Source organism: Gekko japonicus, unplaced genomic scaffold (genome assembly GCF_001447785.1).
Source record: "Gekko japonicus isolate JY-2015 unplaced genomic scaffold, Gekko_japonicus_V1.1 scaffold17, whole genome shotgun sequence".
NCBI classification, from domain to species: Eukaryota; Metazoa; Chordata; class Lepidosauria; order Squamata; family Gekkonidae; genus Gekko; species Gekko japonicus.
Window position 1 is genome coordinate 2,162,870 of NW_015163604.1, and position 72,089 is coordinate 2,234,958.

Consider the following 72,089-nt stretch of genomic DNA (forward strand, 5'->3'; position numbering starts at 1 on the left):
GAAAACAGTGGACTCTGTCATTATACCCTGCTGAGGTCACCACAGCAAAATGACACTGTTTGCCCAAAGCCAGAGCACTCCCCCAGAGCCTCTTTCTAGATCTCGTTGTATTTATTTCCACAACAGGCTTTACTGCTAGTCAGTTATAATTCTGGGAGATCTTCAGGCCCCACCTGGAGGCTGGCAATGTTGCTTCTAACACTGGACTTGATGATCCTGTGCCAATTAGCACAACAATGAAATGAGTACTCACAAACACAGCAGAGATTTCTTAATATAGAACTCTCCATACGTATTCACAATAAATTGAAGCTCAGTCCAGACAAGGCAAAAGTGCTATTGTTGGGGAATTCAATGGACTGGTGCAGAGGGTGGCACTCTCCTTAAAGGACCAGATTTGAAGCTTGTGGGTCCTTTTTGAACTGGCCTTATCTTTAAATGTCCACTTCTTCAAATGGTTCCAAGGATATTCTGTCCCCTTTACAGCATGGCACTGAGATCCTTCTTGGTGAAGAATTACTGTGTCATGGGTATGTTAAATCACGGTTAGCATGTTATAATGCCCTTAGTGAGGGACTCCAAAATGCTGCAACTATGTTGTTGATGGAGACACTCTGCTGTGAGCATATAATCCCTATATTACAAGAACTATATATTTTAGTGGTACTCAGTCCATGGCTTATGGGCAGCTACATTACAGTTATGAGGTACCAAAAGTGCCACACAACTAATGTATGTAACGGTATGAGGGCCCACAAAAAACCTTGGACAATTATTGGGAAAAATATCACCCCCCCAAGCCTTTAAAACTTTTTTCTCATGGAAAATTTGAGGGAACACTGAAAAGACACGCTTATAAAATATTTTCACTTCTATCATTAATACAATGTTTCTTAAGGCAAAGATTTCATAGTCACAAGCAATGCTCCCTCTAAGCTGTGGAGTCTTGTGAGCAAAAATTCTACTTTGTGAGCTATTGGCATTAAAGTTGTGAGCGAGTGATTTGGCTACTGCATAAATTAGTTTGCTCTGGAGCAATCCTTCCTGAGCTAAGACAAAAATGTGTGAGCTGGAGGCTAAAAAACTAACTGATCTTAGAGGGAACACTGGTCACAAGGTATGACATGAAAATTTGGGGTAGCATTGAAAATAGGGTTGCCGGGTGAGGTTGACAAGCAGGCAGGGGACTTACCAGGAGGCTTCAGGAGAGAGAAGGGAGGTTCCAGGAGAAGGAATTTCGAAGCCAGTTCCAGGTAAGCTGCCATTGCACTTAAATACTTTCCCTCCATTGGAAATAATGGAAGATGGGGCAGCTTCTTTTGGGGCTCATAGAACTGGACCCCCTGGTCCAATCTTTTTGAAACTTGTGTGTGGGGGGAAGGGAAACCAGCAGCTATGCTGAAAATTACATAAGAACATAAGAACATAAGAGATGCCAATGCTGGATCAGGCCAAAGGCCCATCCAGTCCAACACTCTGTATCACACAGTGGCCAGAAATACCAGTGCCATCAGGAGGTCCACCAGTGGGGCCAGGACATTAGAAGCCCTCCCACTGTTGACCCCCCCAAGCACCATGATGACAGAGCATCACTTGCTCCAGAGTCCCTATCTATACCTTGTGGCTAATAGCCACTGATGGACCTCTGCTCCATATGCTTATCTAATTCCCTTTTGAAGCCGTCCATGCTTGTAGCCGCCACCACTTCCTGTGACAGTGAATTCCAAGTGTTAATCACTCTTTGGGTGAAGAAGTACTTCCTTTTATCCGTTCTAACCCGACCGCTCAGCAATTTCATGGAGTGCCCACGAGTTCTTGTATTGTGAGAAAGGGAGAAAAGTACCTCTTTGTCTACCTGCTCTTTTCCATGCATAATCTTATAAACCTCAATCATGTCACCCCTCAGCCGTCGTTTCTCCAAGCTAAAGAGCCCTAAGCGCCTTAACCTTTCCTCATAGGGAAAGTGTTCCAACCCTTTTATCATTCGAGTTTGGTGTCCTTAACTCAAAAAACACCCTGACAAGCTCCAGATACCCACAGATCGATTCTCCATTATACCCCATGGGGACCAGACTCCATAGTATATAATGGAGCACCCAGCAGCTATTCCCCCCTGCTTTCTTATAGCCCTGAAGCGGGGGGAGGGGCTCCAAACTGTGGGACTGGCAACCCTAACTGAAAAAAAAACTCTAATGAAACATTATCTCTTTTTTGGGGTGAGAAAAATCTTGTCTTACAAAGCATTTCATTCATTCCAAATATACTTCCTCAATTTTCCAATGGGAAATTTGGGGGAGCACTAAAACCACCCCTCATACTGTAGACACAAAATATTTTCAAGATTATAAATAATTTTGGCAACAATATGCTATTTAATGATGATACATAATTAGAAAGTGAATTTTAAGTTTAGCTTAATATCCGAACAGGCAGGTAGTCCTACCTTTTGTGTCTCTGTGAGTGAGCTTCTGTCCAAATAATACATTTTCTTCTGTTTATTACATAATTTGTTTTTTTTACCATCTATTTTCATTTTTTCCTACTAGGGGTATGCATAATCACTTTCCTAAGCCAAAAAAATACATAAAAAGCACTATTTTGGGTCATTACTTTGGCACAGAACAGTATTAGGAATTCATGTTTCTTAGTGAAATGAAATGAAATTATCCTCCCTGAAAATTTATGTGGATTCAAGTTCAGGTGTTTACCAATCCAGCAGGAGCATGCACTCGCTGTATTATTTTTTATTCTGCTTGTTTACCTAGGCAACAGCATCCTTCCCTCCAATCAGATCCTGGCTAGGGTCTAGTGCTCTCAGCCAATCACATTTGCAGACAAGTTGCAGAGAGGGAATGCAGTGTGCATGCAAAGAAATGAGCTACTATTTTCAGGCCCAGTAAAACAGAGCTGCTTTGCTGCATGTGGCTGGGATTTAGGGCGGGGGGGGGGGCTGGAGAGAAGATAGGGTTGCCAAGTAGAAATATCTCCTTACCGGGGGACTCCCGCGCTGCACGCACATCACCCGGAAGTGACGTGACGCCGCCGGGCACACTGGGGGCGGGGCCACTGTTACCATGTGTGCTTGTAATTGCATTGCCTGTACTGTGCTGATGCTAGGTTTGTCAAATGTCTGTACATCTGTGCATTTGGGATAAGGGGTTGCTGTGTGTTTGACTGGACTGTTCTGCATCTCATGCCTCTGCATGAGCAAGGTTTGAACTGCCTGGACTACAGAGCACGTGCTTCCCTGCATATTCCCAGCGTGACACTGGACAAAGAAGACGCCATTATTGCTCAGTTTGGAAACTTGGCAGGACAACAGGTTTCCCCACCATTGCTGATCTGTGGGAAACCACGTAACCCATTCTCCTATCTGGTTTGGCATCACAAAGAACACATCCTTTATTGCCTTCTGGACCAGGCACATCTCTGCAAGTCAAAGGTTGCCAATGGAGACAACGGTTTCACACCTGGCCACATGGCTCTCTTTGAAGTTAGGGTAGAGCATTTGAATATTGCCCCCATCCCCTCAACTAGGACGTCACAACCCTTAACCTATAGCATAGAGAAGGGGACGATCTTCTAGGGGTTTATTGGCCTTAAGCCAAATCCCAAAACAAGCTTTTAAAAAGAGAAACACAGCCTTTGTTTCTCTGGTTAACCCATCCCTCCCTTACCTTGCAACTTAAGTGTTGCAGGTGATTCTTACTGCGTTCTCTGGAGTCGCGACCTGAGAACCCGCACGTGGCTTGGCCGGACCAGTCTGTGTGTTTTAGAGTCCACCAGCTGATACTTGAGCTGCCCCATTCTTTCTACTGAGGAGATTTCTTCTCACTGGAACTTCAGATAAGTATAAGCGATATCCTTTTTTGTTATCCCACTGTCTGTTGAATTTATTATTTTGCAAACTGATTGTTTCTATTTGCTATTGTAACTAAGGATCTTGTATGAATCTGAGAGTGTATCTGTTTTTCGTATGTTTGAGAACTGGCAACATTTATTCATTAAACCTAGCGTGTTGTCTCACTTCCTGGGAAATAGGAGCGTTCGTTGTCCAATCAGCCCTCTGGATACACGGGAAAATTACTCACGCCACGCCCACTGTCGTACATAAGTCTGAGTTGGGCATTCGGAACCATCCTTAGAGGAGGTCCGGTATCACCACGACCATCCGAGGGGAAACCATAGAGTTTTCCCTTGGATGACCGAGGCCCCGCCCCCAGCGTGCTCGGCGTGGTCGTGTCACTTCCGGGTGATGCACACGTTGGGGTGGGGTTCCCCCTGGGGCCCGATCTGCCGCTGGCAGAGAACGAGCCTCTGGGGTGGGGTTTTCCCCGCCCCTCGGGGGGACTTGGGAAGCCTAAAAGAAGAGGAAGGAGTGTATTCCATGTGATTTTGGTGGCATTATATTCCAGGGCTGTTGCATGGGAGACCCTCGAATTGGACATGCACTAAACGGAAAGGTATCTGCAGAGCTCATGTACTGAAAATGGTCCCAAAACACCAGAACATGAAAACATGGCACGGATTTTTAAATTGAACTGGTAAAGTCCTACCTTAAATGATGCAATCACAGTAAAATCCCATTCCCTCAAGTCCAGGTCTGAAATGGTAATGATACATGTGTTATGGTAGCATATGGTGCAGAAATTTGCAACACTACCTCAAGAAAACTACAATATTTACATTTTAAAAATCCATACATATGCCAAGCAGTATGATTTCATATGAGGACTAAGTTATAAATCATACAATTCATGCTGTCAAATTAATAAAAAAGGGTTAGGCTTGATAGCAAAGGAAGTATTATTTCAGTTTTTCCCAACATTTCTATTTTTCAACCCCAAGAAAGGGCATTTCCCCCCCGTGGCTTCAAAATGTCTGGAAATTTTACATTTATAACTGAATGCCCTGTTTCTTGCCCCACCAAGCACACAAATACAGTAATATAAAATATAACTGTTAATATTGTATGTGGCTATTACTGGGATACCTGAGTGAATGTATGTCCCCATCACTGTTAAGCTTTAGTGGGGCCTTATGCATCTGGAGGTAGGGGAAGAACCTTTCCTCTGTGCCTTCTTTCTCTCTGCTGAGCATGAAGCATAGCAGGTCATATGAGAATGGGATTTCCAGGTGCTGGAGGAGAGCCAGCTAGCTGTGGAGAAAGGGGAGTAAAACAACCACCACCCCACTATGGCCAGCTAGTTCTTTTCCTGGGTGGCTGCGATGGTGGTGGTAGTGGTGGTTGTACTCTCTGTGGCCTGTTTATTCTCCTCTTAGTAGCCGCCCAAGTATTAGGATGAAAGCACAGAGGCTGTGGAGAAGGGTGGGGGGTCATGGGTCTTTACTTCCACCCTGGAATGAGGCCTGCAACTCAGGGAGGCTCACAGCTAGGGATGGGCACAAACTGGCTCATGAGCTAAAGTTCGTGATGAATTTTGGCCCGTTTGTGATTTGTAAAGTCAAGTTCATGGCAGGTCAACTGGCACACACTTTCTACGAACATTCAAGCTGTTTCTGGAGATTTCTGCCAGTTTGTGAATAGATACATTTCCAGACAGACTGTCACTCCTCAATCAAGATGATTACAAAATTTCAAAGCAACAACATAGAAGGCATGTAGAGGAGCATCCAGGGGTCCCATGTGACTTTGATGTCTCTAGCTTGCACAGGATCTGGTCTATATGTTCTTGAACCTCCTGAACCTGCACGTGTCAAAATGACTGCCTGTCATTTCCCCAGAAAGTACTTTCCTGGGGGCACCTTCTTTGGGTGGCCATAATTTGGACTCTGTAAACCAAATACTCACCAAACTTGGATGGCAAGTAGAGGAGAGGCAGCCGGAGATCCCTTGCAAGTTTGGTGTCTATAGGATGCTTGAGGGCCATTCTAACCCCTCACAGCAGCTAAAACGTTTTGACAGTTCGTGGTTCATCAACCAGGCACGCCATGAACCATCAGCTGAACTGCACCACACCCATCCCTACTCACAGCTCCCCTCCAGTGCCTCCAGCACTGGCTACTTTAAAGTTAGGAACCTCCTTCTAACCACAATCTCAACCAGGCAATGACTTTGTCAACTTTTCTGGCAGGGCTCTTTTTGTAGAAAAAGCCCAGCAGGAACTCATTAGCATAATAGGCCACACCCAACAGCAGAAACTCATTAGCATATTAGGCCACACCCCTGATGACACAGCTCATTAGCATATTAGGCCACACCCCCATGTTACCAGAAGTGTGGTCATCCAGCCACACCCACCTTTTGCTTCTTATTCTGTTTACCCTGTTTGTTGTCAAAACCCAGGCCTTTTTTTGTAGCTCCGCCCGGCAACGTCCCTTCCGGCTCTGCTGGGCTGGTGCTTGGCGTCTGCACACGCTCCTTCTTCTTTACGACAGCTTCGGTGTATTCACTCTCGGCCACCAGGGATCGCTCGATCGTGCTCCTCCGATCGCGCCCGTCCGCCGCCGCAACGCGACGCCACCGCGCCGTCCGCACCAAGTCGATGTTCACCGCCGCCATCATCACTGCCGCCGCTGCCTTCCAACCAGCCATACAGGGTGCCATACAGGGTGCCCCCACCCCTCTAAGGGTGGGTACCCATTTATCTACTTGCAATTAGGTTGCTTTCGAAACCGCTGGGTAGGCGGGAGCTGGGACGAAGGTCGAGAGCTCACCTCGACCGCGGTGGTACTCGAACAGCCATAGTGGCTGCTCGGAGGATGTTACAGGGCAGGCGTTTAACTGCCTGTGCCACCGCTCCCTGTTTTTCTTATGTACATATAAGTACGTATCACATAGGTACGTCTTACCTTTCATGGTCACTTGACTTTACATTATCCTCCCCTCCAAACTTCTTAGATAAAATGAATGCAAAATGATTCATTCACAGTGCCTGAAAAAAATGTGCCCTGGACAAAAAAACTTATGCTGAAATAAAATTATTACTCTTTAAGGTGCCACAGAATTCCTGCTTATTTTTGCTGCAAGAGACTAATATGGCTAGTTCTCTGGAATTATTGATCACATTTTTATCCTGTTTTTCCTTCAAAGAGCTGAAGGCACTGTTCATGGCTCACCCCTTCCCATTTTGTACTCTTAAAAATCCTGCGAAGTATCTTAGGCTGAAAGAAAATGACTGGTCCAAACAGCTTCATGAAGATGAGTGAAATATTTGCCCCCTTTTCAGGATGCTGGGCATGGAGATACTAGTAACAGCACCCTTGGTGGTTAGATAACAGAGGCTCCGATCACACCACCGAGGAACTGCGGGCGGAAAGCGAGGCTGTTTTCCCCGGGGCAAACTGACGCATGTTTGTGCGATCAGACTTCCGCCTGCCCGCCCACCATTTCTGCATAATACTTATCTTTCCCTGGTGGTTTTTTGCGCCGCTCCTGCAGCACAACTAGACGCCCCGCCAATGACTCCGGGACACCAGACAGATGTGTCTGTCTGATTGCGTCCCTTTAATCTGCGGGGGAATCGTTTGCCTGCCACGGCTTCCACTCCATATGATTGCAGCCAGAGTTTCTCAAGCCTACAAGGTCAGCGGTGTGTTGTTTCCTGGCTTCCCCCATGTCTGTGAGCCCCAAGCACAGATTAGCAGTAAAGAGTGAACTGAATAAAGGAAGCAGGTGGGTGCTCTCAAGAACTTGGTGTGGACAGCCGGTCCCTTTCAGAAAGAAGCAAGTGGGAGCTGAATGAGAAGGCTGATGAGTGGAGAGGCACATGGTAGGAGGAAGCACTAGAACTGGAAGAATTACAGACAGGGGAAGTGGACTGAAGGAGGAGGAGGATTGGGAGGAAGAAGATTCCTATGTACTAGGAAGCCGCAAGGAATGGTGAAGAAAGGCACAGGAGGAGCAAGGCATGGCCAATGGTGAACTTAATCAGAGAAACCTTACCCTGAGAGGCAGCTGACAAGTATCCTAGCAAAGTTGCTAAAGGAGCATGAAGCAATTGTCAGTAGTTCCAACACAAGGAACAAGAGTTAAAACCTGCACTAAACAAAGAGACCCTACTTCTAGCAGATGTGAATGTGGCATGTCTCTGTGAATAAATTCAGGATAAGTTTTCTTCGGTTGATCTCAAAAATTAAGAGGGAATGTATGAAAGAAGTAGATCCCTTGGGCACACAGGACCCAAACCATTTAGTGCTTTGAAGGTTAGAAATCTCACTTCAGACTGAGACCACATGAACCCATCAATCTGCCTTCAACTTAATCAGACCCTTGGTCCATCTAGGTCAGTATTGTCTACTCAGGCTGGCAGTGGCTTTCCAGGATCTCGGGTAGTGGCCTTTCACATCACCTGCTGCCTGGTTGTTTTAACTGGAGATGCTGAGGATTTAACCTGGGACATTCCGCATGCCAAGCAGATGCTCTACTGCTGTCCCACAATTCCTCCAAACCAGAAACAAAACTGGTGGGCAATGTAATTGTTGGAGCAAAGGTTTTAGGGGCTCCCTCATGCCCAAACCTACTGAAAGATGGGCAGCCATGTTTTGTACTCATTCAAGGTGCTGAACTATCTTCAGGGGTAAAAGGTAAAGGTTCCCTTGCTCGAAAGCCAGTCGAGTCTGACTCTAGGGTTGCGGTGCTCATCTCCGTTTCAAAGCCGAAGAGGCAGCGTTGTCCGAAGACATTTCCGTGGTCATGTGGCCGGCATGACTAAGCACCAAGGCGCACGGAACGCTGTTACCTTCCAACTGAAGTGGTACCTATTTATCTACTTGCAATTTCTTGCTTTCGAACTGCTAGGTTGGCAGGAGCTGGAACTAGAGACAGGAGCTCACTCCGTCATGCAGCACACTCGAGTCTCGAACTGCTGAACTACCGACCATCCACAGCCTGCAGTTCAGCGTCTTAACCACTTGAGCCACCGTAGCTCCAGCTTCAGGGGTACCCGTACATAAAACACATTACAACAGTCTTCTAATCTGGAAGTGACCAAGGCATGAGTGACAGGTCCCTCTGTTTTAGCAGTAAGTGGAGTTGGTGGTGAATCAGTCAAAGCAAAAAAAAAGGCACTTGTTCCTATGGACACTGCCTGAGAATATTAAAGCAGAGCCAGGTACAAGAGGTCTACCAGAATTTGAACCTCTTCCTTCAAGACGAATAACCCCATCTAAAGTAGGCTTTACCCCAACCCTCCAAACTGTGGATAGACTGAATAGGGAACAAAACGTTTGAATATACTCGAGTCTGATTGCTGTTAATAGAGTGAATACTGAAGTATCTACAGGATCTAAGCTGCCACCCACCATCTATCGCACCAGGGTCTATCATTTTGTTTCTTTTTCTTTAAGCATTTCACCTCTTTATGCTACAACCAATGGCTCTCCACTGAGAAATTATTTTCTGCTAAGTGAAATCTAAGCCTTGGATTTATGTTGGCATTGTAAGCCTTAACAGGTCTCCATTCCGGCCTCCGAGTTATTAGAAACGCTATGTAGGAAAATTGGATTTTGTTTCAAAGAGGACAAACTAATAAAACAACTACTGGTTTTTATTTTAGTTGGGATGTGATTTAAGAAAGTAATACTCCATTTTATAGGACCCTTGGAGTACTCATCTGACATTTCTAGAGGTCTACATAAACTTTCATGGCCTTATAACAGTATATTAAGCTACAGGGTCTTCATAAATATGCAAAATAGCTTTAATATTATCATCTATGATTGTTCATCAATTTGGTATCGAAAGAGCACCAATTTAGTCAATAAAAATGTCTGCCTGTAATGCTCATATTCTCTAAGTTTATTTTACCTCATTTAAATGAGTTAATAAAATGTTAGAATAGTAGGGTCATTGTACTTATATGCCTGAAATTGTTTGTGTTGTTCATTTTGGGACTTTAGCCTATCAGCTTGTGTTATCGATAAGTGACTTTGGAGAGAACCAAATGCAACACAGTTTTGCAGGTTATAGAAGACTGTTTCAGAAACTCCAATATTACAGTTATTTATTTATGACCTCAGAGAGCAATCCTTGGCACATAAAGTGTCTGTGGTTTATGATTTCAGATTAAAAATGTATGCCAGGAAACTGAAACATGGGGATTGGATTGCTATTATTAATAGCTCCGTAACACTTTTAACGTCTTCATCCCAAACACACGCCACTAGTTTCCATGGGACATGTTTCTAAGTATTCAGCGCTTTATCCTCTTGTGGCCTTAGCGAAGTACAGTAGTGACGCTGCAGCATAGCTTTCGGTGAGAATAACAAGATCGAGATAAATGTGGCCTTGTGAAAAGTGGACTAGGCTCTGTAAACTGTGGCAGATCAAATGGGTCATCTATCTAGCTAGTACCTTTTCCTTCAAACAGCTGAAGATATACATATGATGGCCCTGTCCATTTCCCTCCTCCAGAGGCCAGGTTTTCCCTCCATTTTTCTTTCCCTTTACTGTCTGAGCTGCCTTAGTAGTGTGCTTTCTTTTGCTGAAGAAATCTAGCTGTCTCACCCTGTCACAGTATAGTATTTTGTCTGTTTGCTCAACCCAGGGACCCAAGGAAAGGGTCAGGAGCCCGCTTTAACTTAATACATATGGGTCAGCACATGGCTATGAACATTTCTGTTGGTTCAGAAGACATCGTTGATTTTTCCATTCATGTCTTTGAAGTCCCTCATTGAAACATGGCAGTCCCATCTAGTAAGAAAGCTTAGCTACAGCCATGATCTACAGCCAGCCCCAATATTTGTCAAAGGCAGCTCTAAGATATGTGACAAAACCTGGGTGCCAGTATTAAGAGTCCCCTCTCTGCTTTCTGAAAAGGGAAGCATCTGTCTTGAAGTCAAGAGTTTTTGTTCCCAACTCATCATGATAAAAGAATGAGAAATGCTTCCCTCATAGCCTCAATTGATTGCTGTCCTAGTTCAGGGAAAGTAAATGTTGTGTTCAAGAAGTTTTCATTAACTCCTCTATTTCCCCACCCAGTGATAGTGACCTGGGGAAATCTAATTACCTAGGAAACTTCTATCCAGATGTAGCATCTGTCTTTCAGTGAAGTCCTGCTGTTTTTACAGTTTTTGTGTCTGGGTCGTCTAAGGTACATGCAAGTCGAGGGCCCAGACACAACACACACAGTCAGTGACTCTGCCATCACCATAGTATCTTAGGACCCTTCTGGTGAACAATTATCTGCTCTAAACACAAGACTAAACTGTCCTTGAAGACCAGCTGCCTGGTGGCATGTGAGGATGTGTTTTCCCCATAAAACTAATAACAAATGCAATTGCAAATTAGCTCTTCCTCACAAATTCCCCCGCAGTCCCATAAAATGTAGTGGTGGTGGTGAATCTGGGTCAGTTCATTTATTAGTTAAGACGGCACAGACTCTGTGGGTCTGTTGGTTCCTGGCACTTCACAATAATAGGTCCTGTGGTCTCCCATTAAAATGTAAATTGGTGGAGCAAATGTCTGCGGGATTATGGTATCTCAATGAATGCTTCTGATGCTCCCTAGAAGAATGCAGCTTTCATAGCTGTTGGGGACTGATTAGTTCAGCTTCTCTTGGATGACAAATGACACATTTTCTTCCTGGGCATATGTTTCTTGGGTTCTTCACTGTGATATCATCAGAGAGGTTGTGTTAGAGACTCTAGTTCAGAGTTATATTTGTACAATGATGTGCCATTGCACATGGGAGCATGTGTATGGACTAGGGTTGTCAGGTCCACTTACCTGGCCAGGGGGGGGGGGGCTCCTGACATCCTTCCAGGAAACTGGAAGTGATGTAAGGCAACTTCCAGTAAAATTGGAAGTGCAGGCCTCAGCACGATAATGTTACCCAGAAGTGACATCATCACATCGGGGGCAACACTCTGGTTTTTGGGCAAAACTCTATGGTAGATTTGGCTTCAAACCATAGAGTTTTGCCTGCAACCCAAGTATCGCCCCCCAGCATCTCCAACATGTTGATGTCACTTCCAGGTGACATCATCTCACTGTGGCCCGCACTCCTGATTTTACTGGAAGTTGCCCAGGAAGGTCAGTTGGGAGCAGGATTTCTCCCACTGGGAACCCTAGTATGGACATTTGAAAGGGAAGTATATATACTCTTTCTGTTGAAATGACACAAGGGAGCTCCATGGTTTTCCATCTGGAAAAGATCTTTAGACAGCACTTTCTCGTTGCAATGACAGCTGCTTTGAAATATCCAAGGTAGGATAACAGAGGTCAACACTTACTTTGGCTTAGATCTAGTTTCCCTTTCTGCTCATAGAATGTACTGGTTAAGTGTGCGGACTCTAATCTGGGACAACCGGGTTTGATTCCCCACTCCTCCACTTGCACCTGGCTGGATGACCTTGGGAACGCCATAGTTCTGATAAGAGCTGTTCTTGAAAAAGAGCAGTTTCTGTCAGAGCTCTCTCAGCCCCACCTACCTCACAGGGTGTCTGTTGTGGGGAGGGGAAGGGAAAGGAGTTTGTTAGCTGCTCTGAGACTCCTTTGGGTAGTGAAGGGCGGGGTATAAATCCAATCTCCTCCTCACCAGAATTTGCTGATTCCACTCCACTTGTTCCGACCTACTCTTTGACTCCATGATGTTTCTGGGTGTCCACTGATCCAAAAGTACACAGCTTGGTGGTTAATAGATTACAGCGAGGAGAGGGGGGATTGGAAAGTTGCCATCGGTGTAATGCAGACCCACTTGTGTTGTACAGGATTCAAGACCTAGTTTTTACACTCAAGCAACAGGTATTCAGAGGCATAATGCCTTTGAATATGAAGGTTCCACTCAGCCATGGCAGCTAATAGATACTGATAAATGAGAACCTGGAAGGACTTGCGGGGAGGAACTCATTTCTCCTTCCCCCACTAGATCCTCTTTCCTTTCTCTGAAACTGCTCATATCCTCTTCCCCTTTTCTGCTTTCCTTTCCACCCATCAGCCAATCTACCTTTATCTGCCCCATTGTCTTCAGTTTTCCCGCCTTCTTTCCTCCTAGCAGTTTCTACCTGGGAAAACTATGACTGAGTTGCATAGTGTCAGCCATGAGGTCAGGCCCAGATGCACACTGCCAACTGCTGGGCCTAGTTGTGTGATGGGGAACCCACAACAAAGACTTGCAGAAGTCACGTAACACCCCCCCTGTATCTCCTACTCTACACTATTTTCTCCTTGTCTTCTCTGGGCAGCCTCTGCCCTTTCCCTGCTTCCTTTTCTCTTCCCACTCATGAACCAAACTTTCTTTTATGTGCTGCCCCCAGTCTTCCACTCTATTGTCTATTTACTTCATTTATACCCCACCTTTCTCCACAATGGGGAACCAAAGCATCTTACATCCTCCTCCTCTCCTCCATCTTATTTTCACAATTCTGGAAGGTAGGTTAGGCTGACAATGTGTTAACTGGCCCAAGGTCACAAGAAACCTTCCATGGCAGAGTGGGCATTCACACCTGAATCTCCTAGATCCTTGTCTGAAACTCTAAACACCAGAGATTGTAAGCCAGCTTGACTTTAGACAGAGCAAAGTGTGGTATAAAAACTTCTTCTTCTTCTTGCTCTTTCTCCTCTACCAGTAGATTTCCAGATGGAATGTCCTACTGAGTTGAAGGTTTGAGTCTTCCCTCTGGGGCTCCTGGCTCCTCAGATCATCAGTTGGGAACTGAACTGTGTACTTTGGGGAGGTTCCGTCTCCCCCTTATGCTGGATCAAAGCAAGTTTTGAACCTACTTCAAATTAGTCTTTTTGAAAAGCATTTTTCTCCCAAACTGTCTCCAAAGTCATCTAAACTAGAATAACGCCCCCTCCCCCATTTAAAGCAATGGAACAAAATGAGGGAGGAGGGTTTAGGGCCCATCACTGGCATTCTCCATTTTTCTGTGAAACCCCCCCCCCCCATCAAAATGTGACTGATATGGTAGACATAGGAATAAACATGCACAAACCTCTTTGTTATGTCTACTTTGGTTCTGAGTCTGACTTGGGAGTCGTTAATAGAATTTGGAGAGCCAAAATCATATATTTGTGTTAGTATTACAGGATTGAGGGAGGGAATGTGGCATGGTATAGCCAGATCTAGTTAGATTTTGGAAGCTACGCAGGGCCAGTGCTCAGAAGGGAGACCACCAAGGAAGACTCTGGGGAGGAAGGCAATGACAGACGACCTCTGCTTCTCACTTGCCTTGAAAGCACCTTGGTGGGGTCGCCATAAGTCGGCTGTGACTTGATGGCACTTTACACACCCATGCTAGGATCAAAGTGGATTTCAGGAACCCTGGACTAGCATGTCCATAGACTCAGTTTTGCTGGTGTTTGCTGCTGCAATCCCAAGATACCAGTCCATCAAGTAAATTAGTCGAGAATAAGATTTCAGCAGATAGTCTCAGCTGTCTCCAGAGGAAACTGACCCTACGAACTTCTTGCGACTTGGGAAAGAGGCAGAGCGAACCAGTGCTTTAACACTCCCTCACATTGCAACGGAATGAGATGCTGCAGTTTAATTGGCTGTTCAAGGTTGTTTTAGACGGCTTCTTGATGTGTGAAGGCACTTCTGACAAAATTATTAGCCTGTGAGAAGGCTTCCTCATGGGTGTTCTTTTTTCTGACACTGAAGTAGTGCTTTCCTACTGATTTCATGAACTATCTATGCATTCTTAGCTAAGGAATGAGAACTGAATGTAGCTTGACAGCTCAGCTACAGCTCAGCTACAAGCTTCCAACTCAAGTTAAGTTCACAGCCAGGGCAGTGAGGGAAGAAGTTCTTGAAAGTATGAGATCTGTTACAGTTTTTGAGAGCCAGCATCGCATAGCAGTTAGAGTGCCAGACTAGAATCAGGAAGACCCAGTTTCAAATCCTAGTACTTCCCTGGAAGCTTGGTGGATGACCATGGGCTAGTCACACACTCTCAGCCTACCCTACCCCACATTGTTGTTGTGATGATAAAATGCAGGAGCACAGAACTAGAGGTGGAAAGGGCAGATTAAAATGCACTAAATAAATTACATACAGAACAGGGTTTCTGTTGTGAACTGAACAAATCAGGAGGTTGATATGAGGTACTGTACATTATATGGATCGGGGGGTACAACACCAGCTCCTTAAGTGGTGCCCAGAAGTAATCTGGTAACTAAAGAGACCCAATGTAGTGTAATGGATGGAGTGTCAGACTAGGATTTAGGAGACCTAGGTTGGAATCCTCATTCTGCCATGGAACATAAGAACATAAGAGATGCCAATGTTGGATCAGGCCAAAGGCCCATCCAGTTCAACACTCTGTATCACACAGTGGCCAGAAATACCAGTGCCATCAGGAGGTCCACCAGTGGGGCCAGGACATTAGAAGCCCTCCCACTGTTGACCCCCCCAAGCACCAAGATGACAGAGCATCACTTGCCCCAGAGTCCCTATCTATACCTTGTGGCTAATAGCCACTGATGGACCTCTGCTCCATATGCTTGCTGGGTGACCTTGGCCCATTTATTCTTTCTTACCTCCCTCACAGAAGAAGATTTGGTTGTTGTACCCCACTTTTCTCTACCCTAGGGAGTCTTTAAGCGGCTTAGAATCTCCTTCCCTTCCTCTCCCCACAACAGGCACCTTGTGAGGCAGGTGGGGCTGAGAGAGTTCTGAGAGAACTGTGACTGACCCAAGATCACCCAGCAGGCTTCACATGGAGGAGTGGGAAATCAAACCCAGTTCTCCAGATTAGAGGGTGCTGCTCTTAACCACTACACCATGCTGGCACAACGGGATTGTTGTGTGGATAAACATTGAAGAGAAGAGTATGATGCAAGTTGCTATGGGTCCCTATTGGGGAAAAAGGTAGGGTATAAATGTGATAAACAAGCAAATAAATAATTTATGGGTCATCTTTATCCAAGGGTGGGCAATTAATGACGCATTTCTACTTTACTTACTCAGAGGTAAGCCACATTGAAATGAATAGGACTTTTCCTGAATAAATGTGGTTAATATTGGAGTACACATTTCGCCAAGGTCTGAAGAATCAGACGTGATCTCAGTAGTTGTTTCTGATTAGCCCTGTCCATTTACTGTGGTTCCAGCCTGAACACTTTGCTATAGCTCAACAGGAGCCAGTGCTGGTCAATGGTTCATTTTAAATTTGCATAAATTGACATTTTAAATGTAGACAATTAGATATTTTCCCCACGAAACTTCCAGCTGCTTTCTCTGTTACAACGATGCACCAGAGTTAAGTGGCCAGTCAGCTATTGACAAATGCAATGATTGACACAGCACTTGAGAGTAGACTGGTGTTTCATAAACATTTTGAATACAGCCCTTTCTAGACTTAAACCTCCTTCCACCTTGGCAAAACCCAAGGGCATGATCTAGAAGAAGAAGAAGAAGAGATTGGATTTATACCCCGCCCTTCACTTGGAGTCTCAGAGCGGCTTACAAGGTCCTTTCCCTTCCCCTCCCCACAACAGACACCCTGTGAGGTGGGTGGGGCTGAGAGAACTCTGACACAAACTGCTCTTTTTCAAGGACAGCTGTGCCAGAGCTTGTGACTGACCCAAGGTCACATCAGCAGGTGCAAGTGGAGGAGTGGGGAATCAAACCCGGTTCTCCCAGATTAGAGTCGGCGCAGTTAACCACTACACCAAACTGGCTCTATCCTAGTGTGGACATCATGCCGGAAAAGATCCCCATGAGCAATGTTCCCTCTAAGCTGGGGAGTCCTGTGAGCAAAAATTCTTCTTTGTGAGCTACTGGCATTAAAGTTGTGAGCAAGCAGTTTGGCTACTGCATAAATTAGTTTGCTCTGGAGCCATCCCTTCCTGAGCGAAGACAAAAATGTGTGAGCTGGAGGCTAAAAAACTGTGAGCTAGCTCACACTAACTCAGCTTAGAGGGAACACTGCCCATGAGGCTCTGAGCACCATGCCCACCTTCACTGGAGCATACACATGCATAGCTAGAAGGATTGGGAAGTCTGTGTACACCTCTTGTTTCCTCATCTATCTTTTCCTTTCATACTGCAAGCTCAAGTAATTTGCACTGAGCCGATATAGATGGCTAGAGGGGAATGGGGGAGCTGTACTTGAAGCTCTCAACCCCCATAATGCTCAAGATACTGTATGTCATGTGCTTCAAGGGAGGGAAAAGAGGTAGTGGCTAGGATTGGAAGACCCAGGTTCAAGTCCCTCCTCAGCCATGAAGGTCACTAGGTGTCTTGACCCAATCACCTTCTCTCCACCTACCCTACCTTACAAAGTTGTTGTGAGGATAAAATGGAGGAGGGGAGAAACGCATAGACGTTCCTTGGAGGAAAGGTGGGATAAGAAGTGTAACAGAAAGATAGAGTTACTGCACAGTAAAATAGACTGTGCCCCAGTCATTTTGGGAAAGGAGTTGATGGAGAAATGTGAGTGAGGAGGAAAAGAGCTTTCTCTGGTGGGAAGCAAGAAGAACAGAACAGGAGAAAGGTGCTTAAACCGATCTTTTGTTTTGGTACAGAGATGTTGGAGATTGATTAAGGAAATGAAGCACCATGTCTAAGAAAGGGAGGTAACTGAAGCTGAGAAGCATGGAAATGGCTGGTAGACCACAAAAATAAAAAATAAGGATGGTAAGAGTAGCCAATGTGAGTCTATTCTCGTCTAATTTAAATTCGTTCAGGTTATGTCTGAAGTTATTCTGTGGTCTAGGATTAAAACTCTCCAATCCAAGGTTCCACTGATGTTACCCAACAGCATAGATAACCCCCCCTATAATTATTGGCATTTGTATGTGTTCCAATAAGTATCTTATTCTATTTGAAATGTTACCTTGCCCCAACTAATGCATAGAGCATTGACTTAGGGGAGCGAAATTCAAACATAATTATCTTCCACAGGATAATGTGGTGTGAATAAAAGTGAATGTGTTAAAGGGCTGCATTTCCTGTTACCTAGTCCAAGATCTCGAGATCCGTTTGCCATTTTTAGACAAAACACAGTGGAAATATTACAATGTGTGAAAAGATCTTGCGGAATGCTCAAACTGCATCCTTTTTTTTTTTGCACTGAGTTGTTCTTCTGTGAAGGTGAACAGCAAGAAAGCGACAGCAGAGGGCAATATTGCTCCGCCGCAAGGCATAAAGGTAATGAAATGGAATTATCTCAGGCACATAAAATCATCTGAAAGAAAAAAAAAAGGGGGGGGGATTCCTAGCATCTGAGCATCCTTTACCTTGACTCTGAGCTTCATACAAGGACAGGGAGTGAAGAACAAAATACGGCCCTATTAGAGACTGAAGAGGGTGGAGATCCCTGATGCCATTCCTCACATTCTCTTCTCAGGATACAAAAGGCATGTCAGTTCTGACAGCAGCAATCACCCCTCTGGTAGGTAGAGAGGACAGAGTCTAAGTGTAATGTATTGAAATGATTACATGAATCACCTCATAGGACTCCCATGTTAAGCTTCGAGCCAGACCAGGGCTCCTCTGAGCGAACTTCCTATTGGTCGCTTCGTAACAGTGACCAATCAGAACAATACCATTCCCTAGGAGGGAAAGACTCCCATTGGTCTTTATTCTAGCAATCTCATTGGTTGTTATTTGTAAATAGGCGTGGCTACATTAGCCCGGTTATGTTTAAAAGGAGCATAAGCTCCCACTGTTTTCTGTTCTGGTTTCTCACCGAGTTGAGTGCTTGTTCGTTACTTCCAATAAAGCTGAATCACTTGCTGAATCACTCTAAGAGTCCTTTGTTAGCGCGATCTAACAATTGGCGACGAGGATGGGATGTTAGAGCAGGTAGGCAGCCCTGCGGACATCCACACTTCGGACTCGGAAGAAAGCGAGCAGAGCACAGCAGCCGATCCAGTGGAGGCGCCACCAGCTCCGGTGCCCAAGTCTCCCACGATGGCTGGAAGCCAGAAGTTCGAGTGCTTCGAACCTTCCTCAGAAGACTGGGACTCCTACCTATCCAGGTTCGAGTTCCATCTGGAGACACACGACATTACAGACGAGGCCAAGAAACGGGCGTGCCTTCTGAGTTCCTGCGGGAAGGGGACCTTCGACATAGCCAGGTCGTTGGTGGCCCCAACTGATATAAAGACTGTCACCTACGCTGACATCACGGAGAAGCTTAAGGCTCACTATTCTCCACAACCGTCGGAGATCGCCTGCCGGCACGCTTTTTACAAGCGGAACCAGGCCGGAGGCGAGACCATCGCAGATTTCGTGGCGGCCCTTCGCAAAGCCGCACGGCCATGTAATTTCCACAACGTGGAGGAAGCCCTCAGAGACCGTCTCGTCTGCGGTCTCAAAGATGAAAGGCTGCAACAGAGGCTGTTCGCCCGCACCACCCTGACCTGGGCAGTGGCCTACGAAGAGGCCGTGGCCGCGGAAGCAGCGGAGAAGTCCACGAAGGAGGTCCGCCAGCGGGTGGCAGAGCCCAGTATACACGCTCAACGAGACAGCGAGGGCGAAGACGCGGATGATGACGTCAACGCGGTTCGAGGCAAGCGGACCCCAGCGAAGACTACCAACGTCAAGCCTTGCTCCGGTTGTGGCGGGAAGCACCAGCGCGGCTCCTGTTGGGCTCGTGATGTCGACTGCAGAGCGTGTGGGCGGCGTGGTCATCTGGCCAGAGTCTGCAGATCAGCGAAGAAGGATCCCTCAACTAACAACCGGTCAGCGCAGAGGGGCACTCCAGTCAGCACCCAAGGCAAGACCCGTTCCTCAGCATCGGAAGCAAGCTGCCAGTTGACGGCGACCTTGTCGAGCGCATCGGCCGTAAATCGCACCAGCAGCCAGGGCAAGATCACCGTGACTCCACTCCTCGACGGCCGACCCTGTACAATGGAGGTGGACTCAGGATCGTCCGTGACGGTGATTTCTGCCGCGTCCTGGCGCCAGTTGTTCCCGAACCGAAGCCGGCGGCGGCTCCAGCCTGCGGGAACCAGAGTGTCCGACTTCCAGGGCAACCGAATTCCCTTGGCCGGACGGGACTCTGTTACTGTTGAGTATAAGGGGAAATGTGTTAAACTGTCATTCCTGATTGCAGAGGGAGACCGGGTTAACCTGCTAGGGTTAGATTGGTTTGAGCCATTGGGCATCGGTATTTCTGGGATTAACAGGATGTCTGAAAATAAATGGGGCATGCTGTACGACCTGTTCCCTGATGTATTTGCCGAAGGGTTGGGAAGGTACAAGGGCCCCCCGGTTGCGTTTGACTTAGATCCGTCAGTCAAACCTATTAGGTTGAAGTATCGGAAAGTACCTGTGTCTCTCAAACATAAGGTGGAAAAAGAGATTGACAAACTAGTTGAGCAAGGGGTTTTAGAGCCAGTACCATACAGCAAATGGGAGACCCCGATCGTAACCCCTGTCAAATCAGATGGGTCCATACGACTATGCGCCGATTACAAATGTACGATTAACAAGGCGCTGCAGCAACATTCGTACCCGGTCCCGGTAATAAGCCACATTTTGGCTTCCCTGGGGGGTGGCAAGATTTTCGCCAAATTTGACCTGGCCCAGGCATACCAGCAGTTGCCTGTCACCCCGGAGGCTGCCGAGGCCCAAACAATTGTAACCCACCAAGGGGCTTTTAAAGTGAACAGGCTGCAATTCGGGGTCAACGTAGCACCTGGGATTTTTCAGGGCCTCATGGAACGTCTACTAAGGGGGGTACCTGGCACAGTGCCCTATTTTGACGACGTGCTGATTGCGGGCGGGTCTGAACAGGAACTACTGGACCGGGTTAAAGAGGTCCTCAGGCGTTTTCAAAATGCCGGCCTCAGAGTTAAGCGCTCAAAATGCACGCTCGGGGTGGAAAGTGTGGACTTCCTGGGGTTTCGCATTGACGCAGAGGGAGTCCACCCCACGGATGAGAAGGTATCTGCAATCCAAAACGCCCCCAGGCCGGTGAGTAAGAAGGAGCTCCAATCCTTTTTAGGACTCCTGAATTTTTATCATGCGTTTTTACCGCATAAGGCATCAGTGGCGGCCCCTTTGCACGCGCTTTTGCACAAGGAGGCAAAATGGAAGTGGGGGCAGGCCGAGGAAAAGGCTTTTGTGGGAGTCAAGGAGCTGCTGACATCTAATGCCGTACTCACGCATTATGATGAACACAAGCTCCTGGTGTTAGCTGCTGACGCTTCACCGTTTGGAGTAGGCGCAGTTTTAAGCCATCTGATGCCTGATGGGAGCGAAGCGCCTATCGCTTTTTATTCTAGATCACTATCTGCGGCAGAGCGGAACTATGCCCAGATAGACAAGGAGGGTCTGGCGTTGGTAGCGGCTGTCAAAAAGTTCCATGATTTTATTTTTGGCAGACGATTTTTGCTGGTCACTGACCACAAGCCGCTACTGGGGATTTTTGCGCCCGATAAGCAATTGCCAAACATCATGTCCCCACGCATGCTTAGATGGGCGATATTTTTGCAGGCTTATGATTTTGACTTAGAGCACCGGCCTGGGAAAGCGATTGGGCATGCGGATGCCCTCAGCCGGTGCCCGGTGCCGGACATTGGCGCAGACCCTGCCCCCGCCTGTGAGGTCTTGGCAATTGAGGAGCTTCCTCGACCCCCGGTATCATCCAGGGACATTGCAGCACACACGGCCAAGGATAGCGTGCTGTCCCGAGTATTAAACTGGGTTTGGAGGGGGTGGCCGGTTGGAAGCGTTGAACCGGAGTTCGGCCCTTACAAAAGCCGTCAAAATGAACTATCCATTTCTAAGGGCTGTGTATTATGGGGGAACAGGGTGGTGGTTCCTGACAAACTCAGGACGAGAGTGTTAGAGTCGCTGCACGAGGGTCACCCCGGTATGGTACACACCAAAGCGTTGGCCAGAGGGTATGTCTGGTGGCCGGGGCTGGACAAAGAGATCGAAGAATGGGTACGAGGGTGTCCCAAATGCCAGCAAGTCAGACCCGATCCCCCACAAGCTACACCCCAAGGCTGGGAGTCATCTGGTAAACCCTGGGCCAGATTGCATATAGATTTTGCTGGCCCTCTCCAAGGGCAAATGTTCCTAATTGTGGTGGACGCTATGTCCAAATGGCTGGAGGTCGTGCATATGAAATCGACCACATCACTTGCTGTGATCCATGCGCTCCGCCGACTTTTTGCCACCCACGGGTTGCCTGACGTCATCGTCAGTGACAACGGGCCTCAATTTGTGTCTGAGGAATTTAGGCTCTTCCTCACGAGTAATGGCATACGCCAAATGACTTCGGCCCCTTTCCATCCGGCATCTAATGGCCAAGCCGAACGGATGGTCAGGACGGCCAAAGAGGCCCTGGGTAAAATGGACGAAGGGGACTGGAGCCAGAGGCTGGGCTCCTTTCTTTTGCTGCAGCACACCACCCCCTGTAGTGCTACAGGCCGTAGTCCGGCCGAATTGTTAATGGGGCGGAGACTCACGACCCGTTTGAACCGAATGCACCCAGACCTCACTGAAGAGCAATCCGAGCGTACCACGGCGCAACCGAAGGTGCGCATGTTTGAAAAAGGGGACAAGGTTTTCGCACGAAATTATGCAAACGGGCACTTGTGGCTTCCTGGGGTTATATCCGACTCTGTGGGTACTCGAATGTATGTGGTGCAGTTAGCTGACGGTCGAATATGGCGGGGCCACATAGATCAGTTAAGGAGACGTTGGGCTAGGGACAGCGCTGACTCTCCGACGGCTGAATTCCCTGATGTCGAGTGGACACCCCCAGAGCAGGCGGTGAGTACCGAAAGGCCCGGTACTGTCCCCGAGTCAGGGCAGAACCCTGTGTGCGGGGCTGAAATCCCAGTCGAGTCTGTGCCTGATCCAGGCTGTAGTGAACCCTACTCTGACCCACAACCTTGTCTGCCCATGGAGCCTGCACCGCTCCGCAGGTCCCAGCGTTCGCGGCAAATGCCGACTTATCTGAAGGACTATGAGTGTAAATACTGTTGGAATAACTGATGTACAAAGGTTGATTGCATGTATGTAAATAATAAAACAATTGGGATGATGGCTTAACTTAGGGGGGAGGAATTGTAATGTATTGAAATGATTACATGAATCACCTCATAGGACTCCCATGTTAAGCTTCGAGCCAGACCAGGGCTCCTCTGAGCGAACTTCCTATTGGTCGCTTCGTAACAGTGACCAATCAGAACAATACCATTCCCTAGGAGGGAAAGACTCCCATTGGTCTTTATTCTAGCAATCTCATTGGTTGTTATTTGTAAATATGCGTGGCTACATTAGCCCGGTTATGTTTAAAAGGAGCATAAGCTCCCACTGTTTTCTGTTCTGGTTTCTCACCGAGTTGAGTGCTTGTTCGTTACTTCCAATAAAGCTGAATCACTTGCTGAATCACTCTAAGAGTCCTTTGTTAGCGCGATCTAACACTAAGCCCCACTCCCCACTTTCAGCTTTCCATTGGATGAAAAGGAGAGAAGGAATCCTGATTCAGTTCCACTCAGCTCCCAAAGGAGATCAGCATTGTTAAAGCTAGCATATCAGCTGCCTGTTGCAGGCCATGGTGCACTTGTAATACTTCAAGCCTGCAGTAAAAGGGTCCTGAAGCAAATTTAGAGGAGGGGGCTTTTAATTAGGGTTGTCAGCCTCCAGGTGGGGCCTGGGGATCTCCTGCTTTTACAACTGATCTCCAGCTGACAGAGATCAGCTCCCCTGGAGGAAATGGCTGCTTTGAAGGGTGGACTCTATGGCATTGTACCATGTTGAGGCCTCTCCTCTCTCCAAACTCCACCCTCTCCTGGATCCACCCCCAAAGTCTCCAGGTATTTTTCCAGCCCAGACCTGGCAACCCTACTTTTAATCCTAAAGGTCCCAGAAAATCTTAACAGCTGTTCTAAAATATTCTTTTGTGACTGGGGGGGGGGGATCCTAGTTCAGACTCCTGGAAAATGTTCGTGATTTGCATTACGTTTTGCATTGCAATAGGTTTTTCAGGTGAAAGACGTAGTTCTTTGTGAAGTCTATCCCCACCCGCTCCAGTAACAATTCATGCCAGTCCTAAGGGGGAAAGGTGCCATTTAATTCCTTTGAGTGGGAAGGCGCCATGTTTCAGACCAATATCTTTACATAATTGTATACACTACTTAGCTAAGTGACAAATAAGTAACAAGATCATTAGTAATTTCTTTCTAGAGCATTCTTCAGTGTATAAACCTCACAGCTCATATTTCATCTACATAGATCTGTCAGTGACAAGCACAGGGCTCTCCAATAGACATAGGAAGCTGCCCCATATCAAGTCTGTCTACTGCAGCATGCTGGGTTCTTGCGCAGCTGTTTATGGGTTTAAAACAACAACAACAAAAAAAAATACAGAGGTACACAATTAGAAAGTTTATCCAAATGTGCAAACTTGGAAGTCCTTTCGACAGTGACTTGCAAATAGTAGCATTTGGTCAAGTGCTTTAATTGCCTTGTTAATCAGGCATACAAATGCTGTAACCTCCTGCTGTGATTGATTCTTCTGATGTCAAATTGCTGGCACATAATTAGAGACAGTTTGAAAAGATAGACAAAACATATCCATTAGCATCCAGTTTATATTAGGAATTATTCATTTATTGGAAGAAGGAGAAAAATCCTGGTTCTAGTATATGGCTAGAGGACTCAATCAGAGAAGAGCCAATGAGAAAGACACTTTCCAACAATTTGGAGAGGGAAATGATCCTGTCAACAGCTTTTAAACTGGGACGGGGGAGCCTTTCCATGCAACCCTAAACAAGATTACACCCTTATCCAGGGCTTTTTTTCTTTCTTTTTTTAAAAGAGGTGCCAGAACTCTTAAGACGGAAATGAAGTTTTCAGTCTGTATACTGAAAACGCACAAACTTTTAAACATTTTTAAAAGAGTTTTGTTGAAGAGCTGACCCAGCGCTTTCCTCCAGAAAAAAATGTCCTACAGGCCTTATCAATACATTCTCTTGCTCCTTCAATGGCACTGAAAATCCTTTTATTCTGGGATTTTGCTCATTTTATCTGCTCTTTAATTGCTGCTTTCAGTTTTATATGTGAGTTGATTCTGATGCATTTTTAATTGTTGATTTTGATAGAATACTTTTTCTTAGAAACTATCTTGGGGGCTTTATGATCAGGATGTGGTAGGCAGTTTCCAAAATAAATTTAAAAGAGATGGATTGACTCAACAAAAGAAGCCACAACCCTCAGTTTGCGAAACCTGAGAATGGCTGCTAACAGTAGGACACTTTGAAGAACATTAATTTATAGGTTGTCAGAAGTCAGAAGTGACTTGATGCCACCTCTCTCTCTCTCTCTTTCTCTCTCACACACACACACACGCACACACACAAATACACACACACACACAATGTTCTTTGACAAAGTGTTCCACCACCAAAATTATTTGAAACAATTTATGCATTTGGCTCATTCCCACATGACTGGCCACATGTGTTATGGAACCAATGAGTGTGTGACTGCATGAAGATTATGTGCAGGCACCCTTTGTACACATACGCATCTTCATGTGGAAACTGGAGGTAGGTGGGCCATTTCTCCCTTGTGTCCATGCATTCATATCACAAGATCACCTTGAATGAGCAACACTTAAAAATACTAATGGCACTGTTTAGCTTGACCTTTAGCTGAAGATGACTTCATTCTACCAGAGGAGAATGATTTTCACCCCTTAGGTTGTGGTTTTAAAGTACTTAATCACTGGATTTCAAATGTCAACCAACTCAAATAGGAAGAATAATTGGAAACTATATATGAAATGGAATACTTGGAAGCTGGAACATTCATTTTCTAAGGACGTTCAACATTTAACCCATCTGACTACCTTAAATGAAAGCTCAATTTTCTGAGTATATCTTAATGGGCTCAATTCAGATTAAATTTTCCAGCAGTGATGCAGAACTTTCCTGAGATCTGCCTCTCACTGCACCCTCTGATTTTTCTCTAAGTGCTGCTCCTGGGGGACAGCAGGGAACCCAGAAGAGTGACATGAGAGGGCAGAGTCTGCAGTGGGAAGGGAGGCTCAGTGGAAACTGCTAACTTAGTTTGGGTCCAACCCCTGGCTCCTCTGGGGAGAAAAGAACCTGGAAAAAAAGGATGTTGACTTGAAAAAATGGTTTGTGAGGAAAAGGTGAGATGGTCCTCTCCTGCTGCTTCTCTGATTGAATTTACAGCCCCCTCCCTATCTTGCAGAAACATTTCGGGGGACTGTTGGCATGCTTCCTGTATCTTGTACATTTTGGTCCTGGGTAGTTTCCATACTGTATTCTGGGGTATCCTGGTGTTCCTCAGAGACCTCTCAAAGGGTTCCTCAAGGGTGTTAATGGTGGACAAATGTCCCTGAAAGAAGCTTTTCATATAATGTGTGTTGCCAAAGAAAGCTGCTGTGGGGAGGGGAGGGCTTAACCCTTTCCTTGCTTGCCACTGTTCCACTCACACTAGTTACTAATCTGTTTCCCCCTTTGTTGTGTATTTATTATAGAAAACACATTGATCCATGGCAATAAAGGTTTTGTATTGAATATAGAAAACACACACCTGCGAATCTGTTGGAGGGAAGAATCTGTTGGAGGGAAGCATCCAGTGGAACTGAATATGTGGAAGAATTTCAAGTGAGGAAAGGCTTAAGTGACATGCAGTGGGCTTCCATCTACCAACTGCTCCAATCAACACTGTAGGCCCAAGACTGTTTTTCATTTTAAATATTGGAGGTTTTGTTACATACAGTTATGTGCAACATGTGGAGCCTGGGCCTTTTCTGTCATGATTCACACTCTGTAGAATGGGATCCCTGAAGACATGAGGGGAGCCCCTTTGTTGGAAATCTTCAGCATGACTTGTTGAGAGCCAGTTTGGTGTAGTGGTTAGGAGCTCAGACTCTAATCTAGGAGAACTGGGTTTGATTCCCCACTGTTCCACAATGCAGCTGCTGGTGTGACTGTGGGTCAGTCATAAATTCTTTCAGAGCTGTTCCTCCAAGGACAGTTCTCCAGAGAGCCCTCTCAGCCCCACCCACTTCACAGGGTGTCTCTTGTGGGGAGGGGAAGGGAAAGGGATTGTAAATCTCCCCGAGACTCCTTCGGGTAGTAAAGGGCAGGGTATAAATCCAATCTCCTTCTCCTCCCCCTCATCTTCTCCTCTTCCTCCTCCTCCAGGGTTTTTGGTGGAGAATGAACCGCAGGCATCTATTTTTGGGAGAGGGAGGTTTTTTAAAAATGTTTTTAATCAGTAATGTTTTGATTATTACCTGTAAGCTACCTTGAGCCACGAGGAAAAGTGGAGTAAAAATATTTTATTTATTTATTTATTTATTTATTTATTTATTTTGGGATTTATATCCCGCCCTACCCGAGCGGCCCAGGGCGGCAAATAAATGTAGTTACTCCTGGCATGGAGGACCAACAGGCCTAGTCTGTGTCCTGTGTGAACTGAGCATGTGTCACGAATATGCCCCATAAGCCTCCAGCAAAGGTCAAAAGTGGATATGCAGGGGCTTCTCTGGAGAGGGGCTGTGGCTCAGTGGTAGAGCATCTGTTTTGCGGGCAGAAGCTCCCAGGTTCAATCACTAGCATCTCCAGTTAAAAAGGATCAAGCAGGTGGAGATGTGAAAGATCTCAGACTGAGACTCTGGAGGGCCGCTGCCAGTCAAAATGGACAGTACTGACCTTGACACATCAGTGGCCTGTCTCAATACAGGGTAGCTCCCTGTAGCCATGTGTCCTTGGGAGAGAAATCCATACAGAAAGGATTCCCACTATTTAGAAAGCTTTAAAATCATTGCCGTAACTTTTAACAGTGCCTTTCCCCTCCCCAACTCACTAGCCAACTGCCATGTAATAAATGCATCTGAGAGATGAAGTCACCTACTCCCCTTTCCCTTTAATGGGATTTGTTCTTAGGCATTTGTTTTCATGTTGTACTGGGAGGGGGTGGAATTGTTAAACGTTCTGACACTTGTTGTGTAAAAGGAATTCTACTTGAAAACCCTGCTGATTTGAAAAACAAAACAGCATACTTTCAAAGCACTAAAAGGGAATCCCATGATAAGACTCCTCCAGACTGAATTGAATTTGTCATCTGAAAAAGGGACGTTTCTACAGAAATGTGCGGTTGCAAAATTTTAAAACACTTTCAAGCATTGTCAGGAGTGGTCTGAAGACTCACTGAGAGCCTTTGAGTGAAGAGCTTGGGAATTATGTCATCCTGTGTAAATTTAACTTTTAAATCTTTTTTCCAAATTGCAGGAGAACTTAGTGAGTTTGGGAATATGTTATTTACTTAGCCATCCTACAAATCTAAAGAACGGGCAAAGTGTTTGGTGGTGGGAAGTGCTGTCAAATCACAGCTGACTTATGACAAGCCCATGGGGTTCTCAAGGCAAGAGACGTTCAGAGGCGGTTTGCTATGTTCTGCCTCTGTGTCATGAGCCTGGTATTCCTTGGTGGCCTCCCATCCAAATACTAGCCAGGGCCGGCCCTACTTAGCTTCTGAGATCTGACGAGATCGGCTAGCCTGGGCTAGTTATACGAAACTATATTGTGTCTATGGTGCTTAAATCCTCAGGAGAAGGTGTTAGTTTAAAATGATGCTACAGTTTTGAATACAGGTAGATAATTTAAAAAAAAATTATTTGCATGTATAGTCCATTCTGATGCTGTGGTTATTTATTTATTTATTTATAGTCAAATCTATACCCCGCCCTCTCCGCAAAGCAGGCTCAGGGCGGCTTCCAACAACAACACAACAATACAGAATAAAAACATAAATAATACAGAATTAAAACACAGCATTTAAATAGTACATTACAAAATATCAGAGTACTGGCATCAGTTAAAATCAAATGAACAAAGTGCTTGCAAACAGAGTGCTTCGATGTTATTCCACGTAAAGTGTTTAGATGTTATTCTGCTTGTTATTAAGGCAGCTGCTCGATGTTAACATTACGGGCTATGCACTAGGGTGGCAGCGGCGGCCCCTAATTGTATGCCTGGCAGAAGAGCTCTGTCTTGCAAGCCCTGCGGAACTGTGAGAGGTCCCATAGGGCCCTGATCTCCTCTGGGAGCTTGTTCCACCAGGTAGGGGCCACCACCAAAAAGGCCCTGGCCCTAGTAGCAGCCTGGCCTCCCTCTGGCCAGGGAGGGTCAGCCAATTTTGAGACCCAGACCGTAGTGCTCTCTGGGGTATATATGGGGAAAGGCGGTCCCGTAGGTATGTTGAACCCCAGCCATATAGGGCTTTAAAGGTAAGAACCAGCACTTTGAAGTGGATTTGGTATGCTATTGGCAGCCAGTGCAGTGTCCTCAGCACAGGCTGGCTCCCATCTAGGGAGACCCATCAACAGCCTGGCCGTGGTGTTCTGCACTAGCTGCAGCCTCCGAATCCGCGACAAAGGCAGCCCCATGTAGAGAGCGTTACAGTAGTCTAGTCTCAAGGTAACCATCACATGGAACACTGTAGCCAGGTCAGCATGGTCAAGGAAGGGAACCAACTGCCTAATCAGCCTCAAATGATAAAAGGTCGACTTGGTAGTGGCGGCTACCTGGGCCTCCATGGTAAGGGAGCACTCCCAAACTCCAGGAGCACTCCCAAACTCTGGGATGTCTGGCTATGTTTTCTTAACCATTCACCCATGCAATAAATACATTGGGAACCCGGCATGACGAATAGCATTTCCAGGATCAGGGAGTTAAGCCTTTGCTGGATTTTCTCCAGGGGAAAATATTTATTAATTTAATTCATTTATACCCCCTTCTTTCTCCTCAATGGGGACCTAAAGCAGCTTTCATCATTCTCCTCATTTCTGTTTTATCTTCACAACAACTCTGTGAGGTTGGCTAAGCTGAGAGAATGTGAGTGGCCCAAGGTCACCCAGTGAGCTTCCATGGCATGAGTGAAGAATTGAACCTGGGTCTTCCAGATAGTAGTCTAAGACCCCTGCCACACGGGGGGGGGGGGAAAGCACGGCCAAAGTGTGGCTTTTTAGAGCCACACAAAAGAGACACGTAGCGGTGGGATCAGACAGATCCCCTGAGCCACCGCGCAGTTGCTCCCCGGCACGATCAGATGCCGGGGGGAAGCCACAGAAGGGAGAGCAAGGCAGCCAGCTGTGCATGTGTGTGCATGCGCAGTTCAGCCGGGAACCTCGATTGCTCCTGAAGACGGGCGCACCGACGATTTCACGTCCGTGCTTGCTGCGTCGGTTCAGGTAGGTCCTACCATTTTGTAGGTTCTTTTTTTATGCACATTTTTGGCCTGAAGGGCCGGATCGGGGACGGGTTCCTGCCGCTTCCCAGATGTTGCGGTGTGATCGCGCCCATTTGCTGCACCCCCGATTCATCTTCCGGGCCTAAACCTCCCGTGTGACTGGGGCCTAAAGCTCTGAACCACTCTACCACACTGGCTATTTTAGGCAAAGTGAGATTAAATCCAAGAGGGAGGGGAAGCTGGGGACAAGCAGCCAAGAAAGACTGAGGACAGGAATTTGGGGACAGTAGTAATAGGGATGCCACGAATTTTGTGGTGGTTGTGTTCGGCAGCTGAACATACCATTTTCAACCATTACAGCCTGTCAGATGCAAGTCAAACCGAGGGTCTGTTTTTCCTTGTGTGCTGCTGACCAACTCAAACAACTTCCCTGTCAACTTTGCACAATTTCCCAGGAGGGATCAGAAGCTGGTCTTCATCTGATTACCCCAATTAGTTCAAAGTCAGCTTCTGGTCTCCTTCCCCAAATCTGGAGTGAACAAACGGGCACAAAGAGATCACAAAGAACCAAACAAACAGTTGATAAATTGACTGTCTGACTGTAACTGGTCAATGAGTCAAACTGCGAGTGATTGAGCATCGCTTATTAGCACACTTTGGAGACACACCTAAACTACCAAAGTGATTTTAATCTCGTTTAGTGTCACATTTAACTCAGTGTGGCTTTGCAACTCTGTTGGAATTCTTTTGTTAGAGAGTCTCAGTATTTCCACAGACTTACCCAGGGTTCCTTGATTACAAGACAAAGTTGTTAAACAGGTTTACAATTGCTCTAAATATGTTGTGTAACATTTCTCAGAAAGGCTCTCATTGGGTTCTCCTAGTTGATAACGTATGTTGAATTTCGATGTGGGAAATTCAAGGTTTCAGGCACATTCCACCTCTGTGCAGTAAGCTGCTCATAGGTCTTTGTACTCCTTTGCAGTTGAATGTTCTTTTCCCCTCTCTTTTTTAAAAGGTGGTCAACTAAAGGAAGAAAGAAAATGATGGCACCTCTGGAACAACCCAGCCTTTCATCAAGTTGGGAAGACCAGTGTGCTAGACATTATGATATGAACAAATTTTTCAGGATAGTGATGTTAAGATCTGGGGAAATATTGTAATAGTTTTATATTTTCTCATATCCCTGGGCAATGGTAGAATAATTTTACTTCTGAAAGTGGAAGAAAATTCAGGTGGTGTAAGCTTTTCCCCTTAATGAAGGTGTCATTGAAAAATATCAAATTAGTTCAGAAGAAGTGCGTCTAGTTAGGACAGAAGTCTTGGTTGACTTAAACTAAGTGCCATAAAAGTAGAAATATTTGCTAATGAGGTACAATGTCTGGGACAAAAGGCATGAAGGAAAGGGGGGAGACAAAAGAAATTCTTCACAGAGAAAAGTTACTACAATTATGGGGTAGGAATGTAGCTAAAGCTGAGACTGCTTAAGAAGATTTTAAAAGGGCCAGAATAAATTAGCATGTTTATTCTTTTCAAAAGTGGCTTACTTTGAATCAGACAAAATATTAAGTCATATTTCCATAATCTATTTTTACTTTATGGGCAGGAGCAAATCTAGAGATTAGCAGGAGGCAAAATGGTCAGTATTATCTTCCATTCAAAATATCCATAAGAAGTGCACAGAAGATTCATCCTGCAATGGTATCACTTGGGGACTTTTTCCTTATTTGCTGTTGAGTCACAGCCAACTAATGGTGACCCCATAGGGTTTTCAAGGCAAGAGATGTTCAGAGACAAAAAAATATATAAAAATTATTTGAGATATTTTATAATCATCTGTAGCACGGTATTTGCTGATTTTTTGTATTGCCTGCCTCTGCATATTACCCTGGTATTTCTTGGTGGTCTCCCATCCAAATACTAGGCAGGGTGTCGTGGGTACTAGGTCTGATGAGGCTGACTACTCCTCAGATGAGGAAGAGGCAGGGGACAGCCCAGCCTCCTCTGGAGTCAGCCCAGAAGAAAAACCCTCAACTATACCTGAGGAGGAAGAGCCCCCAGCAGCTGCACAGGAGGTGCAGCCAAAAGGAGAGGCTGCTCCTGAGCCTGGCCCAGCACCCCTAGTCGCAGACACCCCAAGGCCAGACTCCTTGCCTAGTTCTCCTGAGTGCCCCAGACGTAGGGCACGACAGAGGCTGACTATGCAGGAGCGAAGAAGGAGTGCCAGACTCTAGCTCCTGCAGAGGCGGAGGAAAGAGCTGTAAGCCTTTGCAGACTCAACTCCAGGGAAGGAAGGACCTGTTCAAAAGCACTCAGTGCACCTGGTTCAACCTGGCAGCAACTTTGCTCACTCAGACCTGCTCCTGTGTGTGTGTAGCAGCCGCTCTTTTTCCTTGCAACCTTGACTTGACCTCCTGGCTCTTTGACTTTTGGCTCTGACTGACCTTGATTCTGGACTGCGTTTACAAGCTTCCAGTGTGAGGTCTCTCTGGTAGTCAGCCAATACAGCACACAGGGCTGACCATCCTCAGTGTCTGAGATCTGATGAGACTGGGTGCCTGGGCACATGGGGACTAGCCTGACTGAATATTCTCCATATCAGAAACTCCATATAGGAAGCACATGTGTCAGGAAGAAGGGTTTGAGACCAATCGTCTACAGACACGACAGTGTCATATGTGCACAGTGGTTTTGTGTGTGGAAGCACTGAAACATGCAATGTCCTCCTTGTGTCCCCATGAACTCAGAAGTGCAACAGGCTCTCATGGGCTACCCCACATCTCTTTTCACATCTGTAGACTGAGTCTCAGGGCTTGGGCAAATCAACACTCTGTCATGAAGCACATTGGGTGATCTTGTACAAGTCATTCTTTCTCAGCCTAACCCACCTGATGGTGTTGTTACGAGGATAAAATGGCAGAACCACGTATACCACCCTGAGTTCCTTGGAGGAAGAGAGGGAAAAAAACATAACTAATAATAATCTAGGCTGTGGAATAGCCACTAAGAAAAAACTCTCTTAAGCATCACTATCTAAATGGCATCATTAAGGCCACATTCTTCATAAATCTTAGAGTCACAATGGGACATAGAAGTAGAAGGCAATGTTCCTAGTTTAATTTCTTTTTTCTTTTTCTTTATATTTTTGTCAGCAGCATTATTTCTCTGCATTTCTCTGTTGGCATTGTAGATTCTGTTGTATTGTGTATGTATTATGTACAAGCTATATACACAATGTATATAATATTTATACAGTGCAATCCTATGCAAAGTTATTCCAGTCTGAGGCCACTGCAATCAATCATGTACATTTTCTTAGGACTGCAGTCATATTGGTAATATATCTGTCATTAGGCATGGACATAAACTGGCTCACAAAGTAAAGTTCATTAAAAAAAATTTGGTCAGTTCATGGCTCATAAGAGACAAACCCACTTCTTAGGGCCCAAACTATTTGGTGCTTTATAAGTTAAAGCCAGTAGAAGTTTCTGGAGATAAAGATCACATTTCCTTTTCAGATTCTTTTTTAGTGATTTATTTATTTGCAAAACTTGTATCCTGCCTTTCTGTCCTTACAAGGGCCACCAAGGTGGCTAATTATTTTCTGTTGAATGTGTGTCTAGAGCAGGCAGTTTTTTTAATTCCTTAGGTTTCCCCCCCTAGAAGCTAAGGGAAGCCTTTCAAAATTAGAGGATTTGTTTGAGGAGAAATGTGGTTGGTTTTGATTCAGTGTTTGGTGAGATCAATGCACAGGTTTGCTCTCAATTCACCAGGGTGACAGAATGGATTCTTAGTTCATTTAATTTTACGTGATGAACTAATAGCTATTTATTAAAAAAAAAATAGGTTAACCCCCCCTTCCCAGAATAGTGCTGAAATGAAAACTTGTCTTTAATCTGTTTTGAAGGCTTATATTATCCTGTGGGTGATTATCAAACCTCTGCCATTATTTCTTTATTACATTCTGAATGCATTGCTCTCCCGTGGATATAAGCTTATGGAAAAGGAAGGGTATGATTGCAAATCTGGATTAATATTAAAATATTTTCCATCAGAACCATTTTCAAGTCAGATGAATACTTAAGAGGACACCCGAAGCACCCCTGCTCCAAATGAAAACGTATTTCATATTAGTATGTCATCTTTGTATTTGCAGAATGTCTGACTAATGCAGAAATATTTTCTCAATATGCTGAAACAATGAGCAGTGTCTTTGCCGCAACGTTATCTTACAAAACAATGCAAAACATGTGACTTTCTACTGGAATTGCTAGCATTCCACGTAACCTCTCATCTCTTCCATCTTAGAGGCCAAGCTGAGAGTAGATCTGGTACCTTGTGTCTCAGAAGCACCTACTTGTCTTTATGTTATGGATAGATTCAGCTTGAGCTTGCCATGGAAGCTTACAGGGTTCTTGGATATGAAAGCCACCACCACTTGGGCTCTTGACCCATACGACAGCCCAATTATTGTCAGGGGCTAGCTGACGGGAACATATTTCACCCATCTTAAACAGCTACATTGGCTGCTAGTTTGTTTCCATGTTGAATTCAATGTACTGGTCATGACATTTAAAGCACTTCACAGCTTCACATATCCGTGGATCATCTCTTCCCATATGTCCCTGGGTGCCAGTAAGGACTTCAGGCAGCCACCTAGTGACTGCACCTCCACTGAAGGTGACCCACCTGGCATTGACCAGAGCCGTGCCCTTTTCCACTGTAGTTCCCAATTTGTGGAAGGACTCCAAGAGGAGGTGAGGGCTGTGATGTCATTAGAAATATTTAGGAGCCACAAGCAATGTTCCCTCTAAGCTGTGGAGTCGTGTGAGCAAAAATTCTACTTTGTGAGCTGCTGGCATTAAAGTTGTGAGTGAGCGATTTGACTACTGCATAAATTAGTCTGCTCTGGAGCCATCCTTCCTGAGCTAAGACAAAAATCTGTGAGCCAGAGGCTAAAAAACTGTGAGCTAGCTCACACTAACTCATCTTAGAGGGAACACTGGCCACAAGGAAAGATGGATATAAATATTTAAATAAACGAACCCAGAAGCACATCTCCAACTGTAGCAGTTGACCCAGAAAAGGGATAAGGCAATTCATTGCTTTTGATGCCAGTGGCCTACAATTGAAACACCAGCACAGATAACACAAGACATCAGTCAGTCATGAATGACTTTTCATCTCTAAACCAGTGAGCTTCTTTGACCTCATAGCTATTCCATTTTGGTCACTCCAGAAATCTTAAAGGGCCATACATAAATGAATTGATGTAGATTTTAAAATTGATGACACCCTTTGGTTTGTGGATTTCACAACTAGTCCAGGCAGATCATCACAGTATTTTATACCACAAATGGTTAAAATCTTTGTTGTTATTGCCAGCTTACATGTGTTATAACCAATTTGTATCCATGACACTTTAACCCCACCATTTAATTTAACCACAGTGATATCTGTCACTTCTTTCTGATATATTTCTTGAATGCTGTCTAGCCCAAGCTATCTGTTGGCTATGGGATCTGAAAAACCTTGGAAAGTTGGTGTCCTAGTTTTTTTTCATTTACTTCTTTAAAATGTTTAGAAACCTGTCTTTCTCCCTGGCAACTGGAACCCCAAGAGAGTAATAAAAACAAAATCAACCAACAAAAACATACTTCTAAAAACAACAGAATTAAAACAACCAACAACTCCTGCCCTTTAAAATAAGGTCTAACAGAGACCACTGTCTCACAACAACCTGAGGAGTCCAAGGTTGTTGTAAAGATTTTTGTTTTACTAGCCCTCTGAAACGGCAAGAGTAACAGATCTCTTACTTTCTTCTGGGAGGCTATTCCACATCATGGGAATGGCCACTGAAAAATTCCACAAGTGGGCAGCAACCAAATGTACCTTTGTGTGACCAAAAGACATTGCAAAACTTCAGCCCAGGCTCATATTGGAAGAGATGGTCCTTCAGGCTACAGAGCCTTGGTTCTCTAACTATGAACAAATAATTATAGACAATTATATTCCATAACAAGATTGTACTCTTCTGTTCGGTGTTAACTGATATCCTTGATCTGATTTACTGTTACTAATACTATTAATCCTTTAAACATGGAGAAAAACTCTACCCTTTAACTAGCCTTATTGTGGGTCCAGCAGGATGGTGCTGGTGGAAAGTACCATCAAGTCACAGCTGATTTATGGAAACCCTGTAGGGTTTTCAAGGTAAGAAATGTTCAGAGGTGGTTTGCCATTGCCTACCTCTGTGCAGCTACCCTGGTCTTCTCTGGAGGTCTCTCATCCAAATACTAGCTAAGACTGACCCTGCTTAGCTTCTGAGATCTGACCAGATCAGGCTCACCTGGGCTATCCAGGTTACGGCCCCAGCAGGTTAGTCACAGCACATACATGAACACATGAAGCTGCCTTATATCCTTGTCTATTTTGGGAGTGGCTCCCCAGGTCTTTCACACTATTTCTCACCTAATACTTTTAGCTGGAGATGCTGGGGATTGAATGTGGGACCTTCTGCATGCCTTACCACTGAACCACAGCCCTTCAACCACTCTAAAATCTGTTATTTAGAGATAACAAATTCACACTGCATGATGCATCATAAGCCTATTATGAGGGTAATTCTTAGTAACAGGAAAAGCTGAAAGGCCCAGTTGTGAACTATACTATTCACTGCCTATTTAAAATCGACACAGTATGTGCAGAAATAAATATGCATTCGACAGACTTTCCCCAATCTAGTCAGGAATGTAGGCACACACTTTCTTCACAGGGTCTCATGGGAGTTATTACTTCATATTACACTGGAAATCTCTGAACACCTTCATCGTAATGGAAAAATCTTTCACAATGGACAGTTTGAAAGATGTAAAAATTATTCTCTGTCACTGTGATTTTATGGGAGAAGACACTTTGGAGCACTGTCTCCCAAAGCAATCCCAATAAATCTACACTACTGAAAACATTAAAAAGTTTGGCAGGGCAGGACAAAAATTATATCTCCAGCAAATTATGATCTCCCTCCCCCCTTGTACTTGTAATGCTTCAAGAACACTGCACAGTAGCACTGAGGTCCAGCTCCACCTCTGAAGACTATTGCATATGTGAATTGAATCAGAAATAAAAGGATAGGCTTTCATTCAAGAAATTTGTATCAGAGAAAAGTGCAAATAATGCTTCCTAGTGGCACTGCAATTTATGGTGGATTGCATTTGCTGAGCTTTAAGTGTTAGAAGGAGGAGGAGGAGATTTGATTTATACCCCACCCTTCACTACCTGAAGAAGTCTCAGAGTGGCTTACAATCTCCATTCCCTCCCCTCCCCACAACAGACACCCTGTGAGGTAGGTGGGGCTGAGAGAGCTCTGAGAGAACTGCCTGTGAGAGAACAGCTCTGAAAGAACTTATGACTGACCCAAGGTCACACTAGCAGCTGCATGTGAAAGAGTGGGGAATCAAACCCGATTCTCCCAGATTAGAGTCCACACTCCTAACCACTACACCAAACTGGATGATCTTTGGGTATTTAGTGTGGGAGGGGATGTCAGATTTTGAAATGAATGAAAATAACAAGATTTCAGAATGTATCAATAAAGACAAATAATATACATTTTTATTCACAGCAGTGAACACTAGAATAGAAAATAGGGTTGAATGGAAAAACACTGTTCAAACAATGAACAGGGTACAGCTGAAGGTGTGTGTCTGTGTGCATGTGTGTGTGTAGGATTATCTGCTGCCCCTGCTCTATGGGTATACAGAAAAAAAAAACTCAGAACTAAGTTAGGCATAGAGGTCTCTCAGTAGCCCTATCTGAATAGGACTTTAGCCCTGTTCACTTTAGTACTATTCAGACTTTAGCTGTGTACATCATACACTTGATTTTTCTTTATACATGCAACGGTACTTCTCATGTAACATTCAACAAAGCTGAACATATGATTTAAAACCCATATTTATCCAGGTAGTGGTCTCCTGTTTCAGATGTACGTGCACAATGTACCTGCGGTCATTATAACTTCTGAACAGGGCTGTTATGTATGAGGGTTATCCAACTGTGCATACTGAGAGGATTGCAAGTAGCACACAGTCCGAGGATGTACAGTTGGATGAAAAGGGCTCGCGTGATAAGCATTACCATCCATGCGGACAGGGTGCTGGTCTAATGAAAAGACACAAACCTCAAGTTCCCCCTGACATCTTGAAAAATAGTAGTCATAATGGTAATGGATCACTTCCCTTTGTGGTATGAACCTACGCCCCATCTTACATCTGCTCAAAAGTTTTTTTGGGGGTTTATTGGCCACCAAGTTGCAGCTGACCTATGACAACCCTATAGAGTTTCCATTCAGAGGTGGTTTGCCATTGCCTGGCTCTGCATAGTGACCATGGTATTCTTTGGTGGTCTCCCATCTAAATACTAACCAGGGCCCATCCTGCTTAGCTCCCAAGAGCTGATGAGATCAGGCAAGCCTGGGCTACCAAGGTCAGGGCAACTCAAAAAGTTACACATGTGATAAAGAGATAACCAGGGCAACTGAAGTCTGAGGTGCAAAGAAAACAAGACCTTCACACATGCTGTTTCCTTTCTTAGGGGAATAAGGGATTTAATATTGTCAGTTCTCAAAATTACTGGCACTGTTGGGTGGGCTGAAGTCATAATGATGTCATGTTTTTCAACCCCCCCCCCCTTTTTTAAGAAACAGAAGGTGAAAGAGAGAGTAAAGCAACAAGATGGGAGAAAGGCAAAAAAGAAAGGAAAGTGTGAAGAGGAGGAAATGGCGGTAGAGGTGGCAAGCGCTGTGAAGCTGCAAGCCAACTTATGGTGCCCCTGTAGAGTTTTCAAGGCAAGAAACTTCAGAAATGGTTTTGCCACTGCCTGCCTTTGTGTAGCACCCCTGGACTTCCTTGGTGGTCTCCCATCTGAATACTAACCAGCCCTGACACTGCTTAGCTTCTGAGGTCTGACAAGATCAGGGCTAGCCCATGCTATCCAGGTCAGGGCTGGAAAAAAATGGACATTGAAGAAAAGGGTGGGCATGTGGAGCCCATGTAGTGTGCTACAATTAAAGGTGTGTTGCAGTCTGAAGCAGTGGAAGGCTACTTTTCTTAAGGAACATGGTGTGATCTGAACTGCAGAATCTTGCCTCTCTGTCCTTCCTATATGCCATTCCCATCACAAAATATGTTTGAAAATAGCTACTCTTTGCAAAGATGCAAATTTCCCAGGCAATCTGCAAGCAAGTCATTCACAGGCCTGACAGGCAGCCATCTCTTCTCTTGCTATCTTTCCCTTTTTGCCCGTGAAATGTTTTGGCTCAGGCTCTAGTCTCTGGATGGGTATGATAGCCACAATCCCATGTATTATTTCAAAGCAGTGATTGATATTTGCCATGGAGTGTCTGTGACTCTATTATCTGCAGCCTTATTTATACAGGAATTCAGCTCCAATCACTTTGATTTGAATGAACTGAAGACAATGTGGCAAGAAGGACAGAATCTCACAAGGGGAAGAAGAAAAGTTCTACATAGAAATTGCTATCCGAAGAAATTACCATTTATAACTCTGTTTTGAAGGCAGGTCAAAAGTCCCTCAAGTTTGAGTCAGTCCTCCTTTGCCAAGGTCTATGACCTCACCATGCAATCATGGAATATGGTACTCTTGAAAAAGCTCAATTCACACGAAATGGAGGAAAGAGCTAGGTGTTGCACAAGACGTTGTCCAAGCATAACTTCACTAAATCAGTTTTGTTCCTGTTGGAGCACTGCTGGATCTAAGCCAATGACTGAAAGTCATATTGGTGTGTATGCATGGGTTTGTGTGTGAGATCGAGATTTTGCTCCTGTAAAGTTCTTGAAAACTTCCCTAGGACTGACAAAAGGAGAAACAGGGCTGTGTGTGGAAGGCTTGTTGATTATTTCAAAGTCACTTTCAAAGTTTCTGTGTGTTATTGTAAAAGGGAATGAAAAAGAAAATACAAAAGAGTACCTTTCCTCCTGACACTCCCTTACATATGTCAAAGAAGCATCTACAGTGAGGCTTTGGTAATATGAACATTTATTCCATGGATAATCAGCTCAAAGGCAGATCAATCATCAACAAAAATTCTTTAATCATTTGACAGCTGTTGACAATTGAATACAATTGCGTGTTCATTCACTCAAGCAGGAATCTTGTCTCAGCAACACAGTCCTAATACAGGAACTAGCATTTGTATCCAGTGGGGATCTGGATATTCGTTTCAACAAGATATTAGTTTCAACAGGATATCCGTTACAACAGGATTTAGCTAATGCATCTGTAGATTCATCTATGTGGGTGTTCCCCTGATGGGTCAGATGGTAAGGGCTCGGGGGAGACAAGTGGCCTTATTAATTTGGCAGCTTACAGATCACAATTTAAAAACATTCAGAATAAAATAAAACCCCAAATAGCACCCCCCCGATACCTGCATTTAATACTCTATTAAAAGTCATGGCAAAGAAAATGGCTTTGCGGTACCTCTGGAAGATTTCTAAAGATGTCGCTCTCCCCTCCTCCTCAGAGAGTACATTCCACGGGGTAGGGGATCCAATATAAAAGATCCTGGCTCTGGCTGAGGCCAAGTGAGCTAACTTAACTGGGGAAGCCACTAGCAGATGACAACCTGAGGACTACAACTAACACACAGGGACAGATGATGAGATGACATGAAACATGTGAGTACTTAGTGCTTGGAGATTGTACTGTCTCTCTTCTTTGACTTCCATGCATTGGCCAGGACTTCTGTGCTGAGCCAATGGAAGATCTATACAACTTGTATATGTGGAAGCTGAGAACTGAAACAATGGTGGCAATTCACCCCTCCTGACATGTGTTGATCATCTACACATTTCAGTTTGGTATAGTATAGAGGGTACAGAGACAGTTTGGTATAAAGGTTATAATATTGGCAGTTTGGTATAAAGGTTATAATATTGGATAGCAGACTAGGAACAGAGGGAACCCAGTTCAAATCACCCCTTAGCCATAAAGCTCACCCATTGACCTTGGAATACTGTCTTTCAGCTTAAAATTGCCGTCCTATACAGAGTTACTCTAGACTAAATCCATTGATTTTAACCTATTTTAAAGGCTTTTGTGAAGATGTAACAGAAGAAGGGAGCACCATCTCTGCTGCCTGAGTGCTATGGAGGAAGGGTGGAATAAGAGCCATGAGAGAGAGGTATAGTGGTTAGAGTGTTAGACTAGGATCTGGGACTGAATCCCCCTTCTCCCATGGAAGCAGCTCACTGGGTAACCTTGGGCCAGTCACATGCTCTCAGCATAGAAGAAGAAGAGATTGGATTAATACCCCGCCCTTCACTCAGAGTCTCAGAGAGGCTTACAAACTCCTTTCCCCTCCCCTCCCCACAACAGACACCCTGTGAGGTAGGTGGGGCTGAGAGAGCTCTGAGAGAAACTGCTCTTTTCAAGGACAGCTCTTGTCAGAACTATGGCTTGCCCAAGGCCATCCAGCAGCTGCAAGTGGAGGAGTGGGGAATCAAACCCGGTTCTCCCAGATTAGAGTCTGTGCACTTAAGCACTACACCAAACTGGCTCTCATAACTTACCTTCCAGGGTTGTCGCAAGGATAAACTGGAGGAGAAGAGAAAAATGTAAGCCCTTTGAGTCCCCATTAGCAAGAAAGGCAGGGTATAAATGAAGTAAATAATAAATATGCAACTGATAGGCTAAGTGTTGCTATCTCAAACAATCCACAGAGGAAAAAAGATAGACTGGAGTTTTTCATCCAGGACAAAACTGACATCCTGTTGGACAGTTCCTTTGATTCAAACTCTTTTATTTTTTCATACCTACTACATCTGCCTAGTGAGGATCCATTGACGGCACCTGAAGAATTGGCCTGTAGTCCATGAAACCTTATGCTAGAATAAAAATATATTAATCTTTAAGGTGCCACAAAACTCTTGTTTATTTTTGCTAGTACGGACTATAACCCTTCTGGAATTACGATCCAGTGGGAAACTGTGTTTAGGAGGCCTCCCTGCCACATTTCCACATTGTCCTCCCTGTCTCCGTGGATGTCAGTTTCTGTGGTTGGCCACTAGTTTGGAATCAGCAGACTATGTACAAATTTCCAGAACAAAGGTTACTGGTGTCTCTCTCTTCCGTCTTCCACTTTACCGTATTAGCGATCTCAGAAGCCTCATGGTGTCAAAGAAAATTTCCTATCTTCTCTGTTAGCCTTTGGTAAAAATGATGAATTCATATATAATGGAACCCCAGTGTCAGGAACAGTTATTCTGAATAGACCTCTGGCTAAGATAATATTTTACAATATACGGGGAGCTCTGAAGAATGGTATATTCATTATTTATATGACAGCCAGCCATGGATGTATGGCTTTTCCCTCCTCTTGTAACACTGTCTGCTTTGACACAGAACAGAGCTTCTTTTAGTTTTGCACTGGAGGGTATAATTTCTGCTGCCACTTTTGCGTGTGAGAAAGTGACTCCCTAATGAGGTATTTTTTCATCACTAGATCAATTGTTTGCACCGGCCAATGCAGTGAAGTAATGTGCACCTTTGGGGGGAAAAAGGAACGGGGAGGGGGAAAAAAATCCAACACGTGGGTTTAATGTTTGGTTTTACAATTTAACCAAAGATGCTGTGAGGACTCTGTGTTGCGCTTGACAGTAATGTATCGCTTACAAGGAGAATTACTGGGACGGAACTGAAAATTGCATCTTTAAAAAGGTAGTGCCTCTCAGCTGTTTTACTCAGCATGATTTTTAGTTAAAAGAAATTGGGGTGGGCTGACATTCTCCTGTGCATTTGGCCTTTGTGTGTGCACAGCTGCAAATTATCTTTGACAAAATAGAAAATAATGCCTCCAAATGTTATGTTTTGGCAAACAGAACGTATCTTTTTTTGCAAAAAGATCCTTCGAAGTGGTAAGCAAATTACGTATCAGTGCATTGCTTCGGTTTGCTTAGCACTGGTTAACTGCATATTGCTTTGAGCAAAACATTACACAGAGTATGAACATAAACTCATGGGGGGGGGGGTCATCCATGAGTTTCAATGGATCTACTAGCCATAAACGTCCAATGGGTGATTAGCAGTGCAGTCCTAAATAGAGCTATACCCTTGTAAGTCCTTTGACATCCATGGGCTTAGGAGAGGGTAACACTACTCAGGATTGCACTGTCAATAACACAGATGGCAAGTAGCAAGTCAGTGATTATTTCAGGCTGAAAGTCTTAAAATCTATTAGGAGAAAGCCAACCACAATGAATATTCCAGTAACTTATTTACTCCACTTGGTCTATGAAGTTGATGTCCATCATCTGTGTAATTGCCATAGGTGACCTCACCATCCATTGTTCTAAACAATAAGCCCCCAGGGCTGAAGAGAGACAGCGGATTTGATCTCACTACAGATGGTCATTTTTGGCTCCTAAGTGCTTCTTCTCTGCTCTAGTCAAGGTAATTACAATGCGCATCATACTTCAGCATCCCAAGTTCCTTCTTTGTAACACCGCTCCCACCTCCTGACTGGGATACAAAGATTCATAGATCTCCAGTCTGACGTGTATCTGATGAAGGGAGCATTGACTCTTGATACCCCAAACATCTGTTAGAGAATGAACTTGATATTTTGCGTTATGAACTATATTTATTGCTACACACAATGGACTGTGCACGCACACACATAGGCTCAGAGAACTGTACATTCCAAGTCACCTGTTGTGATGCAACACATAGAAGGTACCTGCACAAGCCTTACACGTGAATGAGGTTTAAGTTACATAGTTACCAGCCTGGTGAAGGAGCACACACCTCCATTATTGTGAGCAGTAAGAAACAACAGCTTTGAGAAGAGACAGCCCCCATTGCAGATCTACTTGGGATCATGTACAACACATCCATGCTTTGTTCCTGCATTGGTATTTACTGCCTAATGGACATTTGGTTTACAATAGGATGGCCAGCTTTCATCAATGCTTCAATGAAGCATCCTGACGCCAAGGTTTCACACCTGCCCAGATGTCTTCCTTGAGTAAGGTTTTAGATTTCAATATTGACCACTCCTTATAGGCAACCTCCCACTCCTATAGGAAACCAATAGGATTAGTTTTGGGACAGACTAACAGGGAGGTGGGCCAGGAGGTTGGCACGGACACCACCCACCTCCTGGATCTCCTGATAAAAGAAGAGAACCAGTCACATGGTCTCTCTCTCTCTCCTACTTGATCAACTAGCATCTCCCCTGCAACAACCCCTGTCTGCTTTATACTCCCCTTGAGTCCCACTTGCTATACCCAAACCCTTGCCTCTACTTTGATCTCTTGATCTGCAGTCAAGAGACCCACACGTGCTGGCTGGTTCTAAGTTGTGTGTTAAAACTCCCTTCTTCATTCTTCATTGGAACAACCAAGCTGCGAAGACAGATAAGTATCACCCACCATCACCCTACCTGCTAATGCAACTGTATTTCTAAGGAACTTCATTGAATGTATGAGTGTAACAGTATTGTTTGTATGAGATTTATTTTCTTAAGTAAAAGACATTTATTTTAACAACACCAGCCTCGACTCCTTCTCTGGTAACCCTCGGAGAGAACAGGACCTTGGTATAGTTGGCAAGCACCCATTTATAAACTGCCAATTGCTGTAAATAAAGCAATTCGGCTAACACATCTTGTTGGTCTCTAAGGTGCTCTTGGACTTGAATCTAGCTGTTCTACTGCAGACTGACAGAGGTGCAAGTATCTTGGTTCAAATCAAAGTTTCAGAAGTTTTATAGGAAAACTAAAAAGGAATTGGGGGGGGCATCTTAAAGACTGACATATTTACAGTGAAATATCTTGACCACAGAATATCATCCACGATTCCAAATGTTACTTTTCAAGGAATTCTGGGGAAAACTAAATGAATGGTGATCCCAAGAAATACAATCATAAAAATTGAGCCGTAGTCTGTTGGAAAAATAGTACACCCATTTTCTCCATAACCTTCTGGGGGTAAAACAGAGTGACTTCACATGTTAAGAACTGTTGTCCTCTAATGGTGAATCATCATAACCAGTGTTCTCTCTAAGCTGAGTTAGTGTGAGCTAGCTCACAGTTTTTTAGCCTCCGGCTCACACATTTTTGTCCTGGCTCAGGAAGAATGGCTCCAGAGCAAACTAACTTATGCAGTAGCCAAATTGCTCACTCACAACTTTAATGCCAGGAGCTCACAAAGTAGAATTTTTGCTCACAAGACTCCACAGCTTAGAGGGAACATTGATCATAACTAGTACTTTCTAATCTAGACCTCATTTTTGAGCCTTCATCTAATGATAGTGTTGATTAATGGAATAGAAAAAGAAAAAAACATGCAAATTTATACTATTACAGAATTCTGCTTTTGGGGGAAGACTGGGATAATGGAAGACAGTTTGGAAAAGGTATTCCTCCTTAGCTTCATGAGAATGACTGAAAGCAGATAGATAACACAAGCAGGGATATGTGGGAACAGCCACAGTAGGGTAGTCTTTAAAGTGTTGGAATAGGATCTGGGAGTTCCTGTTCTGTCATGAAGCTCATTGGGTGACTTTGAGTCAGTCATTCTCTCTCATCCCAACCTATTTCACAGAATTGTTGGGAGGATACAATGGGAAGGGAAAACTTTGTATGCAACCCTGAGCTCTTTAGTGGATAGATGTGCAGTGATACTTGACTGGGCAAAATGCTCTGCAGGTTTATGGTGCTTCTGACATGGTACTAGAATGGGCTTATATGTGTTTGGAACCTTGGCAAAAAGCATTTGAGATAGCCCATGAGATAGAAACTACTTTTGTTGTGTGTTCCATGAATCCAGTCCATGTGATACTGTTTCTTATATGTTGACTGCAGCTGTCTTGTGAACGTATGGCTGGGTAGAGGTATTCAAATAGTTATGGTACTTCAGCATATAAGTTGAGACACTCTGATTAAAGTCTTTGGTGAAGTGAGAGCCAGTTTGGTGAAGTGAGAGCCAGTTTAGTGAAGTGGTTAAGAGTGCGGACTTTAGGAGAACTGGATTTGATTCCCCACTCCTCCACATGCAGCTGCTGGTATGACCTTGGGTCAGTCATAAGTTCTTTCAGAGCGGTTATGAGCAGTTCTCGGGAGAGCTCTGTCAGCCCCACCTACCTCACAGGCTGTCTTGTTGTGGGGAGGGGAAGGGAAAGGAGATTGTAAGCTGCTCTGAGACTACTTTGGTAGTGAAGGGCGGGGTATAAATCTTATCTGTTCTTCTTCTGAACATATGACATATTTTTATGCAATGCTCCAAGCTTAAGGCATGAAGTTTACTTCATAGTGGAAACACCATACCCAAAGTCAACACTCCAGCTCAAGCTACTGTTTGGATGGAGTGCTGTATACTGTCAAACTGCCTTTACCTTTCACTTGACGAGGTTAGGGAAAATGGAGGACTTCCAGTAGCAGCCAGGGACATGTAGCAATATTAGCCAAATATATGCTTCATTTTGCAGTTTTATGATACGATTAAACATTACTTTAACTCAGGATCTAGTGACATGATTCAAAAGAGACCAGGAAAGCACACGGCAGAAGTTTAGCAGAGTGGTCAGGACCTTGGACAGTTCATAGTTATGGCATGCCAAGAGTCCAGGTTCCTTAGCAAATCATTAGAATACCAGCACTCAAAAATCTGGAACTCCAGTTTAATTGTTCTGTTATTTTAATTATTATTGTTACAAACCCAATGATCTTTCTGGTCCATTTTCTTTTGGTATTGCTGGCTTAATTGTCTTCCTTTGGAGGAAGGTTTCCTCAGCAGCTATTGTATAACAACAAAACATGAAACAACTATGTGCTTATTCACATTCACTGGATCACTAGTTGAAAGAGTGTCTGGTGCTGAAAGGCAAAACTGTTCATTTAAAAATAAAGTTCACCCAGACCTTTAAAAATCCAAGGAGCAGCCACTTGGTTAATAACTCCAAGACATTTTAATGTCATATATTTTTACCTGAGGACATGAAGTTACAGAAGTGTGCATGAACACACGCATAAATGCACCTGGAGCTTAGTTTATGCCATCCTATCCTTTTACACTGCTAAAATTCTGCCTTATTGGAGGGAACATTTTTTTCCTTTGGGACACAAGAAATAATGTGAGTTTTTCCCTCCTAATCAGGAAAGGTTGTTATTTTCTTGCTTCTACTGGGAATTTTCCTCCATATTCAGAAAAAATGAAATGTTTTCTGATTAAAGAAATACCCGATAACGATACGAATTTCTATGAATATCACATTGTACAGCTTGCCTGACATTTAGACAATGTAATTATTTTCAACATTCCCTTTGAGGGGAAAGTTTGGACTCCACTCTTGATTTAATAAGATTGGATGGAAATATTTGCCTGATCTACAGAATACTTAGCATTCCAGGTCTTTTCTTAGAGCAAATAGCTTTCCTAGTAGAAATTCAATAATTTTATTCCAATTATAACCCTCCAATTCAATTTTTATGAGAAAAAATAATGTATGTTTCATATATTTTGTTTCAGATGAATTTAATATCATTAGTTTTCACCCTACAAACCAGCTTAAGGACATGATCTGGCTTAGTCTTTGTTTGATAGCTTGATTTCCTTTGGTGGGAGGACAGAAAATAAACAAAAATAAGGACAATTAATACAATTTGAAAAGCAGACTGGTATGAATCAATGATTGCTGTTTTAATTTCCCCCCTCATACCTCATACCAAATATTTCCAAATAAATGCATTTACTTATTCTGCATCAAATTATTCTGCTTTAAATTACTTATTTCAGCAACAAATGTATATAAATCCTTGGACCTGGCTGAATTGACCAACTATCAGCCAGTCTCCAATTTGCCCTATTGGGCAAATTACTTGAGAGAGCGGTGGTGATTCAGTTACAGAGCTTCATGGATGACATTTCCATGCTAGACCCATTTCAGTCCAGCTTTCGGCCAGGCCATGGGATGGAGACGGCACTGGTCGCCCTCACAGATGACCTCCGGAGGCATCTGGATTAAGGTGATACGGCAGTACGTTTGCTGTTGGACCTGTTGGCGGTGTTCGACATGGTCGACCATCAGTTACTGGTCCACTGCCTCACCGACACTGGGATCCAGGCGCTTGCCTTGCAATGGCTTGTCTCCTTCCTCCAAGGTCAGGGACAGAGGGTGGCGTTAGGGGAACAGACATCCGAGAGGTACCCGTTGGTCTGTGGGGTTCCTCAAGGGGCAGTGTTATCCCCGATGTTATTTAACATCTACATGCATCCCCTCGCCCAGATTGCCTGGAGGCATGGATTAGGGTGTCATCAATATGCAGATGACACCCAGCTATATCTGTTGTTGGGTGGTCGGTCTGACTCTAACCCAGATGACCTGAAGCGGGCGCTTCAGGATATGGCGGGCTGGCTTAGACTGAGTTGATTAAAATGGAATCCAATGAAAATGGAGGTCCTGTGCCTGAGTCGGAGCGGGCCGGGGATAGGGATCCCACTTCCGACCTTTGATGGGGCACCACTGGTGCCAGCACTGAGGGTTAGGAGTTTGGGAGTGCTCCTGGATGCCGCCTTAACAATGGAGGCCCAGGTAGCAGCCACTGCCAAGGCAGTCCTCTACCATCTATGGCTGATTAGGCAGCTGGTTCCCTTCTTTGAACGCAATGACCTGGCAACAGTGATTCATGCTAGGGTCACCTCGAGATTAGACAACTGCAACATTCTTTACATGGGGCTGTCCCTGTCTCAAATCCAGAAGCTGCAGCTAGTGCAAAATGTGGCAGCCAGGCTGCTGATGGGTCTCTCTATACAAGACCACATCCAGCCTGTGTTGAAGGTATTGCACTGGCTGTCAATAGCTTACAAGATTCATTTCAAGGTGCTGGTTTTGACTTTTAATGCCCTATATAGTCAGAGGCCTGTCTACTTGAGGGACCGCCTTTCCCCATATGTGCCCCAGAGAGCACTGAGGTCAGGGATACAGAATTGCCTTACTCTCCCTGTCCCGAGAGATGTCAGGTTGGCCATTACTAGAGCCAAGGCCTTTTCAGTGGTGGCTCCACACTGGTGGAATGAGCTCCTGGATGACATCAGGGCCATGAGTGACCTTTTACAGTTCTGCAGGGCCTGTAAAATGGAGCTCTTCCACCAGGCTTTTGATTAGGAGCCTCCACTGTCGAATGAGCCACCGGACCATCTTATGGCCCTGTGTTACACTGTTGGATACTGCTTTCCATCTGGGATCATATACTGAATGTCACCATCATCTGTACTGTCCTTTTAGCAATTTATGATGGTATGTAGGTTGTTTTGTGTATTTTATTGTATTTATTGTTTTATTGCATTTTAATGCCTGTATGCTGCCTTGAGCCAGTTCGCCTGGCAAGGCAGGATACAAATTGAACATAATAACGATAATAATAATAACAATAAAAATGGGGTCAAAAATGGTCCAAAAGAACCAAAAGAACCAAAAGAATAATCAACAGCAATGAAAATAAGGTGAACGGAAACCAATGACAATGTTGATATTGAAAATCAAAACTGAATTAACTTGGCCACATCAACTCCTATGTATCTTTATTACTTTATTGCAGTTGATTTGAGTCATGTTGTATTTTGATTTTATTTTTACTTTAAGTGCTATATGCATTTTATTTGGATGCTACCTCAAAAGGCCGTGCTGAAAGACGATATATGTATCTCGGAAATAAGTGAATAAATAAACAAACAGAAAGAATTATTTCCAGCAGAGTAGCCAATTGTCCTTGTATATGTGGCCATCTGACTGTAGTTCACAGATATTACTGAACCATTTTCAAGGCCATTTCTTAGTAGATATAAAAGGGCCTCTACTGTGGACGTCAAACACAACCCTTTCTCCCATGCCAGTGATATTACCAATGCTAAGGAATGCGGACAGCATGATATTATTAACTGACCAGTATTCCCCACCAAGAGGAAAGAACATGGAATAAGTGATGAAGATGACCTGTAACTGGCAGAAAAGGAGACTTTGGTAAGAAGAGTGTTTGAGCTGGGTTGGAGAGGGACTTGTTTGGAGCATCTGAGAGGAGTTTGGAGGGCTAGCAGTAGAATGGGGGAAGGGGATTAGATGGTGGGAGTGGGAGATACAGGGAGTGTTCAGACCCTTGGTAGAGGGAGAAGGTGTCAATTAAGGGCAATGGTAGTCTTATTGAAAGGATTTTGGCAAGTAGCACAGTGAAAGAATAGCACATGGGAGCTGAATGGCAAGTGATATTTTTAAAAACTCAACATTGGTCACTAGGGATGGGCATGAACCTAAAAATTCCTTTTCAGTTTGGGCTTCAGGGCAACCCCTGAACCTAACTCTGAACCAAAATGCCCTGAACTGAACTGGCCAGTTTGGATCCCCCTCTCTCCTGGCCATGGCGAGCCATAGCCAGGAAAGGGGGGGGGGCAATTTAACCTGTCTGTTTCACTTCCCTCTGCTTCAAAGTGGGGGCGTGTTTAATGGCTCACGCCATTTAAATCTGACAGTTGACAGGTGGACCTGCCCTGCTGTAAGGTGTAAATGGCTGTGAGCCATTTCACTGGTCGGTTTTGCTTCCCCCTGCTTTGAAGTGGTAAATGTTCAGGGAAGGCGCCTTCCCTGAACATTGGCTTGGGTGCTCCAAACCGGCTCAAGTTCATGCCAAATTTTGGCTTGTGAGCCAGTTTGTGCCCATCCTTATTAGTCACACAAAATAGATGCCATTATAGAAACCAGAATAGATGGATTATATATGAATATTATCAATTTGTAATGTTTGCCTTCAGTTCAAGATGACCTGATATGAATTTGATAAAGTCAGAAGGCCCGCAGGAAGTACAGAATATTAGTTCTTGAGTTCTAATGGTATAGAAATATCTGTTGGATCCAGTGGCATTGTAGGAAGACCAGTCAACTGGAAGTGTTTGAGTGGCTTATGTAGGCCCCAGTCACATGGGCCGGATATCGCAGGGGGGAGGCGTGGCTGTTTGCCCCGCAGTGAAATAACGCACGACTGCATGATCAGGCGTCCCCTCGCGGTCCCGTCTAGGTCCCATGGTTAGGGGGGAGGTGTCGATCACACGACGCGCCAAAGAAGTGGCGCGGCATGATGGGGTTGTGTTTTTTAAAAAATTGAACCTGAAGTATGCGCATGCCCCATTGGGTGCTTGTGCGCATCCCTGGAGACTTTGAAAAAAAACAATTTTTGCAATGGGGCATGGGCGGGTGCCGGATGCCACCGGAAACGTGATCAGATGCCCACCCTTGCCCCGCGGTTTCCGGAAACTGAAACCTCCGAGGTACTAGTTTTTAACCGCGCATATTTGGCGGGAAGCCTCGGGTTTGCCACGGGAGCTCTACGCTTCCCAGATGTGGCAGTGAGATTGCGCCCGGAAAATCCGCCTATCTTCCGTCACAGTAGCGTGGCTACTTCTCCGTGTGACCGCAGCCGAAGATTAGTTGTTGTAGATTTTCCAGGCAGTATGGCTGTGGTCTTGTCATTGAGTACCTGACATTTCTCCAGCAGATGTGACTGGCATCCTCAGAGGTATAACACAGAAAGATGGAGTACTCTCTGTGTCAATGTGAGAAGAAAAATGGTAGGCTGGCTTATGAAGAGTTAATCTTTCTAAGCCTATTTCTTCAGTGGACTTAGAAGGATATAACTCTGTTTGCGACTACAGTGTCAGCTTTCTAACAACACTTAGCTCTCTTTTCCTTGTCCCTACCCTCCACAATTTCCCTGTTCTACATCCTTATGTGTTCTGAATTCTTCACAGTATTCACAAAGCAAGCTCCCCTCAACATGGCATCTGATGTCATGATTACACCAACATGAGGCTCTGTCACAAAATAACTGGGCCATCAATCAAAGGCTCAAAGATTTTGATATTTATGCTCAATTTATACTGCACTCAGATCCCACTGGGTAAGTGTAACCTGCCTAGGAGGCTTAATTAGATGAACTGTTGGGGGAAACAGCATAACGCATGGGAATGAGCTCCTTCTGAAAACTGTTTCGTGGCTCTCTGATAGCTCCACCAGGATATGTGTGAACTTTGAAGGCTTCTAAATGAGTTTCCCCCTATAATTCTGTATTTCCTGGAGGAAAATTTTAATAAAGAACAGCTACATTTTCAGCTTATAAAACTTCAGTAGTACAGGGAATCTTTCCAAGTACAAATCTGATTTGTTAAATTACTTGTCAGAAAGATTCCCCCCCCCCCCAAATGTGTATTTTACAGAAGTAATTTATCTTAGACACGAGAGTATTTAAGGATAGCAAATTCCAAGCACTGGATCCGGCCCTGCTTGGGGAATGTACCCCCAAAGAGAGTTGTGCACCCTTTGTTACATAGCCCTCTGCTCTCCGTTAATGTCACTTATAGGTTTCCCCCAAAAAGGATCCTCTAGCTGACATAGACCAGAGGCATGGGGCAGCACTTTACAAAAATCTCCTGACTTTAAAACACCAGAGTATGAGAATAAAATAACCTGAAAATGTTTGGTCTCAAGGACATCAGATGTGATGGGAAATGCATCTCTTTTCATGTCAAAGGAAGGATTCTGGATTAAAGCACTCCCTGCATGGGGAAAACCTGACACACCAGAAATGCATAGTTCAAAAGCCATTTGGAAGTTTCACAGTTCCTCATACCTTCTTGTCCATAAACCCCAACCCAGGCTTGCAAAATAGTACATGCAATTGTTGGATTTCCTTCTACAGCACACAATTCCTGGATGGTGCAACCATAAGCCCAGGAAAGACCACTTGCCTCTATCTCACTTTGTCAAAGCGATCCCCTTCCATCAGAGTTATGCTTACTCAGATGCCCCTTCTCTTATAGGCCGGCTATTTTCATCCTTCATCCTACCACAACCTGGATTCCAGGCTTGCACCAATGGGGTCCAGGACCCTAATTATGCACCTATCAAGGTACAGACCAAAGTCCACCAATGGGCAACGGGGTTCCAAAGTTTTGCTCCAATTCCAGAGCAGATTCTAGTCCTGCACCAAATTGGACTAATTTTCCCCAGTGACACCCAAATAAATTTGGGTGCATATGAGAGGCTTCACCAGCCTTCAGTCTTTGTACTTGTACTACTCCTAGACTCACTGCCAAATGCTGAAATCATTAGTCCCACCCCCTTTTCTTCCCCACTACTGAATTCTGAAACCGCTTGACTCTTCTCATCAAGACAGGTAGAGAGTATGTTTCCCAGCTTCCCTTCCTGGAGTTCACTCCCCACATCTAACTATCCACTCTGGCTTCTAAGCATCCCTCCCTGCTATGTTTGTGACTAGACTGCCTTATCTTCCCATAGTATCTTTACTCTTTCAGTTTTCCATTCCAAAATCTCCTATCTCTGAGTTTGGTTTTCTATGGACAAGCCAGGTGGGAGGAAAGCTACTAAAAGTAACTTCAGTTGGTTAACTTAAATTAACACAGCTAAACTTACTTTTTGCTGTCAAGTCACAGCAAATTAAACAACGTGATAAAAAGTAGAGACATCACCCTGCCAACAAAAGTCCGCATGGTCAAAGCAATGGTATTCCCAGTAGTCATGTATGGCTGCGAGAGTTGGACTATAAGGAAGGCCGAGCACATAATAATAGATTCTTTTGAACTATGGGGCTGGAGAAGACTCTTGAGAGTCCCTTGGACTGCAAGAAGATCAAATCAGTCAATCCTAAAAGAAATCCACCCTGACTGTTCCCTGGAAGGCCAGATAATGAAACTGAAGCTCAAATACTTTCACCACCAAGTGAGAAGGGAGCACTCACTGGAGAAGACCCTGATGCTGGGAAAGATTGAAGGTAACAGAAGAAGGGGATGGCAAAGGATGAGATGGTTAAACAGGGTCATAGATACAACAAACATGAAATTGAGCAAACCTCAGAGGAGGCCTGGCGTGATGTGGTCCATGGGGTCGCGGAGAGTCGGACTTGACTGTGCAACTGAACAACCACAACACAGCAAATTTATGTTGACCCCTTGGGATTTTTAAGGCAAGGCAAGAGATACTTAGAGGTGGTTTGTCATTGCCTGCCCCTGTGCAGCAACCCTATTCTGTACCTTGGTTAGGTCGATAAAATTGCTGTCTGGTTAAGCATTTAAGGATGTGTCTGCCTTCCATCTTTCCCTCACTGTGCTGAACTGGGACCCATGTATAAACAGGCTAACAGCCCCTGCATCCTAATACTCATGTTTTGGGGACTTTCATGTGTAGGGGATGCCATTCATATGATAGAACTGACATGAGGACTGATTTGGGTAACACCTTCATATGAGAAGGTCAGTGCAACCAATTCTATCTATATATGAATGCAAAGTATGCCAAATGAAGCTCCCTTCAGCTGGCCCTGGTTGATGCCTGCATTCATCAGACCATATTGACTTAGTTAAAAATATACATCATAGTTATTGATTGCATGGTGACACCTGCAGAAATTAACCCATTGCCTAAACCTAATGGGCTAGTTTGTTGCCTACTGGATCTCCAGTTTGGAGAGAACATTTTGGAGCTCCTCACAGTCCACTGTGGATTATACCACCTTGAATAATATGGAGTCATCTTCAGACCTGGCTGACTCAATATTTATCTCTGATTGGCTACTTTTATAAGAAGATAAAGCAGGTGTAATGGCCCCCTCCAGCTTGCCCAGTGATTCTGACTCAGAATCCCTAGAGGAAAAGTCAAGGTCAGTATCTGAGGATGACCACGGGAACCAGGAACAGCCCCGCACTACAGAGTCACCTGTGGATGATACCTCCTCAGCATCAGAGGCCACCTTACCAGGGCCAACAAGGGAGGCCTCTCCACCAGCCATGGAGAGTCTCTCCAGGCCTCTGCCATGCAGGACTCTAGCTTGGCCCTGTAGCTCCCCTCTTCCAGTCTGCAGGAATACTGCCAGCAGTGGGCCCAGAACAAAGTGGCACAAAGGAGGCGAAGTGCCAGGCTGGTTGCACAAAGCACCATGGTAGAGCTGTGCACTGAGGGTGAGTCCTTGCAGTTTCCTGACCTCAGGAACTCCAGCACCTGTTGACAATACAGCTGGGCTAACTTACATCCCAGCCTACTAAAGCTAGGGCCTGCAAAAACAGCCTTACTGGACCAACCAGTCTGTGAGGCCAGTACCCTTGTGTTCTAGGGCTGGCCCTAGACCCTTCTCAAGTGAACACCTGGTCAAGTCTCTACTTCTCAGACTAGGATATCTAAGCAGTGTGGGGGGGGCAGGGAATGGGATAACATCATGTAAGACCTTGCTGGAGAAAGGTGATAAAGGAATTATAGTTATTGTTGTTATGTAGGTATGCTGGGGGTAAATAACTGGGGGTTGCAAATCACTGTTCCTTATATGCTTCTGATGACCTTAGATAAAAACAGGTACATATTGGCTCTGGGACTTAGGACAGTCCATTTTGACAGATGGGGGCTTTGCCCAACACCCTCCATCCCCTTTTAAAATTTGACTTCCCTGAAAATGATCTGCTATGCTGAATTTCTGTATGATGTCTGGACCAGAGAAACCAGAGGGAGTGAATAAATCATGCCACTTGAAGTGGTTTTCAATAGGGATGACACATGAATTTCATAGCAAATGTGTCTGACAGTCAAAGTTACCGTGTTTGACTGTGATGATTAGATGCCAACAGATCACCAGGTTTGTTTGGTTCAGCACCAAATGACTGAGTCTAATGCCTGCCGAACAGCTTTGCATTGGATTTTCCTCCAGAACTGCACACGAACAAAAATGCTGCTGATCCAAACAGATTGGCAGCTGTTAGTATCGCTAAGGAGTACTTAGAGAAACAGGGAATGTTCGGGGTTTTTTGTTATGACACAGCATCTATTCGCGACAGATTTATATGATTTGTGATTGATTTAATCATTTTAAGAATTACCTGCCAAGCAGAGCAGAAGTGCAGCACAGAAGGGAGGAAGTAGAACTCTGGTGGGCTGCGTGAGAACATGCATGTGCGAAAAGCCCACATTTGCTGCATGGAACTGTCAGGAAGGAATGCAGTGAAGCAACTGCTGAACAGCTTTGAAATGACAATGAACAATCCATCAAAAAACCTGGCTCCCTTTGGGAAAATTCTTGTATATTCTTTAAAGACAAAATGTATCCCAAAATGCTGTGATACTGATGTTTTATTGCTCAAGTGGTTAAGACGCTGAACTGCAGGCTGTGGAAGGTCAGTAGTTCAGCAGTTCGAGACCCGGGTGCCGCAAGATGGAGTGAGCTCCCGTCTCTAGTTCCAGCTCCTGCCAACCTAGCAGTTCGAAAGCAAGAAATTGCAAGTAGATAAATAGGTACCACTTTGGTGGGAAGGTAACAGCGTTCTGTGCACCTTGGTGTTTAGTCATGCCGGCCACATGACCACGGAAACGTCTTCGTACAGCGCTGGCTCTTCGGCTTTGAAACGGAGATGAGCACCGCAACCCTAGAGTCGGATTCGACTGGCTTTCGAGCAAGGGAACCTTTACCTTTACCTATATTTGAAATATATATTTGGCAATACATCTGATTTTACTTGTTGTACATCACAACTCACAATATTTGACAAACCTGATGAGTCTATATTTCCCCCCTACCCCCTTCTTTTCTTCTGTATCCCACCTTTTTTTGGGGGAAAAAGTAATAAACTAATTAAAAACAAACAAACCCTGGCTCCCTGGCCACGACTGGCAACCAGGAGGTGAACTGGAGCAGCAGTATTTGTGCATCCCTAGTTTTCAGCTGCTCTCTTGCTTTTGCTCTGCATGTATGTAAAATGGTATTGTAGCCAAATGCACTTCTGTCATGTTTTTAAATCCATTGAGGGCCATGCAGGAACCTGGCTTTACAACTGCATTTTACCATTCCTGTGCTTTGCAGTGCAGCTGTGATTTCAGCCTAACCTTCTCCAGGCAAGCCCTTGACTCGGTACACTGTCATAGCTATCAATAGTGTTAGATCGCGCTAACAAAGGACTCGTAGAGTGATTTCAGCAAGTGATTCAGCTTTAATACGAACAAGCACTCAAACGCATTCAGAAACCAGAACAGTAAAACATTGGAGCTGGGCTCCTTTTAAACAAACCGGGCTAATATAGCCACTCCCACTATATACAATAACAACCAATCAGATTGCATAGATAAAGGCGAATCAGTGTCCTTCCCGCTCAGGGAACAGTCCGTCTGTGATTGGTCGCTGTTTTGAAGCGACCAATAGTTCTTTAGTACTGTCGGAGCCTTGGCTGGCTCGAAGCTTAACATAGGAGGTGTATGAGGTGATTCACTCCATAATATCAATACATAACAAATAGCTTTTTGGATTCAGAGGCCAGGCAGTCAACATGTTTCTTACTGATCCCTTTAGTTCAGTTTGCCATTCAGTGACTGAATTTCTTAAGAGATCCTCAGACAGTATTATACTCCATCTTGATTAGATTCCTTTACAGAAAAATCTCCCAAAACCTTTTGTGGCTTCTGCTCCAGGTACATTAATCTCTCGTTACATTCATCTGAAATTGTGGTTGCTTATGAGTAATCATAAACTGACAGCTCTGAAAAGCTATCGTGTGTTAGCTTTGCAGGCATGAAAAATGGTGATAAGTGAGGTTGTAAAAAGTCAAATTAAATGTTAATTGATTCAGGGGCACAATGCCGTGAGCCACTTAGTTTATACACAAGCACTACATTGATCAGTTTTGACAAATTATCCAGGGTGGCTTCCTTGATGCTCGTATTCCTATTGTTATTTCATTGCTTAAAAAAAAAGAAGAGGTGAGAACTGTATACCTATCACCAAAATTTACAAAGTGTGATATAAAACATGAGGTAAAAATGGAATCTACTATGAATACCAATGATGTTTTTTAAGAAACATGATGGCTGGAAAAGAAGGAATAAAGGACTAAACTCTTTTTTTTTGTCATACAGAAAAGGGACATGGTGGAATTAAACAGAAAATTGCCCATATCTGCTTAAATACTAAAGTGTGAATCATTCCCCTTCTCTCTCTTGCTCAAATCAATTACAAGCTCATTGTAATTAACTTTTTATATCTCTCTCACAGGACAAAAGAAAGATGCTACTAAGCAGGGGAAAACTCAAACTTTTACATTTACTGGGTGCAATCCAGGGAAAGCTGAGTGTGCTTGATTGACTTGTCCTGAAATTAATGGGATGTAAGTTTTTTACTGTGCAACTAGGTGCCCATTGGTTTGTCAGTGGGACAAGTCATGCCTACATTTTCCTAGATTGCAACTATGATGTTTGCATTATTGCAATAAGGGTTGCTGCAAATTTTGTGATGAATGTGTTTGAGTGGAACTTTGTCTAACTATGACGATCAGTGAACAGATCACTGGGCCTGTTCTGTTCGGCACTGAATGGCTCGAACGCCTGGCAAAGTTTGCATCGGGCTTTGTACAAACTGCATAGGCATGAAATAATCAAATCAGATTGGGAGCTTTTAATGTCACTAAGGACTACAGGTCTCCCAAACGTTTTGGAGGGATGCAGGGCTCTGGACTAAGAAGGAGGAAACAACAACGATCCGTTCCATGAACAGAGTTTTTCCTGAGGTTCTCTGTATCAACGCCTATTAACATTTCCTTACGGGATCAAACCAAAACTATCTAACCCCCTGGATGCTCACAGACTGGGTACCTGAGATACCATGGATTGTCTTATCTTCTTGATTTATAGCATTCAGTGAGATAGAGACTATATATGGAGGTTCTATACTTTGCCCAATAGCTATAAATAAACCTGTCTCCCATGAATTTGTCCAGACCTTCTTTAAAGCTATCTAACGTTGAACCCATCACACCACATCACACCACATCTTATGGTAGCGAATTCCGACCATAACTATACATTAGTTCATTATATGCTTTGTTTCAGCAGTTCTGAAGCAAATGCAAAAACCAGAAACACACCAGGTGTTTAAATCTCATATTTGTCGTACTGCAAAAGAGCTCTCTCAGCCCCACCTACCTCACAGGGTTTCTGTTGTGGGGAGAGGAAGGGAAGGAGATTGTAGGCCGCTCTGAGACTCTGAGTGAAGGGTGGAGTATAAATTCAACTCTCCTCTTCCTCCTCCTCCTCTCTGGAGGTGAGCTGTAATTCTGGGGGAAACCCCTGTCCAATCTGGAGGCTGGCATCCCTGGGGTGGTGGTGGTATCTTCAGCTGATTAATTTACCAAGAAGCACTGGCAGTTATGGTCTTGCCTCTTTCTAGCCCCAGTTAGTCCCAAGTGGTTATCAGTGTTCCCTCTAAGCTGAGTTAGTGTGAGCTACCTCACTGTTTTTTAGCCTCCAGATCACACATTTTTGTCTTAGCTCAGGAAAGAGGGCTCCAGAGCAAACTAATTCATACAGTAGCCAAATCACTTGCTCACAACTTTAATGCCAGTAGCTCACAAAGTAGAATTTTTGCTCACAAGACTCCACAGCTTAGAGGGAACATTGGATACTCCTGTGGCACTTGCATGCCATAAGAGGAGCTGGGGGTGGGGGTGGTGGAACCCTATACAGCAATTTTAGCAGAGACACAATTTCTGTTCTTTTACCAGCACAGCAACCATTAAGCTTAGTCCTCTGAGGGAGCATCTCAATCACTACAAAAATGAAACAGAAGTCCAGTGGCACCTTAAAGACTGCAGCCACTCTTTGGAACAGCCCATCCGCCACTTCCAGTAGGAGCTTGTTTTCTACCACTTTCCTTTAGGTAATGCGACACAAGTCTCCAGTTTGTTTCTAACAGATTACTATTATTTATGGCTCTGGCCCTGGAACTCTACAAACATGAAAGAGATGAATCCTTGCCCTGAAGGGCATGCAATCTAATTTAGACAAAGGGATGGCAAGGACTTTAAAGGAAGAACAACTGAAGGAGGCAAATTTTTTACAAAATGAAATAAATGTGTAACATCAAATATTCAGCAACAAGGATGTGAGCTTGGTTACCATGGGGATTGTTTCTGAGGGGGCGAGACCACAAGCCACATGAAATTTAATGGAGAAAGCCGCTAGTCCAACAGGCAGGCTTTGGGGAGGAATTTAGAGCTGGCATTGGGAAAGAAATGCCGTTAATATGGAACAGAAAGAACTTCACGTTTGAGGGCAGCATGGATCAAATGGACGCAATAAGATCTGGAGTGACAGAACTGATAATTTAGAGGCATTCTTTTATATTTTACAGTGCTAAGAGATTGGTAATTTGTGGACTTGCCCTAAAACGACATGACCTTATTTTGAACTAGAGCTAGGCTTAGAGACTGCTCTTCATAGTAAAGTTGTTTTAAGCCATTGGTGTTCTGCAGACTCAGAAATGTGGCAGGGCCAGTGAGCTGAGTGGAAAGAAATGGCAAGGTATTTCCTAAAAAAAATGGCATCTGAGAAATCAGGGGCAGGGGACTGAAAAACAATTTGTAGCAAGTATAGATGTTGCTGTAGGCAACATGATGCGGTCATCCCTAGGCCTTGGCCCCCAAAGGCTCCAACTAGGGTTGCCAACTCACGAAAACGTAGCGGCGGGGGAGAGCCCAGCCGGTCCGGGAGCCTCTTCCAAATTTTCTCGTGCGCGCGCGCGCCGCCGGCGCGTCACCGGAAGTGACGTCACGCGCTGGGCGGGGCCACGCCATTTGAGGGGAAAACAAAGAGTACCGGGGGGGTTGGCAGCCCTAGCTCCAACAGTTAGTAGAACCAGCAGACACATGCAAAGGTCTGCCAGGTTTCCTGCTATAACTGTAAGACACAGGGAGGGGAAAACAAACTTGACCCAAAAACTGGAATCAAGAACCACAAGGGTAAGAAGGAAGTCTGATAATGGGCCAATATTAAAAACCTAGTTGAAACTTATAGTATACATGTATTTATTAGAAAGAAAGTTAAAAACAAATAAGGGCCCAATGAAAGCCTTGTTAAAAAGTTCAAGTGGCCTGAACACAAGGGCCAATACACGTGACCTGGCATGTTTCTGCCCTATTGGGGGGTCTTCTTCAGAGGTCAAACAGTTTGAGGTACATGTAACAATAATACATATTACAATAAGATAACCAATAAGTTAATACTGGACCAAGAAAAGGAAGGTTAAGCAGCAAAATCAATAGACACAAGACCAAGATGTTTGTGAGGCCTCTAAAGATGAAAGTCGTGTCTGGTGCCGAATGCACAGCTGCTGAATTAGAACATCTTCCAATTTTGGTCCAAAAATCCCCTCTGTGGCTATCTTAGTCAGAGCTAGAGTAGCATGAATTCTTGGTTCTGTTTGTTTGTTTCTTTTTAGAAAGCACAGATCAATCCCCAAGGTCTTCTTTTATCAGATAATGCTTTTTTTAAAAAAAGCCCTTTTCAGGCATCTTGCCACACAGTGAACATGCATGTGAACATTTACTAAGTTGTGTGTGCAATCCTTCTGCATGAGCAACAAGTGTGATTAGGCATCCTGGATAAAGCTGAAATCCTAATTGTGTAGACAAGAGTAGGCGTGACGTTTGAATACAAACAAGGACTTTTACACAAAGTATTGAGTATGTTTCTTCAATGTGCATTCACTAGGTATGCTAATGATACTGGTAAATAGAATCAGAAAAGCTACTTAGGGCTGGTCAGGAGAGCCTTCCTACTCTTTGTGGTATACTTTCCTTTTACCAGTCTGTCTCAGCATAATTTTTCATTTAAACACAGATTTCTATTAATTAACTTTCATGCTTATATTTTGATTGAAAATAAAGATTTGTACATGAAGGGGATTAGAAAGTCCATCTTGTAATACTGTTCTCAAAAATTTATTGTGGCACTGTAGTGGATTTTTATGCTTCAGGCATAATATTTTATGGTTTTATAGCTCGTCACCCTTTTAGATGCCATTCCGGCTTCATTGGTGGCCCTGAGCAGAGGCACTTCTATAATTGCTGATGCAATATGTGAAGTTAAGCAGTATAAGAATACCTGTTTGCCCTCTACATCCCAGCCTTTTTTGAAAACAGGTTTCCCTGAACTTCCACCATTCAGGGAAGAAACAAAACATTATCTCATAATCTTTCGAGAATGCTCTCTTGTCAGTCCACTAATTAAGCACTTAATCAGTTGTTTTGCTGAGGGATTGGAATAGATCCTTTCAGGTTCATATTAGCACTATGCATCAAGATTCTGCTCAAACTGTTCTCTCAAGACATGTGTTTCATTAAAACAGCGGACTCTACAGTTGGGCTTTGGGGTGATCAAACACCCCTCTATTCAGATCACAACCTACTTGCAAATTGTGATCAGGGTAGTCAAACATTCTTAAAATGTTAAGGCCTTTTTCAGACAGTTGAATGTTTTCTTAGTATGACTGAATGCATCTCTGTGTGAGCCTTCTCTTCTGTTCATCTGCTCAAAGCACCACCTCAATTAAATTAAAATGCCACAAAGGAAGGGGCCTCCTATGTTCTCTTGCTCCCAGGTATGTTGGGGAGGCAACTACATGGCTTGTCTGTCTAATATTCTAGCTACTTTGGGTTGTTTGATGGATCATAAGGATCACAAATATTGATAGGTACTTGTACTGCCACCTGGGAATTGTAGTTTAATGGTGCAAGTTCTCTGCATATGCCAACATGGTGAATGGCACAGGCTGCTGAATAACACCAACTTTACAGGTGCAAAAGCAGCACATAAACATAATGTAGCTGAACTGAAATGAGCCACCATGATGAATACAGACACTACTCCTTTTCAATTGTGACAATAACAGAGCTAATTAACAAAGGATCCAAATTAGATTGAACAAGATAAGTTCTATTTTTGATCATTTGTATTTTGAAGCTCTCAGCATCTGTGGTTTAGACAATTGTTGGGACAGTTGGATTCCAGTAATGTGTGATATGGGAGCATCATGTGGTGAACCTGTATGTCTAAAAGCCTGATTCACATGATCTTTGCACCTCCTATTTTGATGAAGAACCATTCTATGTATCAGGTGCCCAGTTATATATAGGGCTGCCATACTGAGCCTGGAAACTAAAGTGATGCCAATAACTTCCATACATCACTTCTGGGTTGTACCTGGAAGTGCTATAGTGACATCAGTAACATGGCTAGTTTTTTAAAAATATTTTCCTCGCCACTGCTCCAAGTGGCTACGAGCAACAGAGCTTGCCAGCCTACTTACATAGTTTCTTTTTTTTGGTGTGAAGTATGGACCCACTCTTCTATCAAGTATATATGAAGGTGATCAGCTCCACCTGTGCTTGCCCATTATATCCATGTGTCAGCACTAGGTTACTGTTACTACAAATCTAGGATATGGAAGAACCTCCTTCAATAACTCAAATTACCTCCTGTCTGATCCTGGCTGTTGTAGGGTGTCTACTTGCTTTGAGGTCATGGGAGGAAACAGTGCAGGTCATTCTATATTTCATATTTTGCAATAACTTTCTATATTAAAATATCCAATTCCTCTCCCCTACCATGAGGCAGAATGCTTTTTTTAAAAAATGGAATCTACTGTGATGTGGCTTTTTAAAAGCTGTTAATGAAATATTTCAATGTGGTTTGTTCACACCAGACTGTCTGCTATGTCTACGCTTCTCTCTATTAGTGCCACCCTCGTTATTATTTCAGGCCTTCAATTTGAGGAGTGTTCAAGTCAGAATGTTCAAATAAAAATTCGAAATAAGTACCCCAGGGGATGCTTTGAACAGGCTCCTGGAATACTGCAGCTGCACACAGCCAGAGACCTTTCCCAGCACAGACTGCAGTTCATTTCATAGAAGGGTTATCTGTATAGCTTGGCAGGAACATGAAGCAATGATTTGGTCCTCCTCTAGGGCCATTCTTAGCTTACTGTGAGAGCCTTCTTAAGCTGGTCTCCTCAGAATCCTACTCAGGTCTATCCAATGGGGCTTACTCCCAGGAAAGTGTTCTTAGGATCGTGCTGTATAGGCTTGCAGTTAGTTTATGGTACAATGGGTTCTTGTCTACTGATATACAACAAATGCAAGAGAAAACAGGGAAAACTGTATATTATAAGAATGAGTAGTAGCTGCTGTAATTTTAAGTTCTTACACTTCTTTAGTAGAAGACCATGTATAATGGACTTCAAAAACATGAAATTCTATTCTGAGATAATTCACATGCTGCTCCGGAGATGGGTATACATTGATGTTGCAAAATTAGTATCCTACTGTTGGTTTTCCTGCACGCCTTTTCCATTTTGCATAATCTTGAAAATCATAGGGAGGGACATGTTGCTATGCTGATCAGTAAATGTCTTCCCCTTAAACAACTTCAAAGGTTGTTCCACTGTTACCTGGCTTATGCGATCCCAGCAGGCATTACTCACAACCCTTTGGGTATATCTTTCTATTAAAATGATTAGAGATACGAGTTTGAAAAATGTAAGCAGAAAGGTCTATGAGACCAGGTGTCCCACAAGTCAAAAAGGGAGGAGGAAGAGATTATTTTGGACCACTAAAATTCTTTGAAGATCATGGGACCTGTAGCTATGTTGCTAGGGTTGCCAGGTCTGGGTTGGAAAACACCTGGAGACTTTGGGGGTGGATCTGGGGGAGGGCAGGGTTTGGGGAGGGGAGGGGACTCAGCATGGTACAATGCCACAGAGTCCACTCTTCAAAGCTGCCATTTTCTCCAAGAGAGCTGATCTCTGTCAGCTGGAGATCAGTTGTAAAAACAGATCTCCAGGCCCCACCTGGAGGCTGGCAACCCTCCATGTTGCACATGGAGTTGTAGTAAGGGGGGGGGAAGTGGTTGAGATTGGTCATATTTAATCCTATGACTGGATCTTAAGTGCATTTTTAATGCTAACCAGCAGCACAAATTGAGATAATGGCCATGGCATGGAAGGGAGTTTAACTCTTTCTCTCCTTTATTCTCTTCCCCTCAAAGGTACATTCAGTGCTTTTAAAAATTGTGTTGAGGAATCAGATGGGCACTGCACAGGTGACCTCTGCATTCTTTGGCCCCGGTCACACAGAGCATTAGGCACGCTAGTCTCCACGGGTGCACACAAGCACCCAACGGCGCATGCGAACACTTGGGTTAAAAAAACCAACACAACCCTCGCAGCGCCGCTTCTTTGCCACGCCGCAGGAGTGAGGTATGATCGGTACCTCCCCCCAACCACGGAACCACGTCGGGACGTTGGGCGAGACGTCTGATCTGGCTGCCATGCGGTAGTTTACTCCGGGGCATACAGCCACGCCTCCCCCCTGCGATATTCGGCCCGTGTGGCCGGGGCCTTAGTAAGGCAAACAGAAGCTTTGGTGGGGGGGTGCATTTGTGATCAGGTAAACAATGCAAAGGAAAGGGTTAAAGTCTTCCCACAAAAGTGGGGGTTATGTTGGGAGATCCTTTGTCCATCATAAGCAGAGTTATACCTTCTAAGCTTATTGGCTTCAATGGATTTAGAAGAGTGTAACTCTGCTGAGGATGGCACGGCTGGTCTTGCATCTCTCAGCCCCTTGACCTCTTGTTTGGCCCCGAGATTCTACCAGAAGCTGTATAGTGCAGCCCATCACTTTCCTGCATTTTGGGAGCTCTGTGATGTACCCACAGAATTGGCCATGAACAGCCAGGGCCTCAGCTTAATCACGTTAGCTAAATAAGTAATAGACAGCGGTATTAAAACCTACTCCGTGAATCGATTGCCTAATCAGTTAAAAGGCTGATGATACAATCATCTAGAATTGTTTCATCACTAGAGAGCCCTAATTTAAGGCCTTAGAATACATTGCCAATGTCAATAGAAATGGTTATTAGTGATAATAAATGACTCTGCTCCTTTTAATACTCAAATTTCGAAGAGCAAACAACTATAAAAAAAAAACCCTGACAAAAATATTACAGATGACAGCAGAAGGGGCCCGGCAGTAAAATGTTCCCTGATCATAGTATATAGGATACTATATTCCACCTTGATTTACAATATTATTAAGCATGTTTAGCACCCTTCATGATTGAAAAAATATATTTAAAAAACACATATTTAATGCACTCTGGTGCTGACATAGACTTGTGAGATCAAACATTCATGAAATAAATTAAATTAAACTTGAGAACTTTTATGAAGCATTAAGTTCGAGCAGGAGGTCAAAAACACACCAAAATATGACAGGCACCTTTATGGGATATTAACCCCGCTCCAAGGATGTGTGAAATGAAAACACTTCAGTGAAGTGAAATGAAGAGACTTATGTGATTAACCCGTGAGGAGGAGGGCGAGTGGAGCCAAACAAAGCATAAAAGTTACACGCTGAAGGAGATCTTTCTCTGGTGTCAACCCATACAAAGAAGGTCAGAGGAGAGATGGAGAATTATCTCAGGCTTGAGGCCATGGCAAAGTTACAAAAACAAGCAAAGTTAAAATATTATCTTTCCTCTTACCTACCAACCATGTAACAATCCAGCCCAAATTGAGACTTGACATTTTCTCGATCCTGTCCTTAATTAGTTATAGGTCAGGATCCAAAGTGTGCAGAACATTCCAGAGATTTCAGGTTTCCCTTCCACTGGACCTGTGCACCTGCCAAAGACTGAGGGGCCATCTGGAATGACCAGTAGGGAGGGGCTGGGTTTCACTGGTAGAGCAGCGGCTTTGCATGCAGAAGGTTTCAGGATCAGTTCTACAGTGTCTCCAGTGAAAAGGATCAGATGGTAGATGATAAGAAAGACCTCCACTTGGAGAGCCACTGCCAGAGTAGACATTATTGTCCCTGATAGACCAAGGGTGTGATTCAGTATAAGGCTGCTTCATGTGTTCATGTGATGTAGCATAAGGGGCTACGGCAGATAGGAAAAGTCTGGGGACCTCTCATGTGCCAGCACAAATGCATTCTTGGCATGCAGATCTATTTGGATGGCAATCATCATCTCATTTTTAGTCAAAATATTAATTGTTTAAATATTGTAATTTCCATCTATATTTTAGTATAACAAGCATGCAAAATAGGGAACTGGTTGCTATAAGGAACTTTTGCAAAGACAGTAGCTGATTAGAGCTCCTGGCAGGTCTTAAATATATCCTTGCAGTTCCAGGTTATCTTTAGCACCTGATATGAACAACATTTATAAGATTGACATTGCTTTTCTAAAACTTTACAAAATTGCAACAATTTGTCCAACATTCTCACTTATACAATATTGTAAAAAAGTCCACATAGTCAAACATAATGAGTACCCGGTTGTGAACTCATTTCAACTGTACAGTCTTCCTCAGATGTAATCCTATATTTAAAGGAGGTGTCAGCTTCTTAATCAATACTGAGCTGGATTAAGAAGCTGACACCTCCTTTAAATATAGGATTACATCTGAGGAAGACTGTAAAGTTGAAATGAGTTCACAACCGGGTACTCATTATGTTTGGCTATGTGGACACCAAATGAGAAGGGAGCACTCACTGGAGGACCCTGATGCTGGGAAAGATTGAAGGTCAAAGAAGACGGGGACGGCAAAGGATGAGATGGTTAGACAGTGTCATAGATGCAACGAACATGAAATTGAGCGAACATCAGAGGACAGCAGAAGACAGGAGGGCCTGGCATGACCTGGTCCATGGGGTTGCGAAGAGTCGGACTCGACTGTGCGACTGAACAACAAATGTGGACTTTTTTACAATATTGTATAAGTGAGAATGTTGGACAAATTGTTGCAATTTTGTAAAGTTTTGGAAAAGCAATGTAAATCTTACCAAGGTTGTTCATATCACAGGGTTTGCTTGTGTTCTTTTCCTATCTTTAGCACCTGCCAGGTTCCTCCTTCATTGATGTGACCGGGGAATTTGTGTACACACTGAAGTCCCCATGTGATTAAACATCACACACTTCGTATGGGTACTTAGAGGACACTGGCAGGGAGAACAGCTTGAGGAAAGAACAGGAGAGGAGGCAACAAGAAGGAGACGAACAGGAAGAAAGATGGGGCTGGGAACAAAAGAATCAACTTGTGGACTGGATGAGGCTCAGCCAGAGTGAGCGGGGAGAGGGATGGCAGGCAAAGAAGCAGAGAAGGAGATGGATGTGTGAGGATCAGTGGTGCTGGTGGGAAGTTCTGTCAAGTCACAGCTGTTTTATGGTGACCTCGTAGGGTTTTCAAGGTAAGAGACGTTCGGAGATGGTTTGCCATTGTCTGCTTCTGCATCGTGACCCTGGTATTCCTTGGTGGTCTCCCATCCAAATGCTAGCCAGGGTCAACTCTCCTTAGCTTTTGAGATCTGATGAGATGGGGCTAGCCTGGGCTATGCAGGTCATGGCATGCGGATCAGTGGAGGTGGGAAATGGAATCCCCCAAGATGAGTCTTTGTGGAGCCCCCTCTTCTATATATCTAAGAGAAACCTACACTTTCCCTCTGCTAAAGCAGTCTTGCTGCATTTCCACAAGGCTAAAGGTTTTAGAGTTTCAGAACTGGATGCAACTGTAAATAGAGCCTTTCAGATGTATAAGAATAATAACACAACACAAATGGATTATATTCCTATTTCTTTTGTTCAAAAATATATTCTTATTTTGCATCATTTCAAAGCACAAAATGAAATGGGCATATAACGTACTGGAACCTGGCACATTAATTATAGGGAGATTCTTATCATTATTAACACAGTTGGCTTTAATATTTGCTTAGGCAGCAGCCAGCCACTTTAAAGCTTCCTAGATTCCTTTACAAGCTTTTCTTTATATTCTTATGCTAAAATTTTGCCCTAAGTTACTATATTCATTAATTGTTTTTGCAAAAATGATGCCTTGCTATTTCATATCTAGTCTGCATCATGGCTGGGAATTCTCCATAAGCAGACAGTGAAGAATTACTAACTGAAGCCTCCACATGAATGGAAATGGCTTGAAACTGCACCGTGACTGTCCCACATTCCAAGACGTGTGTACAGTAGCTCAGAACATGGATCTACCTCTACCATATGGTTTGTCTCTATTTTACTATTTTAACTCTGTGGTATTTTGAGCTTAGAATTCTTTTCCTTCAGACATTTTCTTGGCTTAGAAGCTCAACTCTTTCCTTTCGATTTTCCATCTTGATTTTTAATTTATCATTTCTGTGGGAAGGGACTTTGGTTCAATAGAAGAGCATTTGCTTGGCATGCAAAAAGTCCCAGGTCAAATCCCCGGCATCTCCAGTTAAAAGCACCAGACAGTAGGTGACGTGGAAGACCTCAGCCTGAGACCCTGGAGAGCTGCTGGCAATCTGAGTAGACAATACTGACCTTGATGGACCAATTGTCTGATTCAGGAAAAGGCAGCTTCATGTATTTCTTTCACCCCCATCCTTTTTTTTCCTCCTGCTTCCTGTGTTGAATTTCCTTTGAACTTCCTTACTGTCCTTATTCCTGGCATTTGACAAACTTACTTTCTCCTCCTTATTCCCTCTCTTTATGTTTCTTGTTAAAATTATATTAGCTTTTAAGATTATGGACAGTATTTTGATATTAAGGGTCAATATGGACAAATGTTCAATATGGACATGCTCAAGATCCTACAAGCTAGGCTTCAGCAGTACGTGGATAGAGAACTGCCAGAAGTACAAGCTGGGTTTTGAAGAGGTAGAGGAACTAGAGATCAAATTGCCAACATTCGCTGGATTATGGAGAAAGCAAGAGAGTACCAGAAAAACATCTACTTCTGCTTCATTGACTATGCTAAAGCCTTTGACTGTGTGGATCACAACAAACTATGGCAGGTCCTTAAAGAGATGGGAGTACCAGACCACCTCACATGTCTCTTGAGAAACCTGTATAAGGGCCAAGAAGCAACAGTTAGAACCGGATATGGAACAACTGATTGGTTCAGCATAGGAAAAGGAGTACAACAAGGATGTAAAGAGATGGGAGTACCAGACCACCTCACGTCTCTTGAGAAACCTGTATAAGGGTCAAGAAGCAAAAGTTAGAACTGGATATGGAACAACTGATTGGTTTAGCATAGGAAAATGAGTACAACAAGGATGTGTATTGTCACCCTGCTTATTTAATTTATATGCAGAGTACATCATGCAAAATGCCCACCTGGATGATTCAGAAGCCGGAATTAAGATTGCTGGGAAAAACATCAACAGACTCAGATATGCAGACGATACCACTCTAATGGCAGAAAGTGAAGAGGACCTAAAGAGTTTCTTGCTGAGTTTCGCTTGAAACTCAACATCAAAAAAACTAAGATCATGGCATCTGGCCCCATCACTCCTCGGCAAATAGAAGGGGAAGCAGTGACAGACTTCATGTTCCTGGGATCCAAAATCACTGCAGATGGTGACTGCAGCCATGAAATTAAAAGACACTTGCTCCTTGGGAGGAAAGCGATGGCGAACCTAAACAGCATGATGAAAAGTAGAGACATCACCCTGCCAACAAAAGTCCGCATGGTCAAAGCAATGGTATTCCCAGTAGTCATGAATGGCTGCGAGAGTTGGACTATAAGGAAGGCCAAGCACTGAAGAATAGATTCTTTTGAACTATGGTGCTGGAGAAGACTCATGAGAATCCCTTGGACTGCAAGAAGATCAAATCAGTCAATCCTAAAAGAAATCCACCCTGACTGTTCCCTAGAAGGCCAGATAATGAAACTGAAGCTCAAATACTTTGGCCACCAAATGAGAAGGGAGCACTCACTGGAGAACACCCTGATGCTGGGAAAGATTGAAGGTCAAAGAAGAAGGGGACGACAAAGGATGAGATGGTTAGACAGTGTCACAGATGCAACAGACATGAAATTGGGCAAACTCTGGAGGATGCTGGAAGACAGGAGGGCCTGGCATGATGTGGTCCATGGGGTCACGAAGAGTTGGACTCAACTATGCAATTGAACAACAACAACAAAAAATGGACAAATGTGCTTAATATAAGTCATTAGCAGAGGGGCTGTGTCTCATTGATAGAGCACATGCATTGCAGAAAGAAGGTCCTTGGCTATCTCTAGTGAAAACATCTTAGGTAGCAGGTACTGGCAAAGACCTCAGCCTGAAATCCTTTTTTTTTTATAAATCCCCCTAAGGGGAGTTTATTATTGATTTTTTCAAAAGACTACAAACTATAACCATAAAATAGGAAGGGGAGACTACAACTAAGGAGAAAGGAAAGAAAACCACTAGTAACTAAAACCCCAGGAACAGGAGATCACAACAACAGCTTATATAAATTTTATTCTTAATCACTAATATTACTTTGAACATAGTTGGTTATGCTAATTTATTTATCTTTTTACCCATCAATCTATCTGTTTAAGAAAACCCCCAGTGCATCCCATAGTTATTGTACAATTTTCAGGCACAATTCGGAGTCCTTCAGCCTTTATTTTGTCTTCTTTTCTGATCCTCAATTTGTATGGATTTTTGAGGGCGGCCACCCCCTTTTCAGAGAGAGAGTCCTCATCAGAAGACACTGAGCCCAACTCGCCATCAGATTTGCTTTCTTCTTCCTTTTTGTTCTCAGCTGGTTCCCCCAGCTGTACTCTCAGGAACTCACGTGCTTTAAAAATGTTTTATTTTTTGTCGTGGAGTTTGAAAATGATGCCTTCTGGAATTAGCCACCTGTATCCAATGCCATTTGTTTGTAGAAAAAGGATTACCGTATTTTTCGGACCATAAGACGCACCTGACCATAAGACGCACCTAGTTTTTAGAGGAGGAAAACAGGGAAAAAAATATTCTGAACCCTGGGGCTGTCATTCCAGTTCCTGAACACTCCTGGCCCTGTCATTCCAGTTCCTGAACACTCCTGGCACACCCTGGGGCTGTCAATCTACTCTGTGGCCTGTCATTCCAGTTCCTGAACCCTTCTGGCACGCCCTGGGGCTGTCATTCCCCTCTTGGCCCTGCCATTCCAGTTCCTGAACACTCCTGCTCCACCCTGGGGTTGTCATTCCAGTCCGTGGCCCTGTCATTCCAGTTCCTGAACACTCCTCGCACACCCTGGGGCTGTCAATCCACTCTGTGACCTGTC